Consider the following 72,089-nt stretch of genomic DNA (forward strand, 5'->3'; position numbering starts at 1 on the left):
TGTAGATTTTGTACCTTCTGTAAGAATTTGACACTATGGCGAGGGAAAGCAAAATGAAGAAAAGGAAAAATATATGTATACAAGATAGTAAAGATAATTATGTTAATTCTCTTGGTTCACTGAAAAGAAATTTTGTGCTAATATTTTTTGGACAAGTTGGCATGAGTCTACCTTGTAGTCTGAGTAACTTCTATGAAGATAAGACATAATATTTTAATTAGTGTTTCTCTCTGATTAGCCTGTTCAGAAACTTTGCTTTTTTATTTCTATTTTTCCCTTTAAAATACAAAGCAGTGTGAGGATTATAGCTCAACAGAAAAGCACCCACCTAGCAAGCATAAGGTGCAGAGTTTAATCCCTGGTACCAAATAAAATAAATAAATAAATAAAATTTAAAAAGCAGTTTGACACAGTTTAGGATAATTTTTATATTTTTACTGTAATATACCATACAGAGGAACATGATGTATTTCTAATATATAGATACAATTAAGTGAATATGAGTAAAAAGGTAATTTGTAACAAGCAAACTATCAAAAATGAAAAGATTTGATAATTCAAGATTTCACAATGAAATCATAGATTTTATGCAATGATCTCTAGGCATGCAGAAGTACAAGGTCAGGAACACAGGTATCAGTATTCATATAATATATAAAAATTATCAACATTCTTCCCATGGAAACAGATTTCTAGGATATCCTGCCATCTTCTTCTGATATATTTTATCAAATTCTTCAGCTTGGGCTACAGTGAAGTGATTTTTCCAGTCCCCCACAATTCCTGGAAAACAGCATAAAGTCTTAGATCAGATCTAGTAATAAGGCCTAAGACTTTAGTACATCTCATTGATCAGCCCCTAGGACCCATTTGACACAGAGAAAGTAGCTAGAATAGCTTAAGAACGGTTCAAAGCCAATAAATAGCCTTTCTATGGCTGTATGCCTACCATTTCCATTTCTGCCTGCACAGAAACAATTTTCTTCCTCTCACTCTCTTCCAGCCAGTCCTGTTTATAGTCCTTTCACTGCAAGCCAAACTCAATATTTTGAAGCATTTAGAATCTATTCCTTCTCACCGTGTTTGTTTTAACTGGCCATAACCAAGTCAATCACCTTTGCAATCTGGGTTAACATAATAGATTAAACTGGAATGTCCAGTTTTTTTGTGTTGGCATTTCAGTTTCTGAATGTGAATAATTGACAATCCAACATACCTTCTAGTTGAGAATTTCTTTTTGCATTTTTGCAATTGAGAATTTCTCAATTGCATTATTTGGTTCTATTTCTACTTGACTTAAAAATATTTCAAAAGCTTTTGTATTTTTTGCTAGAGTGTCATTACAAAGTGATCACAGGATGAGTTGGTGACTTAAGAAATAAGCATTAAATTTTTCACAGTTCTGAAGGCTGGAATGTTAGTTTATGGTGTTGGGCAGTCCTGGGCTCTTACAAGGGTGGTGGGGCAAGCATACGTTGTAGGTCTCTCTCCTTGATTGTAGATGACCACTTGGCTTCATGTCTCCACATTGTCCTACTGTTATGTCTGTGTTCTAATTTCTTCTTTTAAAAACACCAAGCATGCTAAGCTATAACCTGATTCATATCATTTTGGCTTAATTATATCCTTAGAACCCTCTGTCCAAATGCTATTGCATTCAGGGACTTTCCTCTCCGTGTGTCAATTGTCGAGTATAGATGATCCAACCCATTTCTCTTGATTATGAAGATATCTTTTTAAAGTTGTGTCAAACTCTATTACTAACAATGGCTGAGACTGCATGAACCCTTCCATATTCTAAGTTTTTAATTTTCTCTGAATATTGAACTCCTAATGAGTCAATAGCATCAAATTTTTCACCAAGCTCATTTGCTCTTGTGATACTAAAGTTTTAGCTCTGCACTATTAACAACTTCAACATTTTAATCATTTATATGGTAAATCAATCCCACACATTTACTGTACTTAAAATTAAATTAATAGTGGATATACTATGTTTTATTCATTGTTCTCTGTTCAGTCCACAACTACTATAAAAAAATCATAAAAGCCCTATTCTGGGGAGGGAGATTTTCCTCTGTGTCATAAGTACTCACCTAGCAAGTACAATGTAGCAAGTTCAATCCCCAGTGCTAAAAAAGAATTACTTTTCTGTGCCAGGTACTGCATTTTAGAATAAAAAATACACATATTATAATAATTGAGTAAACAAAATTAACTAGGGCAATGTTTAGAAATTACTCCCTAAACCTACTTTATACACTTGGTTATGAGACTTGGTGTTACTAAGAAGTTGTAAAAAATTTAGATACAAGAGCTTTCCAAAAAATTTTTGTGTCACTGACAATGTGGCTTTGAAGGGAATTGTGGGAGAATGGAAAATTAAGGCTTCATTGGTGTACACTCTAAACATGAAGATAAAAATCTCAGTCATCTTAACTATTCACATTCTGCTTGGGCCAAGAGGAATGTCTTCCATGTCTCAGGAATGTCTCCTGAGAGATTTTGAAAGTGGAGCATTGTTTCTTACCTTTTCTCATAAGTGAGAAATCCTCATTAATAACATCATTAGGCAGCAGGCTGAAGTTGGACATTTTGTTTTCTTTCATGAAGTGAAAGGAGCTGTATTTGAGAACTAAGTCTATTTCTTCGGGTTTTAACTTTTTTCCTAAGAATTCACAAATCTTCTCTATAGTGCTTCTCGTGTCCTAGAAAAAATAGAAGCCAAAATTTAGAGGAAAGATGGAGTAGGAAGAACAGGGAGGTGACAAAAAAGGAGCTATCCTGATGACTTTTGTCAGATTGAGTTTTAATCTTTCAAATGAACTTCTCTTCAATTAATTGATTCATTCTATTGTTTTCTTAGTCTCAATTGCATTATTTGGTTCTGTTTTCCTTATAATTTCCTCTCTTACTTGAGTTTTGAGATTTATTTGTTCTTTTTCCTAAGCATTTGTGGATCAACGTTAGGTTGTTTGTTTGAGTTTGTTCTATTTTCCTGATGTGACAGTTCACTGCTATAAATTTCCCTTTTAAGACTGCGTTTTGTTTTGTTTTTTTTTTTTTTTTGAATCACATAGTTTCTTGTAGGTTGTATAAACATATTATTTAATTGCAGAAAGTCTCTCACAGCACCTGCCTGGAAAGTATGATGTCCTGAGTTCAATTACCAGTTCCTAAGAAGTATTGTGGGTTCTCTTAAAGTTCTTCTATAATTTCATATGCCCCATTGGTTGTTTAGGTGAATTTAATCTAATTTTCAGATGCTTATTTCTTTTTTTGTGGTTTCCTTTTAGTTTATTTCCATCTTCATTGAACTGTGATAAGATCATAGATGTAGGATAAATTCAATTCTTTTGCATTTATTTAAGCAAGTTCTATGGGCTAGTTTGTGTTCTACTTTGGAGAACTTGACATGCACCACTGAGAAGAATGTGTATTGGGCTGTTGTGTGGTGGAACACTCGGTAGACATCTACTATGTCTGTTTGTTCACAGATTTGTTTTAGTTCTGATATATCTTTGTTGATTGATCTATTTGTGGTGAAGTATTAAGGTGCCCCATTATAACTGTGTTTATGCTTATTTGATTTTTCATGTCTACTAGTATTTGTTTTACGTAGCTTGCATACTGAAATTTAGTGCATATATATTTATGACTGTTCTCTCTTCTTCTTTGAGTTTTACCTAAACACATATGCAGTGATCCTTTTTGTATCCTTTGATCAGTCTTGCTTGAGGTTTCTTTTGTCTGAAAATAAAATAGCTTCTCTTGCTTTTGCTTCCTATAGATTTGTATGCTTGACTTTCAGGCTGTGAATTTCTTTTTGAGTTACATGTTTCCTGTTGCAGTATATTGTTGGATCTTTCTTCTTGATTCATTCTGCTAGTCTGTTTCTATTCATTCTTGAATTGAGAATATATACATGGATGGCTATCACTGATGCATGTTGACATATCCTTCTGTTTATATTCCTGTTATTGGTACCTTACTTTACCTTCTTTTTAACTATTTTCCCTGACTGCTGCTTTTTATTGATGTTATTGTAACATTGGCCTCCCTCATATCTTTTCTTAGAATATCTTTCAGAGCATTTTGGAAAGGAGGGTAAGTGGATATAAATTTTATGTTGTTCTTCACCAAAGACATATGTTATTTATTCACTTATTTTGCAAGGTAGTTTTTCAGAGTACACCAATATTGTTTGGATGTTGCTTTCTTTTAGCACTTACAATATGTCCCTACAAGCTCTCCATGACTTGAGGATTTGTGTTAATAAGCCTGCTTTTATTCAGATGTGCTTTCCTTTATAGATGATCTGTTTATCTTCTCTAACAGATTTTAATATTGTACTCTTGTATTGAATTTATGGGATCTTGTTTATTATAGGCTTTGATATGGATGTTTGGGCATGACTATGTGGAGTCTGATAAGCCTTACCTATTTATATGTCAAATCCTTTATCTTTGGGAAGTTATCTGCTATTTTTTACATGAAGAGAATTTTAATACTATTGGAACTAGCTCTTTTTCTTGGTAATTCAGCTGAGTCTTATGTTGTTGTTCTTTGTTGTATCTTATACCTCTTGGATTGATTTTTTTAATCCTTGTTATTTCTAAGATATTTCTCTTTTTATAGTCAATAACTGCAATTCTGATTTCTAGATATGATAGTCTATCTTCCTTTCATTATTCTATTGCATATATTTTCAATGTAATTTTTAATTTCTTAGATATCTATTCAGATCTGTTTCATGGTTTCTATTGTGTTCATATATTGTGGGTTTTTTTTTTCATTTTTCTAGGTTCCTCTTTTTCTTTGTGTCTATTTAGATTCATTAAGTGTGTCTTTTATTTTGTTTCTTTTTTCAACTGAGAGATTAATTTTTCCATAGCCATATGTATTTTATTCATTTCTGCTGCTATCATTTCAGAAAGATCTAGTGTACGACTTCCAATTTTGTCTGTTCCATTGTGCTCTAGGTTTTATCTCGTTGGATTGGGTGGAGGTCTGGCCCTGCATTTTGCTTCTGTCTCTTGTCACTTTTTATGTTTTATCTTCTGTGTTGTGATCATAGAGTTCCTATGATGAATAGCTTTATCGCTAGTATTCGCATTCCCCTAGGAAGTGTCTATTTCCTTAGAGCTGTCTTCTAACTAATACTTCATTTATTTCTAACCTAAGATCCTAACTTCCCATTTTATTAAGGTTTAGAATTTAATATTTATTTGGCTCAGCACTCTGACCTTTGGTCATGAACAATGGTGATGGTTATTATCTCCAGTCACAATGTTGGCATACAAGGGAAAAAAGTGACTACAGCGAGTGTGACATCCTTGCTATGATAGTGCACTTAGCAGTAAACATGTCAGCAATCACTGCCTAGCAATTGATAAACTGTGATAACTATTAATTTGGAACCTTTAAACTTAGGAACAGGATCTAAAATGATATAAAAAATTCAACACATGCTAGGAGTTGGTATGCAATGAGTTTCCTCTTGCATACTGATTTTAAGCTGTTTCGGTGGTACTACGGAAGGGTAGGTAAAGAGGAGAGAGCTGAATTAGGAGAAATACAGTAGAAGCAATGCTGCAATGCTAAGGATGGGTCAATCAGTGTTTGGGAGGCTGGACAATAGTGCACAAGAAAGAATGAAACAAAAGGGAAAAGAATATTGAAGCAAAGTAATACTGAGAAAACGTTCATTTGCATGAAAATACCATAAAATTGAGAGTGACAGTTGAGGAAAGAGGGAAAGATGAATAGAATAAAAGAAACATATAGTTAAGAAATCTAATTATTCAAAAAATAAGCAATAAAATAAACCAAGAAAAACCAAACACCAAGAAACAAACCCACTAAAAAATAGCCAAATCACCCTGATAAAGGAAAACTAATCAACCAAAGAAAACCAAAAAGAGAATGAAATTCCTCTGATCCCCACAATTCTGTGGTAATGCCCAAGTCAGATCCTAGAGATGTGCTGTGTCGTCCCTCCACGTTTTTCATAGAATTTGTGCTGGCTTATGAGTCCATCTTGTCCTCTAGTTGTGGGAGCTAGTACTGGTCCTTAGATGACAGGGTTTTGGGTGTCTCCTTTTCCTTACTGTGTTTGCCTCTGTGATGCTATCCCAGTTGTTGTCACACTCTGAGTGAAAGCCAGGGGTTTCTCCCAGATCTGTGTGCAGTCATCACCTTCCAAATCTTGCACAGCTTCTTCTTTTTCACTCCAGTAGCTTGTGTTTTCCATCAGTTGTGAGGCAGGGGGGATAAACTTGTCTAGCTCTAGGACAAGTGGGTTCCCTTCTTTCTGTGACTGAGTTAGGGCTGCTCTGTTGCTTCAGGCCATAAAAGCTTTTCTGGTGTCCTTTCTATGCTACTTGTGCTATATGTGTCTGTGTGCTGAAGAACAGCATGAGTTCACCTCACTCACCAACAGCTGGTCTTATTGGGCCCCTTCTGATACAGTGTTCTGCTTCCCATGGAGGTGGCAATGGTGGTGCACTGCTTGCTGGGAGCCTAATTTAAATTTTTGAAAATTCTATGGTTTTATATAGAAACTTTTGAATATATACATATATTAATGTTTAGCAAGTTTTGCTAAACTATGGCAAATTAACATATATATATATATATATATGTCATGGTCAGGTTTGGGTACTTTGCAAAACTTTCCAGTCACACAACCTAAATTGTTTGAAAATGTTAAATGCATTTTTATTGTGTCCTTTAAAATATACAATTAATTTTCTGTCAAACACAGGTATTTTTTCTAAGCTACAGAGTACTAGAGTTTATCACTCAAGTTCAACAGCATCCATTTGCCACCTTCAATATTACAGAATTATCTGATGTGCTTCCCTCTCCTGTAGTACTTTACCATTCTGGGTGTTCACATAAACTGATTTCACATTTTCACCCATTTTTTAATCAGTGACTTGGGAATTACCGACCACTGGACACATCTCTGGAGCTACCAGGTTATCAGGAGCCTCATAAGCCCTTCTCCTACAAACTGTCCCACTCCCTATAAGCACCACACTCTGCCTCTGGATGTGGAAAAATCCACTTACAAATTGTGAATTGAAACAAAGTAGAAAACCTGAGGAAATCATGAACCAGAATAAAGGAGAGCCACAGTTAAGAGAATAAAGACAAGAGCAATAATCTCACACTTCATGAATCTTCACGAGAGTGAACTTTGACAGGATAGTTAGAAAACAATCTCCTGAGAAAAAGGTTTAGAGGGAGTGCAGGCAGTGAGGAGTAGATGTGCTAACTCACAACAGGGGTTACCTTGGTAAGTTCTTCATAACTCAGCAGCAGGAAATTTTCCATCTCTCTCATGGACAGCCAACCCTGAACATGCTCAAACCATGATCCAAAGGGCACTGCATGGGACATGCAAAAGTAAGATAGACTACAAACTCTAGAATTAGGAGTCCCATGTACAAATTTCACTCTTTCCCCTTCCTTGTCACTTAGTTAAGGTACAATTTGCAAATTGATCATTTATATATTTTCAGTGTACACCAGGATTTTGATACATACACAAAAATGTAGTTACACAAAACACCAAAGGAACGAGATGCTTGCTCTTCCACCCAGAAATGGAAAGAGGGGTCAGCAAATAAACTGCACGATGTGTGTCTCATTGTTTCACTTAACAGTGTGGTTTACAGCTGCCCCCATTAGCCTCCAAATGACTTTAATCTGCTACACTGCAGAGAGGCATTTCATCTGGTATAGACACCATATTTTCTTTATACATTGATCTATGGATGGTGATACATGGTACCTCTAAGGTTCAGCTATTGTAAATTGTGCTGCTATAAACAAGGACCTGTATGTATCACTGTAGTATGATGATGTTGTGTCTTTGTGGGAGTCACGTAGGAGAATGTCTTGGCCATATGGTGTTTCTATTTGCAGTTTATTTATTATTTTTATTAGTGTACTTTAAAAGAACATGCAGCTCAAAATTACCTTGTGGAGTGGGTACATGTATATAATGCAACTTTTTTTCTTTTTAATCCCATTCTTTCCCCATCTCACTCATACTCTAATTCACTTTCCCATTTTCATTCTTGTTGATATTGTTAATTTAACTCAGGTCATGTCATCTAAGATTTACATTCCTTGAAGCTAATTTGGTTCCTTTGCATGGCATATCTTTATTCGGCATTTTTCCCTTTCCTTCATCCCTTCTTTTTCATCCTTGATTTTGTGGACAACTTCCTTATTGTAAGAGATCCATCCTGCTGTCTCCTTGCATCCATTCTTTATTATTCTCTTTGTTCATAGTTTCCCTTACTCAAATAAGAGACAGAATATGGTATTCAAGTTTGTATGTTAGGTTTAGTGTCCTAAACATTAATTTTCCATGTGCAAAATAATTTCCCTATACATGTCTCAGATTTGTCCTTTTTGATGACCAAATAATATTCCATTCAGTATGGATACCAACAAATTTCTGTATTTTAAATATTGCCACTGTGAACATTGGCAGGCATTTATTGATGTAACATGATGTCTTGATCTCCTTGGAGAAATTACATTGAAGTGGATATATGGGTCATATGGAATATCCAATTTTAGTTCTGTGTTATTTTTATTAGTTCACATCTACACCAACAAGGTAGGGAGGTCCTCTTCACAACAGCCTTATCACAATTTGTTATTGTTATTTCTTTATTTCTTGACCATGACCATTCTGTCTGGAGTATGATATAATTTAAGTGTTATTTACATTTATATTTCCATTGAAGCCTAAAGTGTTAATCATTTTTTCTTATGTAAGTTGCCCATTTGTTCATTTCACTTTTCTGTTTCTTAACTGAGTCTTTGGTTTTAGTTGGTCTAATTTCTTTGAGTTATTTATGCTAGATATTAGTACTCTGTCTGAGTAATAGCTCCCAACAAAATTTTACCATTGAGTCATCTCTTCCCCTACAACTTGATTCGTTTGCAGTTTTTGAAACAAGTTCTCATTATGTAATTCAAGCAGAACTTAATCTCCAAATGTAGCCCAGGCTAGCCGTCAACTCATCACAAACCTCCTACTTCAGCCTTCTGAGTGCTGGGATCACTGGCATGCACCACCATGCCCAGTTGATATATATAAAATCCCATTTGTTGATTATTGCTGTTATTTGTTCTGAAACTGTGGTTCTGTTTAGAATACCCTATCCAACAGCTCTGATACTGTTTTATTTATTTTATATTCTGGTAGGTACAATGTTATGTTCTAAGCGTTCCTTCTAAAGTCAGGAATGAGATAATGATGCCCACTAATGACACTTCAGCATAGAACTTGAAACACTAGTTAGAGAAATCATTCAAGAGTTAGAGACAAACAAAAGGAATACATATAAGAAGGACAGTAGTCATACTGTCATTATTGGAAGATGACTTTATATTCTACGTAGAAATCCAAAGTAGTCTACCAGAAATACTTATTACTAATAAACAGTTTCAGCGGTTGCCTTCATTATCTTTCTGATTCCTGGTCATATTACTAGATTACTAGATACTCTATTAGCAGGTGAAATTTATTTATCTTTCACCTTGTAGATGATTTGGACCATAATTGGCTGGTTCCAACAAGGTGTGGTAGTATGCAAAAGAGGCTGGGCCAGGAGGATCACCTTAAGTTTGATGGCAGCTTGGGCTACAATTGAGTTCAATGTCAGCCTGAGCTGCATAGTGAAATCCTGTCTCAAAAATACAATGAAATAAAGAAAATTTTTTCTCTATAGTGTAAGAAAATTAAAGAATATACTGAATTTATTATCGGCAATAGATATTGTGAAACTGCTCAAAAAGAAAGAAGTGGGACCGGGGAACATAGAAAAGAAGGAAGGGAAACAAATGAAAAACAAAAAAATTCAAGGCTATACGTAATTGACTAGCTGCAAGGCAGAGTGGTTTGGTAGTGAATGGTTCATTGTTTCCAAAAACAGCCAAAACTAGGAAGATAGAGGGCACAACTTCTTTGTGTACCTTATAATTTATTCAGGTCACCCACCCTATAGTGATTGTAGCACTCACACCTTTAACTCCAGTGTTGGGCCAAAAATCCATCACAAAGTCTATTCAGCCAACTCTGAAAAGCCCAAACTCTACAACTACATGAGGCTTTACAGGGACATCTAGAAATAATCCATGAGGACAATGTAGCAGGATGTAAGATCAACACACAAAAATCATTAGCATGGTAGTAAACAGGAAAAACACAGTGGCTTCTAGATGAATGAAATTCCTAGGAAATAATGAAAGCAAGGAAATGTAGGAACCCAACAAAGAAGCAGCAGTGCTCTAAAAGGAAGAGTCTGAAGAAGACGTCAGAAAATGAAAAGATGTCCTTGTTCCTGAAAATGCCAAAACACTGTGGCCAAATAGCTATACTCCTGAAACTGCTCTATAGATTAGATACAGTCACAATCAAATAACAACAGTATACTTTACAGATGTAAAGAGAACAATCCTATTATTCATGTGAAAACAATGTTGGGCAACAAGGGTAAAGCAACAGGCATCAAAATACCTGATTTCAAACTACACTACAAAGTTAATCATAGAAACAGCATGGTAATAGAAAAGCAGATATGTGGAACAGAATGAAGAGCAAAGAAATATCACTAGACATATTCAGCTATTTGATCTTTGAAAAAGAAGGAAAACCATAGGCTGAAGGAAAAATATTTTATTCAACCAGTGGTGCTGGACTAGTGGGAAAAAGATAGCATGGTAAGTAGTAGAGAATACAGACTCTCTGAGACTAACCACCAAGAGGCTGGAATATAGCATCCTGAAGAAAACTAGAAGGAAGAAAGTGGATCCCCCGACCCAGGAAGAACTGAAAACATGAATTGAAGCCCACAGAGAGAAAAAGAAAAACTTCAATAAACAATGCAGTAGCTGTTGGCATCCTCTCCCTGGTAAAGGACTCACTGTGTGAGAGGAGCTGTTTGAGCCTGGGAATGTGGGGACACGGTAACAATGATAGCTGGTGACAGAGAAGGCCTATGCAAATAGACACTGCGGTACAGGGGAGAAGCAGATGTGTAGGACTGCACTGGATCATGGTGAGTGCTGAGAACTTAGTCCTCCCACAGGGAGACAGCAGTCATCTAAGAGCCAATTTAGAGATGAACTGGATAAACTCAGATCTGAGAACTATTGCTGGCTACCTGTAGCAGCTTGTAGCTGTGCACAGACCCATAGAAACTGATTGAACTGTGGCAAGCCCAGTGAATCTGGACTTAGGGCAGGCCTATTGAGATTATCGACTACTTCATCATAAATCAACTTCTGGACTACTGGGTTGCTGGGATAGATTGTATTATTTAGAACTCTGCCTCCACAGCTTGTCTACTAGTGAAACCAGAAGGAATTTTGTAAGTGGACTATTTCTTTTTCTTTTTCATTTATTTTTTTTCTTTTCCTTCATTTTTTATATATGAGTGTGGAAGTGGCTCCTAACCTCTTAGTGGATGTGAGTCTGTTCTTTTCTCCCCTTTATCTCTTCAATTTTTCTTTTTCTTCAATCTTCTATACCAGTTCCCTCAAGCTGACGTCACTCCCTTTTGTCCTCCAGCTTTACTTCTGATATCTTTCTCTTCTTCCACTTCTGAATTTTCTCCTTAATACATTTCAAATTTTAAACCTCAAGGAAAAGATTGTCACTTTGCAGACTTACATACTGCATATAATTAATGGATTTGTTTCACATTTTGTTATACAATCATAAATCTAGTTCATATGGTTCAAGGTTGCAAGCCTTTTTCAACTGTCTGTTTTCTTATTTTCTAATCTGTGCTTGATACTATTGGTACCACAATAGCTAAAATTGACATAGCTCCTTACACAGCTGTCAATTCTCATAATTCATGACTAAAATTAACTAGTGATGACAGAAAATATGGTGGCACAGTGCCAAAGAATCAGGAACAAGGCCAAACAAGCAACTTCTCATCTCCAATAATCTGACGAGGTTAGATCTTCCAACGGACCCAAAACTGAAAACCAGCAACACTTGGAATATAATCTCAGAGAGATAATCATCACCTAAGGATTCTAAATACTATGAACAAAGCACCAGGGATTTAGCTCAGCAGTATAAATTCATACCTGGGAAGCACAATGTTATGAATTCAATCCCAACTACCAAAAATAAAGCTTTCAAAAAAGCATCCCATCATACTCAACTTAAAAACATCACCCCTGAAATTGAACTTAAAAAAAGAAAGAAAATAAGAAAAGACATATAAGCAAAATGCAACCTCAGATATGTAGTTCACCAAAGGTAAATCTAAGAAGCAATAAATTGGGAAAATCCAAAAGCCCACACAATGTCTCTCTGAAGTGGAAACAAAAAAAGAATTTAGATGAATGTCTGGAACAAATTAAATGAGAAGTAATTTTTCAGATAATTACAGATATTACCAAAATACACATGAGGCTTCATGATATTAGAGCCAACAAGCAGGAAAAAAATATAGACAAGTTTAAGGAAATTATGTATGCTCATCATAGGAAAGAAATGAAATCCATAAGGTAGATTGAAGCAAATATTCATGAGAAAATAAACTTCACTGAAAATATTTGAAGCAGATTATGCCAATGTGAGGACAAGATCTCAGATACTGAAGACAGGCATGTAGTTAGTGATTAGGAAAAGAAAGATTGTTCAAAATACCAAGGGACCATGAGAAATTAATCCAGTGACTATTAGATAAGACTAAGAATAATAATTTAAGATTAACTGGAGTCAATAAGCAAGGAGGAGATGCCGCAAAGAACACTAAAAATGTTCACAGATATCATGACAGAAAAGTTTCCTGGTAGAGAAAAGGAATTTGATATGCAAATAAATGAGGAATATAGCAATTATCCAAAAACTCTATAGCCCAGCGTATCATCGTCAAGATTCCAGAAATTCAGCATAAGAATAGAATACAAAAAGCTGTCAAAGAAAAGAAACAAATCACCTATGCAGGAAAGCCCATCAGAATTACAGGTGACTTCTTAGCAAAAACTCAAAAGTCAAGGAGCACTTGAAGTACTCTAAGTTCTAAAGAAAACAAATTTCAACCCAGATTGATATACCCAGCAGGATAATTTAAAATGCTGTGAGTTTGTCAAGAAGGAAAATTTCAGTAAAACTGTGGATTGTAAAGATAGAGCTGAGATTTCAATTGCTATGAAGAAACAGAGAAATAAGAAAGATGGCCAGGGGGAATCCAGGAAACAGTGGTTCTCCATCCTTTGCAACCTCAAAACTACAGAAGTGAAAAAAATGTGCTCAGAGGAAAAAGCTTCAGAGCACCACACTCCAAAATTGTGAGAAGCCACATGGGGTTCCAAAATGGCAGCAGCCACATGAGGTTTCAGAATAGCAACAACATAGAGAACCTTTTCCTCACAATCAGGTAAACAGAACCCAGCAATCCAGGCACTGGACTCCTACAGCCATGAGAGAGAAAATCCTGTCTACTGCTCCTGCTGGCTGCAAATCTTGGTAGCATCCACATGGTACTGATTTTAGGTACAAGGAAAATGCACAAATTCTGAGGGTAAGACAGCTTCCACCTAGATTACAAAGGGCCTGGGAGGCTAAGCAGTTTGTCCCTGAGCAGAAAATTTGTAAAGATGTAAGAGTGAAGTCAAAGGTGCAGTGGAGACCCCAGAAGTTTGGAAAAGCCAGGAATGTGGATCATCCAAGGAAAGCTGCAAAAAGTGAACAGAGAGGGTTTAACAGAGAAGCTGTGGGAGCTAAAAGCTCTACAAGTGCTGGGGGCGTGAAATCACCGAATCTTTTGGAGCTTGCAACCAGATTGCTACAAATGCTGAGCATAGAACTCTAGAATTTGTTTGCCCTTCTGGATTTTTCACTTGTTTTGTTTCCAATGCTTTATATTCCCCTGCTTTTAACTTTTGGAATGATAATGTTTATCTTGTGCCTTTGAATTTCAGAAATGTTTAATATTGTTTCATTTGTACAGGGGTTGAAAGTTCAGAGATTGCCATAGGTATCAGAAGAGACTTGGGACTTAGACTTCTCAGCAATGCTAAAAATGTTAGGACTTTTTCAACTCTTAGAATTGGCTAAATGTCATTTAGCGATTAGACAAAAAAAAAAAAAAGATAGGAAAGGAAGAAGTTGAAATACCATTATTTGCAGATGACTCGATACTCTACTTAGAAGCCAAAAAAACTCCACTCAAAGACTTCTACACTTAAAAAAAAACAAATATGTTAGGAGAAAGCAGGAAAAATGAAAAAGGAAGGGAAAAGAAAAAAATATCTAAATTTGTATAAACACACTTATGATGGCTAAGGTGATTGTGCTATAAATTCTATACATTTGTAGAACAAAGTAGTTAATACTCATGGGATTGGAAAATTTTTGCAGGTTTGTTTTGGATGACCTGAGGAATTCTTGAAGACCACTATGTAAAACAACAGCCTTAATTTTGTTCTTACCACCATGTTTTGAAGGCCTGTATCATTATTGTTTGGGCTCTTTGCTATTGTTATTTATTTGTCTTTTTTGTTTCTTATTTTTCTTGTAATGTGTTTTGTTTCATTTTCTTTTTTGCTCTAATGCAGATAGGATAGGTATACTTATAGAGGCTTATACATGCCTAGAAGTTCTCCTAAAGAGTTTATGAGAGTTGATTATATTATGAGTGATGAAATGAACAGCTATTTTAAAGAAAAACAGACATTATGGTACCATTGCTGATTTCATATCATCATGCTGTGAAATCCAATAATGCTTCTATTCTTTGTTTAGAATGGTTTTAGTCTGTTTTGTATTGTTTAATTTCAATTGCTATGGGGAGCTTTTTTGAAGAGAAGGAGAGACATTATGGCAGCCATTTTTAATTTACATATTGTCTGGTTTTGAAGACCTGAAATGCCTGTTCTGAACAGTTTTATACTACTTTGTTTTGTATGATTCATTGTGTGTGGTGATATAGATAACCATTTAGAAAAAAACAAGAAACCCTGCGGTAGCCACTGTAGATCTCCTATTTGTTGCTTTGAAATCTGTGTCACTTACGCTGTTTTCTTCTAATCTGCTTTGTTCTGTCTTGTTATTTTAGTTTTACCCTTTTTTAAAATAAAATAAAATTTAAAAAGAGATGTAAACCAACACTTACATTTCACTTCACCCCAAAAAGATTGCTACTATCAAGAAATCAAGCTATAAAAAAGATTATTTTGAGGCATTTATATGTAAATGGAGGCAACTTGAGACTATACTCATAAGTAAATTAAATCATATTTACATTTGTAAGAATTATATTGTGTATTGTAAAAAAATAAATAGTTATAATGGTAATAGTACACTGAAAAAGTAATAAGATGCAAAATGTACAATAGATATTGTAATAATGAAAGGGAAAGAAAGTGACCAAGGGGAAAGAACAACTTGTAGATATACACATATAACTCTAAGTATGCTTAAGTGTGCAAGATAGATAACCATATTACTACGTTTTTGTTAGTTCATCAGAAAGACTAGTTTGCACTGTCATTGTTTGATTTTCTGTTCATTATTTATGCTTTGATTTTGTAACTTGAACATCTGCTTCTAAGATAACAATATGTAATATATTAACTAGAGTTGATTTCTTACTTTTTAAAAAGTCTGTATTATTTTTACCCTTTCCTGTTTTGGCTTTTAAAAATGAAGTAAAAACTAAAAATGCAAACCAAAAAATAGAAATCAAGCTATAACAAATCCTGGAAAAGAGGAGGGGAAAAAGGAACCCTTTGTCCACTATGGGTAGGAATGCAGAGCAGTGCAACCACTTTGGAAATTCATCAAAAATCTAAGGTTTCTAGATATCCTATTCAACTCAGCTCTTTCACTACTGAGTTTCTTTCCAAAAGCATGAACACATCATAACACAGTGATATATGTGCAACAGTGTGTTTTTCAGCATTGTTTGTAATAGCCAGATCTTGAAAACTACCTACATGCCAATCAATGGAGAAATGGATAAAAAAAGCTGTGATATTTTTATACAATGGAGTACTACTCAGCTATAAAGAATGATCACATTGAGATGTTTATAAATAAATGGACGCAACTTGAGACCATACTCATAAGCAAAATAAATCAAACTCACATGTGTAAATAACATACAGTCTCTCTAGTGAAAGAAATGGTAAGAGTACATAAGAGTTTAAAGTAATCATGATTCACCATTACATTGCTCTGAAGCCTTATAATGGCTGCATTCATTAGCTGGAATGGTTTTATCTGAGTTTGTTTGATTTTATTATCAAAATAAAGTTTGGTTTTATCCGAGTTTCTTTGATTTTATTAGTATAAAAAGGTATTTTAAAGAAAGCAAGACATTAGAATAGCCAGTGCTGATTTAGTATCATCTTACTCTGAAATCCTACTATGCTTTTGTTTTTCTGTTTCCTTTGGTTCTATCCTGTCATACCTTATTGGATATTATTATGTGTGATAGTATAAACAAATTTTCTATGGAAAACAAGATAATAAAGTACCCATTGTTTGTTCTCTGCTATTTGGTTCTGAAGACCCTGTAATGCTTTCATTCTCTTGAATGACTTTATACTGTTCTGTTATGTTTGATACTATGGTATATGAAGCTATGCTCAACTATTTCTGGTTTTTTTTTTTTTTTTGGTCTTTTTCGTTTTTACCGGTACCAGGGGTCAAACTCACGACTGCCTGCTTGCAAGGCAGGTGTTTATGCCGCTGAGCTAAATCCCCAGCCCCTATGCTCAACTATTTCAAAGAAAGAGACATTATGGTAGTTACCGTTAATTATGGGTTGTCTCATGGTAAAATGCTGTGTTACTTGCATTGTTCTGATCTGATCTGCTTTGCTATGTCCTCTTTTGTCTTAATCTCTTTTTAAAATTTTTTTAAAGTTGTAGTAAAATGGAGTAATACTCAGCCATAAAAAAGAAAAAATGGAGGCTTTAATAAGTATATAGATGCAATTTGAGAACAGACTCTTTAGTGAAATAAGACGTATAGATATATTGCTTCATTAATGTGAGAAGCAGAAAGGAAAAGTGTATGTGTATGTGTACATATATGTATAAATCTATAAAAACATTTAAGATAGCTATTCTACTGATTGTTCTGCATTCCTGGAATAGAAAACTTTGTTTTGGTATGTTTCTGACAATTTAATGCAGATTTTTTGTGCTCTGGGTTAATTATTGAGGGATGACAGTGTACAATGTATTTACCAATGTTTCTCTCTTACTGACAAGATTTGAAACATTGTAGAAACTTTATTTCTTCACTTTTTCTTTCTTTTTATCCTTGAAATCAAATGGATTTGTAAAAACAAACCAAAAGTAGCAAAAAACTTTAAAAAGAAAAGAAAAACGTGGTGCTGGGAAAATTGGGTAGCTGTTACAGAAGATTGAAACTAGACTCCTGTCTCTCTGTGTGTATTAAATTATGTTCAGTTTTCTGGAGAAATCTCTGTACTGACTATACTCATTTACATTCTACCAGCAATGAAGAGGGATTTCATTTTTCCAGCTTCCTCACCAGCATTTCTTATTATTCGATTTCTTGATGTTATCATTCTTCTAGGTGTAATAGGAAACATCATTTTTGTCTTAACTTGCATGTTCAATATATTTTATATACTTTTGCCAATTTGTACTGTTTTTTGAAGGGTCAATTCATTTCCATCATTCATTTTTGATATGATCTTTTTGAGGAGTTATAATGCTTTTTAGTTCTTTATATAGCATAGGCATAAGTACTCTGCCGGAGTATTTATTAACAAATAGGTTTAAATATTGCATGATTTATCTCATATGAGAAACTCAAAGAATGATTACTCTAATGAACAAAATAAATGATAGATAATAACAAAAAAATAGAGACAGATCTTTGCAAGGGCAAAGAGGACCAAGAGATGAAGTGAGGGGAGTGAGGGAAGAGGATGAAATCAAAGGAGTTGAGTGCACTGTGTCTATGTAGCAACTCCTCACGATGAATGTAATCATTATGTACTCCAAATATACACTGACAAAATTAAAAATTAACAACCACATTTAGTAAAAACTCTAAGTGATACTTCTGAATACTCTCTTGTGACCAAACCAGATTAACTAACTCTGCTTCTTGATGCAGAAAAAAGTATAATAACTGGATTTATTAATACTTTTATTCATTTTATTTTATATTTTTCTCATAAAATTTTGCAACTTTCCAGCACTCAGGCGACTGAGGCACAAAAATCAGTGAGTTCAAGGTCAAAAAAGGCTACAAAAGTGAGTTCAAAGTCCCCATGAAATTCAAAGCAAAATCCTGCCTCAAAAAGACAAAAAAAGAAGCTTTGTAACTATTGCATACTAGCATTCTACAGAAATATGGCTGTCAACAAATTATTCACTCAATGCTTTAAAATAATAGCCATCATCTATAAGATGAAAAAGATGCAATACCAACACCCAATGTTAATACTGTCTTATAAAATAACCACCTCTGGTGGTCCATGCTAATAATCCCATTACTCTCAAGGTTGAGTTAGAGGACTGCCACTTGTTTGATATCAGGCTGAACTACATAAGTTTAAAGTCAATCTGATCTATTTAGTAAGACCTTGTCTCAAAAAACAAATTAATACTACTACTACTAATAATAATATATTGTATACAAAGTAACATATACATCTTTCTTCAGTCTTGTTTTACATTTCAAAATGTGTCAATGTGCAGAAAAAAATGGTAATGATTAGAATAAACGCCTGGTGCTGCCACTTTAAGACTGCTATCATTAACTTTTTGGATATTCAGTATTCAAGGTGTGGGAAACAAGTATAAGAAAGAAGGAAGGCTAAGAGGACAGTCGGTATGTCAGCCTTTGCCTCCAAAGTCAGCCAGTACATAGGAAATGCTGGCATTCCTGTAAGAGATTCTTCGGCTATGGCGAATCATATGATGGCTCAAGCAGGAAAATTGTTAGAATCAAGGAGACAGGAGACAGGCAATACATACTCAGCAAAAAGGCATGCCACTAAAGCAGAAAATGTCTTAATGTTTTCAGTGGAAGTTATATAGTGAAACTATACATTGATGACTCCTGGCACAGATAACAATAGATAAAGGCAAGAACTAGAAGAAGGAAGCAGCCCCTAAAAGTCCTCAGAAATAACTGACTTGAAACACTTTGCTGACCTTTATAAACAAAGATCAATTTGACTAGCATGAGTATTATTTTGACATGGTCTTAAATACCCAGTTAAATATATAACACAAAACATAGTATCTCACTGATATACAAAAACAAAGAGCTAAGCCAGGAATGGTGATACACTTGTGCAGTTGCAGCACTCTGTAAGCTGAAGCAGGATGATCTTTCAAAGTTACAGACCAGCCTAGAAGACAAATTGAGCCTAAAACTATCCCAAACTGCATGGAAAGACAATGTCTCAAAATACTTCCAAAACAATAAGAAAAACAACACAAACAACAACAAACAAAGAGGTAGGCTACATCACAAAAGGGGCTCCAAACATGACACCAGCTACTACTACCAGTCGCCAATAACATATTTAACATCTTAACTTACAGCTCCTAGAGGTCCAGATTACCAATTCTAGTAGCTCTTCCAAAAATGTGTCCTTAACCCTGTGTTGAAAGAGTACTCTTAGGATATTTTGATGTACATTGAAATAAGCCTCTGACAAATATTTGGTTTCCTGCATAGACTCACCAAAAGATAAAGAAATGCAAGTAGTCTAGCTAATGAACATTATTATTTTTGTGACATTAACTAACTCTGTTTTGTCTGCTTCATGTTTTATATATATTACCTAATGTCAGTTACAACAAAGGTGTTCAGGCATAAAAGGTACAAGTCAGAGTCCAAGTCATGAAGCTAGTTTGAGAAATCTGGTACCTAGTGGACAACAAATCATTGAATACATTTAGTCAGTCTTTCCTGGAAACTATTATATTTCAAAATGAAAAGATACTACATTTATTATTTACAGAACTAAAGAAATTTCTGTATATTCTTAAAATGTACCTATTTGTTAACTAAATGCCAGAGGATAACTAAAGATTAATATTAATTATAAAAGAATTATTTTAATGCTGACCAATAGCATCTAGCTTCTATATTGTGGAGGCAACAATTCACCATAATTATATTTCAATTTTTTAGCCCTGGTTATTTAAAATTCTTATAAAGTTTATGGTTCCATAATTCTCTAGCTCAATCTGATCCTCATGTGTGCTATTTTCAAAGCAACATGTTATGTATTTCTTCCTGACCACTCTAACTTATAACTTACACACTACACAACCTACATTCAAAAATGATGTTAATGTCCCTCTCTAAGCTTGAATTACTTGCCGATGGCCTACTTTCCCCAAGAATGAAGCAAGTATCAAAGAATGATATCTCTTTAAACAATAAACTGATTTTGCATAAGTCAGGAGAAGACTTCCAATTCCTGGTCAGAAAGGCCCAACAAAGCTAAAACCAAAAGTAGCCAGGAGAAGAGGGACTCTCATCCTTAATATCCCTTAAAAATAAAAGATCAAAGACTAAGTGAGAAAATAAAGTGGGATAAAAAAGCAGATAAATAGATAAAAAATAATCATAGCTTTAAAATATTAAAGAAAACCCACAGGCTAAGGACACAGAAATAACTGAAAGTTCCAATATCTGTTCCATTCTGCAAACTCCTTAAAAGTATAACACATTAATCCTGAAAATGGGTGACATGCTTTTCACCAATAAATTGTTCTGCAACACACACCTCCATCCTCGATGAAGTGATACAATTCAGAGAGTGATATATCTCTAAACTTCATATACAGCAAATGGTTTTCTTCCTAATGTATTCACAAAATGGCCTGATGACAGTAGGAGTAAACATCTGAGATCACCCATCTACGGGATTCTCCAAGACCATATATGAATTGCATCCCCATAGTATATTGTCCTCTCTCTTGATCACCCACCCTCTATTCTTCTAGAGTGTGTAGTGTAAAAATTCTGCCTAATAAATTCTTTTTTGATTTTTACCTACATCTTTTGAAAATTGTCTTTTTGTTGTAGAAGTCAGACACCTATAATTCTATCGAAGTCCTGAATCAAGGTCCAAAACTCCTCCTTGTGTGGTTTTCTTGGTCTCTGGTAACAGTACTGATGGACATAAACCTGTGTCTCAATCCTAGGAATATAGCCTTATGAATCTCAAGAAACATACTCCGGCAGGGATGTGGAACTATGCATATAGTGTTTTTAATAATTATTCTCACCTTTTTTGAGACAGTCTCTCTCTGTATAGTTCAGGCTGACCTTGAACTCCCTATGTAGTTCTCTATAAAATTCAGGCTGATCTTGAACTCCTTATGTAGTCCCAGTGGCCTTGAACTCAAAGCAATCCTCCTGCTTCAACTTCCTGAGTACAAAATTGCAAGCATATTCTACTACTTCTGGCTCTGTCTTTATATAACTTTATTTTCTTTTGTTTTGTTTTTGTTTTGAGTGTTGTATGTGCATGAGAGTGAGGGCATATAAAACATCTGTGATGCAGTGAGAATGGAGCCTTGGACTTGCAGACTGCTGAACTGGAAAGCGAGAAGGATGCAGTAAAGTGAGAGAAAGACCTTGAGTTCTGCAGCTCCTACATTGTATAGCAACTCACCCTTTCCTTGGAGGAACCAATTCATATATTGTTGCAGAGTCTCCGGTTTCTCAGTAATCTTCATTTTTCTCAAAAAAAAGTAACCAGACACAATAACATCTCTGGGATTCCTAATACAATAAATCACCTTAAATTTAAAAAGGTGAAAGTAAAAAATCAGGAGAGTTATTTCTTACATGATTTTATCTTTGTCCAGGAAATTTATACCAAATACCTACTAAATATCATGTATTATATTAATGAATTTGTGACAGCACTCAATAATAATATATAGACTTTAAAATTTTATGAGCTGGCAACTCTGATGGAAGTATAATAAATGAGGAAGATTGCATACGTGTTTTTTCAGAGATGTCTGTCTACTCATTCAAGGAATATACAGGGAGGTTTTAACCAGAAAATGTGAGAAAACCATACTTTATAAAAATATGCCTAAAAAGAAAATCAATAAAGAATTCTGCTGTATGCATAGGCAATAGGAATGTACAGTTTGTTCACATGACAAAGCCAGAATTCAATTTCAAAGACTTCATATTGTGTAAAGAAGCCACACATCTCAATTCTTAGAGGAGTTCAAGTATGTGAATTTGAAGAGCAAACAAAATGACCCAGAGTTTTAAGCCAGGAGAGTAATTACCTCTCTGTTCACTCACTGACTTGGAGGTGGTTTAGGAGAGCCTCTGGGTTCCAGAAATATTCTTAATATTGTCTGGATGACATTTTGTACATTGCATAGTTTCACAAATATTCATGACACTGGTTATTAAGATTAGGATGTGTTTACATTCCCACAAGCCCACAAACATCAAAAGAGAGAGAGAGAGAGAGAGAGAGAGAGAGAGAGAGAGAGAGAGAGAGAGAGAGAGAGATAGCTTGACATTTAACATAGGTTCATTTCTCTTTGTGCCATTATTCCATGATTTTGGTTCAATCCCTCTTTAGTCTTTAATTTCTCAGCCTCAGCTTCACCAATTCCTAAAAATCGCATATCAATAATGTGTTAGAATAACATGACTGTGCCTCATAAATGCGACATTTACTAAAGAGGGTGTTAGATCATAGGTTATTCAAGTGTAATTTAATTAAAAATTTTAAAACTTCAGACTATATTAAAAAGCCTTGCAAAGGAAAATATTTCTAAAAATGAGACATGGGATGCTAGATCCTGCATCTACCTGTTCCCTTCAGGTGATGACCTACTAGCTACTTGGCTAGTTCGAGGTAGATTATCTCAGCAGAAAGTTATGTGCAGTAAGAAACAGTGGTTGGAAAACATAATGTGACTCCATCTCAGTCCCTCTCATGGCACAAAACTTAAGAGGGCAACTGGACAGAAGCAAAGCACAGGCAGTTTGTCAAGCCGTGAGTTTTGCAATGTTCTTTGGTGACCTTGCTTGGGCAAAACAGAAAGTTATGGGAACAGGATACTTTGAAACTTTGCCATCATTTATCCTTATTACATCATTTATCCTTATTGCATCATTTATCCTTATTAAAAGACAGAATATTGTAGGGAGGGAGAAGTTTCAGAAAATTTAATTCTTCTATTTGGGTCCTGCTTTAGAAGAGCTATTGATTAATATTGGCCAATTACCTTACAATGTAGCAACAGAATGGGAGAAATCTATCCCATAGACATAAACCCTGTGTGTCCTTAAAATATGGGTTTCTAAGATACTAGATTTATATATACAGGATGGTCCACATACTGTTATTCATGTATGACCTAAGGCTTAGACACTGCACCATCAAATAATCTGGGAGATTACTATATCCCATCAAAATCCACCTATGACAATCCATTTCAGCTAAATCACCAGGGGATATTTAGGCACAGAGCAGTTTAAGAGGATTGTTTTCACAACTCGACTGTGCAGTGTTAAGCTGCTAAACACAGGGAACTCTGAACATGCTGGAAAAGAGCATGGTGCTCTGAGGTCAGAATGACCACAACTGAGGTATCCAAGGACACAGGGTGCTTACCCCTATTACTGATCAATAGTACCATGAACATCAGAGATCAAAAATTCCACTTAATTGGCACAGTTTACTGCTTGGAGAAGTCTTTGAACTGACTCCCAAGATCCTGCTTGGTTTCTGATCTTGCCTCAGTATCCTCTTCTCATAATTTGAAATTTAAATAAATATAGGCCACCCAGAGAACTTCTCTGTCTCTATCTCGAGAGAATATAGAATTCCATTACAGGGATTTGATCCTCCTGGAATTGAAAAATCAAATCACTTGTCTCTTTCATTTAAGCCATTTACCCCGGAATAGCCCAAACCTAGATTGACTGAATAAGAATTTCTAAATCAGTAAGCACTGACCTTGGCCTTGGAACTGAAGAGGGACTTGGGAAAGAGATGGAAGGGTAAGTGGGATGTGTAGATGTGTGGGTGTTTATCACCCTTCCATAATTCATATCCCATTTTACTCTCTATCCAGGGTGAACGGTCCCAGTTGGGCACTGATTGGATCCACTTGGAATCCCCCTTGGAAAGAATCAGGCAGACGATCTCAATTAACCAGTTGGTTCCTGAATAAAGAAGGAATAATTATTGTCAATGATGTCAACACAAGTTGTGTCAAGTTGGGCTGAGATCTGCACAACATAGAAGTGAACTTGCAACAATTTTTAAGCATAAATTACAGTTCTGGTGAGTAATGCTTAGCATATTCCATTTACTGCTCAATGTCCCAAATATTCTGCCTAAGAAAAATAAATATCCCTACTCATAAAGTACTAAACCCTAGTGACTCTAGCGCCTTGCACTCTACGACAAACAGCATTCTCCTTTTCTTACTATGAATTTGAATAGTGCAAGTATTTCACATACGTGAAAATGTATATCTTTTTATGATATATTTATTTCATTTAGCTCAATGAGCTTGATTCATCTATGTTGTGTCATGTATTACAATTTCATTTCTCACCACATGTATTCTGATTGGCATTCAATTTATGCATCCGTCTGACAGTGGATATTTGAATGTCTATATTCAGTTTTCTGAAATTAGGTATTTAAGTGTCTTCCTTAGCTTTTGCTAAAACCCATTCTCATTGTCCTTAATTTCTTATCTTTATGAAACTCCCGATATCATCCTTTACCACAGTGACCCCAATACAATTATTCAGATTCCAGAATCTGCATTAGTATTTCCACGTTGCATTTCTGTGGTACCTTAGATGGTCCTTCTTTGCTGTCATCTACCTGTGCAACAGTTGAGCTGCATCTTTACCTCTGAATGCAAATGCAATTAAAACCTATTCCTTGTTTCTCAAGTATGGCATTGCTTCTGGAATAGTGGGAGTTTTCCATTCATCTGCAGAATGACTGAAGCCCACAGCCATAGTTTTCCTCATGACTCTTTCATGATCCCATTTACTTACCTGATTTGGGAAAAGTCACTGTTATTGTATCTCCATCCTTCACCACAAACTTGTCCCGTACCTCTCTTAAAATTTCAGGCTCGTAGACTGCTGCAGGGAAATATATCCCTTCAAACCACAGCGCATAATTTGACATAATGATAAATTCTTTGTGCCTTGTGTTAGTGTTCCAACTAACACAAGTGGCAAGTGACAGAAGATAAATATTTATAGTTCATAGCTAACCATCCTTAACTTATTAAAATTTTTTTCTGGTAAATATTCACAAAGAAATCTCCATGCCCTGATCACAAGGTTTTATGTATTGAGCAATTTTTTGCTTATCCTGAGCTAAATCTAAAGTTTCAATTGTAGTTCAGGTCATCAACTAGACTTTAAATAACAAATAAATTATATAGAAATTTGGATATATCTTGTAAATACTCCAAGCAAACTTCACTTCATTCAATGTGTTTAAATGTATAAAAAGTTAGAACTCAACTGTAGGATGCAGGTCTATAATTTCTAGCACTTTGGAGACTGAGGCAGGAGGATCCCTAAGAGTTCAAGGCCAGTATTAACTACACAGTGAGGCACTGTCTCATAAAAAATTAAATACATTGCACCCATGATTTCAGCTTAGCAACATGGTGCCTGTGAATCAGGAGCCCTAGAGTTCAGTCCCTGGTGCAGTGAGTGGGGGAGACTGGGCACAAATGTGATCCCAACACGTGGAAAAATGCAGCAGAAAGATTCCTGTGACAATGCAGCATAAAATGTATAATGAGACCCTGTCTCAAAAAGAAAAAAAACGAATTAACTAACAAAAAAGTAAAAAAAAAGACATAAAAACATGGAAGAGCCAAGTGCAGTGGCAAATACCCACTAGCACTCAGGAGGCTGAGGCAGACATTACTGACATTGTCAATAACTGGATAATTCAATATGCCTCTTCCATTCTTTTTAGAGCTACACGTGACTACAATGGAGCATTGTCAATGCAATCCTTTCTCGCAGTACCTGTTACCACGTCTTCTTCTCTGAAGCAAAGTGAATGCCATGTTCCATGCTCTTCACAGCACAGTGCCTTGTCTGGTCTGCAGAGCACACTGCAGACCTGTGCTGCACAAATGACGGTAACAGACATTGCCTCTCTTACAGGCAGTTTATGATCCTGTTTTCTTTCCCACTTTGGGAAAAGCTACTATGACTCTTTCTTCATTATTGATTAATGACTCATTATGCACTTCTCTCAGAATTAAAGCCTTAAGACTTTAATTAATGTATTAAAGCCTTAAGACTAAAAGACATTTTCAAATCACACAGCATCACCTGATAGGAGAATGAGTTCTGTGTTTCTGGTGTTACTCCCAACTGTGTCTACCACGGGTTGCTCTGACTGACACTGGCGAATCAGCTCTTTGCATTAAAGACCAAACAATCACAAACTTCCCCTTCAGGTCAGATAACTTGTCACAAAAACAAAAAGGTATTACAATCAGTGGTCCAAATGGTATTTGTACTGAGCCATTGTGAAGTCACTGGAAAGGATCAGGTTTTGTGTTTAGGGGTGAGAAGTGAATACTCATTTACAAGTACAAGCACACAGAAATGTCAGCATACTTTAACATTTTAAAAATACTTTACAATTTCATGTTCAGAAAAACTCAGAAGAGAGCACAGGGAGGTTCCATTCACTATTCATGTTCATCTTTCCTTAGTTTACCTTAATGCACTTTTGGATCCATGAACCCATCCAGGAAACACATCGTTCAGTCAATACTCACCATGACTTCTTAGGCTTCCCTTAGCTTTGATGGTTACTGGGACTGTTTCTGTTTTGTTTTGTTTTTGGATGGCCCTGACATTTTTCTGAAATGTAACTCAGGGATATTTTGAATATTTTATACTGAATTTATGGATGTGATTTTTATCATTACCTGGGTTTATGGAGTTGTTGGAGAGGAGTTTATGGGTTGTTGGAGAGGAAGGCCACAAACAGTGGAAGTAGAGTGCAGTTCAAAGTACAAATAGGGATACTGTAAAAGGGGTGACATCTGCTGATCACACTTACATGCCTACGCATAGGTCAGTAATGGTCCTCAGCTACCAGGAAGACTTGCAGCAAGCTAACCTGTATGTGCTTACAGAGTGTCAGTGTTTTTGTTCAGTGTTGCAGTTTTTAAAATGTAGGGAAAAAGATTCTTTGAGCCTTGGATTGAGATATAGCTCAGTGGTAAGGTATGTTCATATTTGGTTGAGACTTTCTATTCCATTTCCATGGCAGATTCAGAGAAAATTGTTGCTGATTCCCACTGGTAATCAAGGAAATATGAACTAAGATAAAATGAGATATTTATGCCTGAAAAGTGGGGAAGCATAAGTGAAGATTTGAAAATGCTAAAGTACAAAAGGTGTTCAAAGCAAGTGTAAATTTTTATATTTTTTATTTTTCAATCCTTTTACCATATTTGCACTAGAAGGTGTTCTCCCATTATACCTTATAGGCAGTGATTTTTACTTTTACTTTTATAGTAGGATCTTGCTTAGTTTCCTACACTGACCTTGAACTTGTGCTTCATCCACTTTAACCTCCAAAGGAGCTCAAAATTCAGACATGTGTTGTAGTTTATATGTAGGCATCTCCTTCAAGCCTAGTGAGATCACAGATGGGAAGGTCAGAAGGTGACTTTATAAGGGAGCTAATAGTTAACTTTCTCCTAGGAAGTGAGTTCTTCTTAGAAGGTGCAGGTTCCAAAGGACATGATGTGGAATGTTAATTTCTCTTTCCAGTCATCTCTGGAAAGTGGGCACAGTTGCATGAGCTGTTGTTCCTCTACCAAACTCTTCTGCTACTCCACCATTCTTCTTTGGAGCCAGGGCACTATGTACTGCAACCTGTACAAAGATTGAGCCAAAATACAAATCTTCTCCCAAGAGTTGTGTGTGAACAGTATTTTGTATCAGTAAGGAGATGGTGACTAACACAGAATGTCTCACCTTACTGGGCTTATGCCTTGTCAATAAGTTTCTATATTGTTAAGAAATTTTTGGAGACTGAAACCAGTGGGATAAGAAGATGGACTCAGTAAATGGCCCTTTTCTCTAGAATGTTTTGTCTCTCCTGTTTGTCTTTATTTTTTCATTTTTATTCTTACTCCGTTTTACTTTCTTTGTCTTTTTGTTTTCATCTCTCTTTTCTAAATGACTGCAAAGAAGTCAGTCACAGTAAACTAATCCCATTCATGACATTCAGAACCTAAGATCAAATAATCACTTGAATACACCATTCCTTCTTTTCTACACCCTTTTCCACTTTCCCAACCTTTTCATGTCCATCATTTGTCCTACATCTTTCTTTCTACATGTTTCTCAGTTTTCTTTGTGGACACACAAGAGAAAAAAATTATTCCACCAAGAGCAAACATTTTGCAAACAAATTCCTCATTTATGATTGGCTCTTTTCTATATCTGCAGACTTTGCTTCTATGCCCTGAAGTTTGTTAGTTCACAGATTGTGCTTGTTGCTATTATTATTGCCAATTTTACTATTTTAGTTAGAATGTCATGTCTGTTGTAAGCAGGTGTTCTCAATTCTGTAACAATACCATGCAAGCTCCGGAGTAATAACTTCACCATGGCCATACATTAAATACTGAAGACTTAGCCAAAAAAAAAAAAAAAAAAAAGAAAAGAAACAAAAGAAGAAAGAAAGAATTATGAAACCATCCCACTCTCAATAAATTGGGAATGTAGAATCTTGTGAAAGACACCAACCAAGAGTTTCCCACCCAGAGAAGGCATCCCTGAAGAACAGATTTTTCCTACAGAAGCCTTTTTACTAACAATACAGTTACCTGATACACAAACTCACTAGGAGCAACACAGAAAACAAATTAAGACATTCTTGGGGGTGTGTCTACACTAGCTGCACACAGGATCCAAGTTCTGCCCAGCCCAGCATGAAAATGCAATGCTTTAGAGGAATTCTTGTCCAGACTCTCAGGTCACAGAGGTACAGAACCCTCCTTAATCCAAATCACCAGAGCCATTTATTAGGGATTGATCAGGCTAGCCCATTGCTCCTAGAGAATTAAAGCTCCACTCATCAAAGAACAAAGCCCCAGTGCCATAATTCAGAGGTGCACATTTGCTAGCCATGGGGATATTGGAGGATTGCAGCTCTGTCAAATGTAGCATTCCAGTGCATACTATCAAGAGGGTGCCTAGAAACCCACATGAATCCAAGAGCAAGATGCAGTTTAAATCCTCCAGCAAACCCAGAACAAATCAAGGCACATTAAAATGGAAGACACAGCAAACAGCACAACTGAATTTTCTGAAATGAAAGCAACCAAAAGAATGAAACAACTCCATGAATCTCTTGAGCCAATCAGATAAGAAATAATTTCTTCAGTTAAAAACGACATGACAAACATATGAAATAAATTTTCAGTGTATTTAAAGAATATCTAGATTAAAAATAAAGGAATATAAGAAAATGATAGAAATTTTGAATGAACATTATAAGATGGAAGTAGAATGTGTAAAACAGATTTAAAGTGTTATTTAGGAAATTAAAAATTCATTTGAAATCTGGAAAACAACTTGAAAAAGTGTAATATAGACATATAGGCTGTGGAGTTAGGGTGGAAGCTTATGATCATGAAAGAAAATATCTTTTAAAAATATCAAACATCCAGGAAATAACAGTTTAACAGCTGCAAGATGATGCAAAGAGAAACAATACAAGATGGATAGGTGTCAATAAAAAATCTGGCATTTAATACAAATGAAACATGAAGACTATTTATAGAAATAATAGCTGGAAATTTTCCAAACATAGGAAAAGGATCTGATATCCATATAAATGAGGTGTATAGGAAAACAAATAGCCATAGACAAACTGAATCTTCATCCAGACATATAATAACTAAGGTTTTAGTATTTCACATCAAGAACACAATAATAAAATGTGTCAGAGAAAATGAACAGATCACCTACAAAGAATGTTTCTTAGAATCACAGCAGTCTTCTCAACACAAAACTTCAAGAAGTCAAGAAGAGCTTGGAATGAGGGACTTGAAGTCCTGAACAAAGAAAATTTCAAACCATAATCATGTATCTTGCAAAACTATCTTTGAAAATTGTTGGAGAAATAAGGTATTTCCAGGACAAAGAGCATGAAATTCATGACTACCACCCCAACACTACAAAGGATACTCTAGAAAGAGATTAGGATAAGAAGATACTCTAGAAACAAATATGGGTACTCTAGAAAGAGATAATGATATTCTAGAAAGAAATGAGGATACTCTAGAAAATTATAAGGATAACAAGAATTTCAAGAAAAACCAGCAGAAGAAAATCCCCAAGCAGGCAAAATATTAAACAGAAATAACAGAAAACCAAAAACAGAAAAATAATATGACACTCATAAGTCAGTACATATTAATGATATCTATAAATGTAAATGATCTCAGCTGATCAATGGAAAAAAACAGACTGGCAGATGGATTAGAAAACGGAATACAAACATATAAGTTGCATGTCATTCTCAGGAAGTACTATTTGAAATTCTAAAATTACTTATCCTTGAAATAAAATCAATTTCAGTTGTGAGTTTTTAGTAAATTGAAATGAATGTAAAAACCTCTGCATCCTTTCCCCGCAGGAACAAAGAGTTCTTATTAAAATACAGAAGATAAAGTCTATTTTTTTACTCTAACCACCATTTCTTTCTAACATTTCTGGTAAGGCAATAAATGTTCCAGAACAGTCTTGAATATATGCTTCCAAAGATTAAACTGTTTAATATCAACAACAACAATGAAAAGAAAAAATCAAAGGAGACAAAGAAAAGACACTTCAAAATTTTGGGCTAAATTATGCATAAAAGACAGCAATGGTGGTATTTTTTGGAAATGATGTAAGTGTCATATACTTAATCAGACAATATGCTTATTTAAACTACAGTTAAGAACTTAAGATATGCACAGTAAATATACTGCTGAGGTCCATTTATATAAATATTAATACTACAATGTAATTATTACCCAGAAAATGATGATGCTACTTGAGAACATAAATACTATACAATTGTTACTGTACTTTTATTCACCATGTGATGAAATGGATAATCAAAATATTTTTGGCTTACAACCAAAGATGATTTTTCCTGTGACTTCAATTTATCTTTCAATTAATGAAAGATTATTCAGCCAGTCACACCACAGTGGAAAAAACAGGTAATCAGCCACTTACTTAAGCCAACCAAATGATGAAGTGCTATTTTGGTTGCTAGTGTTAGAGAAAACGCTAATAATTTCATACAAAGTCACATATTTTACCACACAATGAATTTCTTACCTGAGAGCTGTAGTATTTTCTAAATAAATTCATTGCAGTAGTTGTCCAAAAGTGAAGGAATTGTTTCTCCACGGATAAGTTCTATGTGGCACACAATGTAAAAATGTTCTGGAAAAATGATTTAAAGAGTTTTTAAAATGGTTTTCAAGCTGTTGTAAAGACTAAAGTACAGACCCTTTGGAAAAAAAATTATATAACTTGGAAAAACAAACATTAAGATCTGTCCTTACACTTCAAGTCAAATTCTAAAAATTTATCACATACACATAATGGCATATTAAAAGCAAAAAGAGAAAACATAGAGGACAGAGCACTAGAGAAGGCACTTGCCTTCTAAAAATAACAGTAAAGATGGTTAAATAAAGCAAGTGTTTATTCCCTTGATTGAAGTAAATGTGTGAATATACACTTGACAAACATGTTCTTAAGAGGCTAGCCATTTAAATATTTAATCACTAAACACTGTAATTTTTTACCTATTGCATTTAAAAATGCTATTCTATCAGCAGCAGAATATTTCAATGTACATACAAACTAACATGATTTTCTTTATTTCTAACTATGCTTTATTGTGTTAGGTCAACTAATAATTCAATATCAGAATCCAGACTATCCTCATAAGGGAAATAAATTATAATCACATTTGTAAATATCACATTGTCTTGCTAGTTTAAAAAGTAATAAAAACTGTAGGAGTAATAAGATTCAAAATCTGTAATAGCTATTGTAAAAAAAGAAAGGGAAGGAAAGTGCTGTAAAGGATATAAACACATGCATATTTAAGTGTGTAAGACAGATAACCATATTAATAAGTTTTAGTTGCATCATTGAACAGAGCAGATTGCATTCTTTGTTTGATTGTCCATTTTTTATGCTTTAACTTTGCAACTTGAACAACTATTTCTAAGATGACAATATGTAATTTATCAATTAGTGAATTCTTAGCCTTAATTTTTGTTATTGTTGTAATTCTGCATTATTTCTACCTGTTTTTATATTTTGCTTTTTTTTCCTTTTAAGATAAAAACTGAAATCAGAATCCATATCCTTGGTATTGAGGTGCAATGGAAGTATTAGGCAGACCACAGCTACAGCTTTTTGGTTTTTCCATAAAGAAATACATAAATGTCCTTCAGCAATAAGTAGAAGAAAATACCACTAGCAAGAAATCCCAGTATGAAAATCTTTTCTAAATAGCTGGCTTAAGAAACAATTCTGATGATGAATAAAACAACGCTGAGCCCTACTGGGGAAAAAAATAGAGGGCACAAAAACCTATTTAATAAATAAAAATGAAGGAAAACATTAAAAATATTAAATAATTTTCTAAGATAGTGATCACAAAATTAAAAATCAATACCATTAAGTGTATCTTATTGGATTTTATTATGTACGATAGTATAAGCAAAAACCTTTTAAAGACAAGGAGATTATACAGAAACCATTGTTCATTTTCTGTTAGTCGATTCTAAATACTCTGTAATGCTGTCATTCTCTTGAATGGTTTTACATTGTTTTGATATACTTAATGCTACAGTATACGAAGTTGTACTCAAGGATTTCAAAGAAAGAAACAATATGGTGACTACTTTTAGGTTAGGATTATCTGGTGGTGAAACACTATTCTGCTTAAATGGTTATGTTTTGATCTGCGCTGTTTCATTGTTATGCCCTCTTTTATCTCAATCTCCACTCCATTATTTACTTTTTTATCTTTATCCTTTTAATTAAAGGAAAAAAATAGCAGGATATATTATAGTAACCCATTTTGACTTTTCATTACCTTGATTTAAAGCCCTGTATTACTCTCACCATCTGGTTTTTAACTGATGTTCCCCTATTCTGTTTTGCTGGATAGTATCAGGTTCGAAAGTTTAGGCATCAGCTTGAAGATAATGAGATTCATTATGACGCCCATTCTTGTTGACTTTTAGCTACTTTTGAAGACCTACAATGTCTCCAATGTTTTGGTTTTGTCTGTTTTATTCTTTACTGTTTTGTTCAACTGTATTATAACTAATGATATAGGCAATTCTATTAGAGATAGCGGGAGACATATGGTAACCATTGTTGATCACCTGTATTATGTTTTTACATTATCTATTATGTCCACCCTTTTGACTTGACCGATTCTGTTCTGTTATGTCACATTTGGTTTTACTCTCTTCCAAAAAAGTAATAAGAACCGTGGGAGCAATGAAACCCAAAATGTGTAATAGTCATGGTACAAAAGAGAGGAAAAGAAAGTACTCTAAACTATATAACTGCATGCATATTTAAGTGTATAAGATAGAAAATGATATCACAGAGTTTTATTGGATCAATGAACAGAACTGTTTGCAGTATCATTGATGGAATGTCCACTTTACAAGCTTTAATTTTGTGACTTGAACAATTATTTCTAAGATGACAATATGTAATCCATTAACTAGTGATTTCCTACTGTTCATTTTTTTTCTGTAAATATGTATAACTTGTACCCTTTCCCTGCTTTTTTTTTCTTTTCTCCTTAAATAAAATTAAAAAAAAATCAAAAAAAAAATCAATACCATTTTATGCAAATACTGTTTTTGTTTTTTTTTTTTTTTTTTTTTTTTACTTACATAGCACATGAGACCTCCGTCCACACTTCAGACCAATATGTAAAGCATTCCACACAACAGTGCACTTGAGAGCAATGGGTTTCAGATGTGGTGTCTTAAGTTCTTAGCAAAGAATAACCCCTTAAATTTGCTTTAATCTGGTTTAATTTGCTGTTGACAAATCTTAGTTTAAACTCAAAAGGTTTGGATAAATTTGCCAGAAGCTATTTGCATGACATAGAAAGACAGGAAGTGTATTGTCATGAGAATTTTGACTTAAACACTGGAGCTCACAGCACATAATCCTCATCTGCCCAAGCCCATGCTAGCTAGAGAGAACAACTCTGACAGGAAACCAAATAAAATGCTTCAGCACATTTCTTGGAAGAGACTTTTAGCATGTGACTTCAAAGCTAAGATAAACAGAAGATTGTCTCCATTTTTAGCCTTCATTATTTGAGTGGAACAAAAAAATTCAAAAATTATCATGTGTTGTCACCTGCAGTATATTTGCACTGTAAAATAAAATTTGCTTATGTTTCCTTTGAGTATGATTCACTATTACAGACGGAAGCACTCTAAACAGTACAACCTTGTTCAGTTCAGAAATTTAGCTAGCTTCACATCACTGTCTCCTTTACTTTTTAACAGTATACACAGGGTTAATAGAGTTTCAATTGCTTCCCAGAAACTGCAAACCATAGTTACATAATACTGACATGTCAAACTTAGTTGTCTAGAGAAGACTCATAAAACAAACAAGATGTTTTTAGGCAGTTCAATGAAGGATTTAAAGAGTTGGGCAGTAGAATGTAGAAAAAGACAATGAAAACTTCAATTCCAAGAATCTCAGTAAAATGAATCAACCAGAAAAAGTGATCAATTAAATGGAATTAAAAGAAATTGAATCAACAAGAACAAAAATAATCCAGCAAGAATAACTTAATACATATCACATATAACCATCAATGTGAATGATATCAATTCAAAAATCAAAAAAGATTGGATATTGTGGGACATAGTACTCAGAGGCAAGCTGGACCCGGGGTCCTGCTCCTACAGCAGGCTCATCATGAAATTTTCATGATACCCTAAGCCATACTCTGCTCTCCTCAGCAAAGGCCACAATCTCAACTTGGACTCAGACTCCATTTCACATGGGACAGCAGCATTCCAGGATCTCTACTTGAACTTCTAAGCTTTGCCCCTGTCCATGAAACACTTCCCAGTTTTTGGATCACTGAATGTTTGTGAATATACCTCATACATGTTTTTAGGAAACATTTCCCATTGGGTTGACAAAAAAAAGTCTCCTTTCAGATATTCTCAGAATACCATCCATTCAATTGATAAAAATCTGGTTTGAGCAGAGCCTTCAAGAACTGATTTTAAAGGCAAAGGAACTGAAAATTCCAAAGCTATTTATGAAGCACATCTTCTATAGAAAAGAACATTCGTCTTCCCTTGTGCAGTATATCCCTGGAATGTCACCATCATGTTTTATAAATACTGTGATATGGATCCAAAACTAATACAATGACATAACTCTCACAGTGGCCCAAGATGTGACTAGAATACAAAGAAAGTGTTGGGGTGTGTCTTGGTTATTTTTTACTCTTTACTGAGACAAAATATCTGATGCCCAAAGTTAAGAAAGGAAAGGTTTATCTTTTACAGTCTTTGGAGGTTTTACTCTATTCTTGGTTGGCTCCAAGACAGGGTGGCATGGCATGGCCACAGTTTATGGCAGCTGCAAACAGCAAGGCAGAAACCAGCAATAGAGGGAGAGACTCACCTTCTTCCTGCCATTACATTGTATGCTGACTCCACCCCTAGGTGTAGCCCTGAAACCATCAATCCAAGTGCTAGACAATGAACCAATCACAAATGCATAATGCAAATGCATAAGGACTGGGGGCCACCAACATAAACGGTGACATTCCACCCCTGGCCCCCAGGACTCATGTATATCTTTTATATAAAAGACATTTAGTGTATCTCTAAGAGTTGCCCAAGTCTTAACAGTTTTAGAATTGCTGAAAAGTTAAGTCTCAAATCTCTTCTAAGATGTATGGCAAACACTTAACTGTAACCCCTTGTACAACTGAAACAAGGTTAAACATTTTTGAAATGTAAAGGCACAAAATAAACATTGCCATTTTAAAAGTTATAAACAGGGGAATATAAAGCATTGGAAAAAATCAAGTCCAGTATCCAGCATGGTGAACATTAAGTCTTAGAGCTTTATGCTTAGCATTTGAAGCAATCTGGTTGTAAGCTCTAAAAGGCATGGGTGATTTTACCTCTATGACATTTTTAGGGATTTTAGTTCTCTCAACTTTTCTTTTAGACCCTCTCTGCTTGTTTTTTGTAGCTTTATTTCAATGTTTTTTGTAGCTTTTATTTTAGTTTTTTTAAACTTTTGGGGTCTCCATTGCACCTTTGGCTTTATCCTTATTATTTTTATAAATTTTCCTCTCAGTTGTACACTGCTTGGCCTCCCAGGCCCTTTGCAATCGAGGTGGAAGTTATTTCACCCTCAGAATTTGTGTGTTTCTTTTTGTATCTGAAATCAGCTCCATGTGGATACCACTGGGGTTTGCTGTCAGCTGAAGCAGTAGCCAGGATTATTTTTTTCTTGGCTGTAGGGGTCAAGTGCCTGGATTGCTGGGCTCTGTGAACCTGATTGTGACAAAAAGGTTTTTTATATTACCATGATTTTGGAACCTCATGTGATTGATGCCATTTTGGGACCTCATGTGGCCTCCTCTGCCATTTTGGGGCATGGTGCTCTGAAGCTTTTTTTTTTTTTTTTTTCTGAGCAATTTTTTTCACTTGTGCAATTTTGAGGCTGTGAAGGGTGGAGGCTCACCTCTTCCTGGGATGCCCCAGGGCCATCTTTTTTATCTTTGTTTCTTTTCAGGAATCAAATTCCCAATTCTGTCTTTACAATCCACAGTTTTACTGGAGATTGTTTTCTGGCCAAACTCACAGCATTGTAAATTATCCTGCTGGCTCTTTGCTCTTGATTTGCAACATAAAGCTGGCTAAAAGCCCCCAACAATAGCCATCCCATGGCCTCAACATTTGACTGCCTTGAAATTTCCTCTGTCAGATTAATCTGTCTGTTGCCCTTACTCTCACTCTCAAGCAAAGTCTCTGGGCATGAGCAGAGACTTTCTGCCAAGAAAAACTTTCTGCCAAGCCATAACATATATCGTGTGGAGTCTAAAAACCAATGCAGTCCTCCTTCCCAGAAGAAACCACTCAAGCCTGGTCTTTTCCTTTAGGCCTTCTATCAGCCTTTTTGTCTCCTGAGCTCTGACTAGAATCTCCTCTATAGAACAGCCTAAGATGCTCCAGCTCTATTCATCTAGGAGACATGTCTAAACCTTTCTAAACTCTGCCACACCATTTTTAAAGCCTCTCAAAAAGCATGGTCAGGTATAGTCACAGCAAATGACCCCATTTCTTGATACCAAATTCTGTCTTGGTTATTTTTTACTCATTGCTGAGACAAAATATCTGATGCCAAAAGTTGGAAAAGGAAGGGTTTATTTCTTAAAATTTTTGAAGGTTTTAGTTTAGTTTAGTTTAGTTGGCTCTAAGGCAGGGTGGCACAGTGGGGCCACAGTTTATGGCAACTGCAAACAGCATGGTGGAAACTGGCAAGAGAGAAAGACATACATCTTCTTCCTGCCATTACATTGTATGCTGTCTCCACTTCTAGGTGGGTATAGCACTGATACCATTAATCTAAGCACTAGATAATTAACCAATCAAAAATTCATAATGCAAATGCATGAAGCCTGGGGGCTAGCAACATAAAACATGACAGGGTACATCCTGTCACCACCCAGAATGTACAGTAAATTTTGATTTGATTCTACATGAGTAGTACTTCAATTAGATTATTCAATCAGTACTATTATTTGGGAGCAAAGAAGTCCTCTCATCAAAAACATATTGGCATCATACATCCAAACTGTGATGTGGTTGAGGTTCTTAAAGATGGCTATGGAAATGCTAGGCATTTTTATGATTTGTATTATGATAAATTTCCTGAATTAGAACTCCAAGAAATAAAAGCAAAATCACCAGATCTACCAGTGCAAGTGGTTTATGGACCATCCTACCTCTTTAGATGATACTTGAAGTTCTCATGAATGCTACTCTAGAACATTATGTCAATAAATGTGTTTATCCTCCTATTAAATATCATGCCACACAATGTAATGAGGATTTGACTGTGCAGATGAATGAATGAGGAGGTGATGTCCCTTTTGGGAAGAATCCTTTTGGGATGGACTCAACTATAAGTATTCAACTGTATCCCATCCACTCATGCAGACTTCCCAACCAGCACTCTGCCTAGTTTTGTTTATCAATTGCCCATATCATGTTTGATGCACATGTCTGCACGCAGCTTCCAAGGGGATCTGAAGCTATATTCCTTGGAGGACTATGGCAGAGATGTCATTATTCATATTAAGACTCTGTCAACTGAAGCAATTGAGAGACTCACAGTACATAACAAAGCTACCTGGAAGCATTAAAACATCAACCATGAGGCTGATGACTGGTATATCACATGCAGAGAGCCAAAGACAAGAAGGTGGCTCAAGGTGCCTAATGTACTTGTGAACCTGGAAAGTCCAGGTGTGTTTTTCATGTTAAATTTGGAAGAGATGTCATTCAGAACTATAGCAAAGTGATATCAAACCCTTCATGTGTCGTTTTCAAAGTAAAAGTAATTCTTTGGGTGGAATGAATGTAAACTGAATTCTATTATGCTTGTTAAGCTTTCTAAAGCATAGAATTATACTTTATTTACATTTTCAGTTAATTTAACACATTTTTAAACAACTGTAGTTTTGGTCAACTTTATTCTTTATGATATAATTCAGAAATATGGAAATATTTGAGTTTAAATAAATAATGATCAGCTCTATTTTTTAAAGGTATGTTTCATTCAAGTCTGCTAGAAACATTTGCTAAATAATACTGAATAGATTTCTGCTATTTGAAGTTCTACCATACTTTATTTGGTACTGATGAGATGTTCTTCATGGTTTTTTTTTTTTTTTTTGTCTTTTTCGTTTTTATCGGTAGCAGGGAACGAAGTCATCTGCCTGCTTGCAAGGCAGGCACTTATGCCGCTGAGCTAAATCCCCAGGCCCTCTTCATGTTTATCAGTGACCAACTACAAGTAAAGCAGAACAAACTTGTAGGTATATAATGAATTCCCTTCTACTTCTATATACACTGTCTTACCTTTGAATTCAATTAATCATTATATAATTTTATTGAGATAGATGTTAACAACTAGTTCCCTTTAGTTCTAAGCTAATATCACGTCATTATCTTCCAAGCGTGCTTGTAATCAATGCAAAGAAAATAAACTACCAGCTGCTAAATTATATAGAATAATTTTAGGGCAAATCAAAAAGTCCTCAAAACAGAACTAATCAATTGCCAGGATTATGTGGGGGGGAGAAAAAGTGATATAGATTTTTGAGTTCTATTCCAGATATATTCATTTAGAATCACTAGAACTGGAGTCCAGGGATTTCAGTTTTTAAAATCTTTTCAGTGTGAGTCTGATTTTTTAGCCTGATTAGAACTTCTCTTTTTAAAAACTGAATATTAGTGATACTCCATTTGCTGAAGTAACAAAGAGATATTAAATTTTGGTTTCATCTATTTAAATATAAGATATCTAGTTTCATAAGAGATAAAATGACCTAAATCTTGGTGCAGTTAGACAAATAATTAGAAGCAAGAACAAAATACTTAAGGAGAATTGTTTAGTAACAAAGGGTCATTTTGTTTTTAGATTGAGAGTCAATGAAGTATATAGACTTTCTGAAAATATTCCAACTCTCTTATCAGGGAAAAGCCAAGTTATGGTTAGTACAACAATTCTAGACATATGCACAGTAATTTGTATGTGTATGTACTTTGAGATACGAGTATAACTTTATTGGTCTACAAAACAATGCACTTAAAGAAAAGGAGGTATTATTCTGGCTTTGGGCAGAGTGACAGAGAAATGAGCAGAGGTGGAACCAGAGTCCAAGTTGTCCTCTACAATCACATCATCCACAGGCAATTTTAGGATGCTACAAACTTCACATCTCATCCTCTGAGATGACAAGGAAATTCACTGAAACTGTATATGTATGTACTAAATTATTGCACCAAGCCCCTTAAATATGTACAATTTATTTTAAAGGCAACTCATGCTCATAGCATAAAACAGGATTCTGGAAACTTTTAGGAAAAAAACCCTACTGGGATGTTAAATGGGTGTTAGTCCTGGTGCTCATTTAACAGATGAGGATCATGAGACTCATAGACTGATCATTGGCAGAGCTAATATGACTCAGTGCTGAAAAACATACCTTACATCACTTCCTGTTCCTTAGCATGAATTTTGTGGAAAATAACAGAACATGTTCATGCTTCACTTACATTAGCTCAGGGCATTAGATTTCTAACTTTAAGTGAAATTTTCTTGTAATGATGAAATGTTTTACAATCCTTTGAATTAAAATACTCTTTTCTAAATGAGACATTTGTGCAACTAAGCTTAATGGTTTTACTTATGAGTCTTTCTTACCCATGAAAATTAGTATTTCTATATATATTTAAGATCTAACAAATGATGTTTTCAAAGGAAAATTGAAAATGCTTTCCTTTGAAGTTTTAAGATTGACATCACTTTAGTTTTTTAATATAGCAATGAACAAAAAATCTGGGAAAGCTTTGTCCTGGCTGGTTTTTAAATCAATGAGCTTCCAGAAATGACTTCAGATTTGTGTATGTTCTTGTTGGCTATTATCAGCATTAATGTTAATCAGGTTAGATTTTTTTTAAATGTATGTTGAAGATTAAGAAGTGGACACTGAGGCTGGGGATTTAGCTCGGTGGCATAAGCAGGCCTTGTAAGCAGGCAGTCGTGAGTTCGATTCCTGGTACCGATAAAAATGAAAAAGACCAAAAGAAAAAAAAAAAAAAAGAAGTGGACACTGACTTTTATAACCTGGGGAATTAATGAATATGCCTGAAATAATTGCACAAATGGAAACAACTACAGAGTTAAGCTGTGGGAAGGTCAGATTTTATTCTTCTATATACAGGCAGGTTGACAATGTAGTGAATATCAGCAAATATCTAAAGGAGGGACTAAGTATATATAGGATTTAGGTTGGAGTACACCATTAAAGAATCTCAAAAAATATGGATAAAATATTTGAGTTTAAGGCTGTAAAGTCAATCATTACAGGTTAGTACACCTGTACTGACCGTCAGCTGTCATCAGGTGACTGCAGGGTGACCATATCCTTACATTAAACTTTTCAATGCCATTGCTTTTTGTTTAGCAGGGGCAAGTTGCTCCCAGTAATCCATTGTTTATATTGGACAGTTCAACAACTAACTCGGGTCACTTTCAAGCCAGTTCTAAAAGTGTCAACACGTTTTTCATAAAGAGACAGCAAAAAACTTCTGCATCCTACTTAAAATATTTGCTAATCTTGAAGTCTTCATGTGTAACATTGATCCCTTTTTTGTTACTGTGAAGTTTTTACATGAAGATAACAAAATGGATGTCTACCATATTATTTGGTAATTTTTTTTTCTCATGGCACTACACAGAAAGCCTGGCACAGCTCTAATTTTGGAAATAAACTGTGCTAATTCAGTTTATTAAAACAATGAAACAATTGTGTTGGAGATGTAGTTCAGTGGAACAGCATTTGCCTGGCAATCACAAGACCCTGAGTTCAGTTCCTCCAACTGCAAAAAAATAAAACAAACAAACAAACAAACAAAAAAACTGGAGACAACATGGCTGAATAGAGAAGGAATCTCATTCAGAATTACTAAGAGAAAATCAATGAAAAACACAGATAATTGGAGGAAAGGAGAAGGACATACATCTTCAAACCAAATCAATCTGAAATAAAAGACTCATACATAGTCAAAGCAAAACATAGATAAGGAATGAATGAAATGGTGAACCAGCCCACACTACTGTTGGTTGTTTGCTGGATCACAGGCAAATTTCTGCTATACTTGGAAGTCTGAAAAATTCATACACTAAAATATTGTGGCTAAATCAAGCCACACAGAATATAATTGGAATATAAGGCCCTTGCACTTTTGCCTTCCCCCAAACAAAGGATGCTTCAGACCAGCAATAAATTCTGCTGGCACATACAAGAGTGACTGAACTGCTCCTTCCCTGACTATAGACCAGGATTTCTTTTTGTACTTTTACTTTCATTTCTTCCCTTTTCTTTTATGCACAAGAGCACTCACTGGAACCTCTAGGATCAAAATTAATGACAACAGGAGGGCACTATACATGGAACAGGAAATCCCTGTCTTGTGCACTGTGAATAGAGATGCACAGGCAATTAAACAGTCTCAGGACTGTGCAGCCCCCTTATGTCTGCATGCTGGAAGTGGGAGTATAAAGGCACTCCACAGTACCTGATCCCATTGCCTGATGAAATTACTGACTACAGTGGAGAAAGGTTTCAGTGGCATCAGAAATCACAAAGCAACAAGTGGGAAGTTAGCATTCCTCCCTTGACAGAGAAGTAAGAATTGGAACTCAGAGCCCTGGATGGTCTTGCAGAATCACAGGGTAAGACCACATCAAGCAATCCACCTGCCCTACAACAGTTGACCTGAAGGGACAGAGATTTGCCAGTGAAAGCAGAACACAGAGGACTGAGCAAAGACAAGGAAGGTGCAAGTCTGTGAGCAGCCCCCATCTGTGTCTGAAAGCAGCACAGCAGCAGAGAGACAGAGAGAGAGAGTAATGCCCAGTGAAACAGAGTAAAGAGTTGGCAGGCCATTATGTTTCACACAGAAAGTATTGGATAAAGACTCTGGTCCCAAGCTCCAAAATCTGGGAACAAGGTCAGCCTTACATCCAGCAGTAACTCTATTACACACTTGGCAGTGTAGTAAAGACACTAGAGATTTTTTTATTTTAAGGAGAATAACACCAAGCAACATAAAACAGAATAAAGAAAATCAAAACAAAACAGTGAAAGTGATACAGAACTTCAAAACAAGATAATAGGAAACCAATGATTATTCCCACAGAATATCCTCCTGTATTCAAAATAGCTGTCCATACTATCTGACATAATAAAATCAAACAAAATAAGACAGAATAAAACCAAACCAAACTAAACAATGAAAATGATACTGGACTTCAAAACAAGTTAATAGGTAAATAACAATGGCTTCTGCATTTCCATTTTAAAAGTGTCCTTCCCTTTCTTTTTCATAATATCTATTATATGTTTTGGGTATCATTAACTCCTTCAGTTTTTTCCCAATTTTATTTAGAGAAAAAACAAAACAGAAAAAAGGTAGAAATAATACAGAATTTCAAAAACATAACAATAAGAAATTACTGATCAAAAATAACAGTAAGAAATCACTAGTTGATGAATTACATATTGTTTATATTAAAAATAGTTATTCAAATTACAAAATCAAAGCATGAAAATGGACAGACAATCAATGACAGTACAAACGCTTCTGCATGATGTATGAACAAAGACTTAGTACTATGGTTATCTTTTTTGAACACTTAAACATGCATACGGTTATATCCTTTAGAGCACTTTCTTTCCCTTTAATAATTACAATACCTATTATACATTTTGGATCTTATTAATCTTTCTGTTTTATATTATTTTTATATTAGACAGATAACATGCTATTTACAAATGTGAGTCTGACTTATTGCACTTATGGGGATAGTTTCAAGTTGCCTCCATTTCCCCATAAAAGCCTCAAGATCATTCTTTTTATAGTTCAGTAATATTCCATTGTATAAAGATACCACATTTTTTTCATCCATTCTGCATTGATGTACCTTCAGCTTTTTATACTAGGGAGACAGCACAGTGTTGGCTCATGTGAATCTCAACTATTTCACCCATGAGTATGATCTCAAGTTGCATTTATTTAACTACTAGAGCATTGAGATTGTCATTTTTATAGCAGAGTAGCTTTCCTTTGTATCAAAACATCATCTATTTCTTACCCCTCTTGCAGTTGGTGAGCAAAGCTAACCCTGCCTTTTTCTGATTTCCTGTTCCATGGAAGATCATTTTCATTACTCTATGAATTTCCATTCAAGTTAAAAGTATTTCTTGTATAAAGCATATTAATAGATTTTTTCTTGATCCAATCTACTGCTATTCCATACACCATGGTTAGTTTTATGTCTCTGTAGAATGTTCTTCAGGACTCTTTGTAGGGTTGGTTTTATGGTCATGAATGCCTTCAAATACCCAGTTTCTCCAAGAGTTTTGAAAGACAGCTTTGAAGAGTCCATCAGTCTGGGTTGTAATTTATTTTCCTTCAGTATTAAATGAAACATTTCATTCCAAGCACTTCTTGACTTGATGATTTGTGTTGAGAAGTATTCTGTGATTCTGATAGGTTTTGCTTTATAGGATATTGATTTCTTTCCTCTAACAACTTTTAATATTGTATTCTTGTGCTGAATTTCTTGGATCTTGATTATTGTATGTCTAGGTGTAGATATATTCTGATTATATCTACTTGGATTTCTACATGAGTCATTTATCTGCATATTAGGTCTTTTTCCCATGCTTGGAAAGTTTTCTGCTATTACTCCTACAAATAGTCTTTTTATGTCACTTGTGTTGATTCCTGTTTTTCCACTGACACCTATCATTCTTAAATTATTTTTCCTTGTTCCATTCTGTAATCATTGAAATGTTATTTCCTTTCCCTTGTTATTTTCAAGAGACCTTACCTTTCATCACTGATAGTTGCAATTCTGTGTTCAAGTTCTAGGAGTTTATCTTTGGTTTTTTCCAAGCAGTTTCTCCAGGTTTCAAAGAGGTTTTTAATTTCATGGATATCTTTTTGAGTCTGTTTCATATATTTTATTTCCCTGCATTATTGTTCATTCAAGGTTTCCATCATTTCTCTATGCTTCTCTTTTTTTAGATGTGTTATCTTTAGATATGCTCAGCAAATTTTTAATTATGCTTGTGGTTTTTTCTGTGACTTGAGATATTATTTCTGATCTGATTACTTTTATAACCCCTTGTAGCAGTTTTTATTTCAGTTTCTATTCCCTCAGAAAGACTGTTTCCCTAGTTCAGTTGCTATCCCCTCAGAAATTTCTGGTGTTGATTACCAAGTTCTTCCATGTCTATGTCTCCTGGATTTGTTCTTTTTTGGCTAACGGTCTCTGATTGCTCTTTCATCTTGATATTTTCCTTCAGATCAGCCAGTTGTGGGGCTCCAGGCATACACCTTAATGGCTGCCTGTCTTTGGTATATGGAAATGTGCCAGGCACCTATGAAGCTAGGTTCCAGGTAGGTAATGGGGTATGGTACAGACTTTTCCAGTTGGGAACTGCTCATAGAAGCTTCTATGATACCCATGGGTGCACAGGGGCAGGGCTGCTTTTTCTCTTAGCTTATATGGCTATATCAGGCCTCTTTCCATGGCACATCTGGTGGTTTCTCCCGTCCCATATTGGCTGCCCTTAGGAAAAAAAAAACATTCTTGATGGTGATAGGCAGGCACATGGAGTATGTCTGTTGACTTTTTGAACATATGTCTCACAGATGGTTTCTTGGAGAGGAGAATGTTCAGTTGCTTCTCCTGGCCCTTGCTCACTACCCATAAGATGCAAGTGTCCCTGATAGTGGTAGGCAGGCATCTAGGGTGTGTCCGCCTGTTTCTCCTGGTGCATGTTGAATACCTGCAGAAAGTCAGTGCCCCTGATGGCAATTGGAGTCACACAATGCATATCTGTATTACATACTGGCTAAATCAATTCAGCTAGCAAACAGTAATATAGCATCTAGGACAGCTAAGCTACTGACAAAATGTGTTAACTATTAATCTGATACTTTTGACTATAGGATCAAGTTCTACAGTTATATAACAAAATCTAACATATACCAGGAACTAGTAAATACTTATTTCCCTTTTAGCAGAATGACTTTCCCCTATTGTGGGGGAGAGTTGTGTCAAGAGTGAACGGAGACAAGATAGAGAGTGCTAATGACAAATATAGTAGAAACAAAGCAGGATGACAAAGGACAATCACACAAGGTTTGGGAAGTTGGAGGATACAGGAGAGGAAAGGTGAAAGAGAAAATGTATGAATTTTGAAGTGAATCAGGAAGAAAAGAGACAATCTTTACTCACTTGAAGATATCACAATTTCAAAAATATGAGTAGAAAAACAAAAATAAAAGTAAAAAGCCTGACTAATGAAAAAAAAGAGAGAAGGAAAAAACAATAACCAAAACCAAAACCCAACCAAAACAAACATAGCCAAAAAAACAAACAAACAGACAAAAAATCTACCCCAAGACAAAAAAGGGATAACCAGTTACACATAATGAAATAAAAGCAACACAGTTCTTCTGGTGTTCACAGATCAATAGTAGAATCCAAGTCAGTTCCCAAAAATGTGTTGTGTAATCCGTCCAGGTTGCTCTTGGCCTCTGGGTATGGGGTCTGGAACTGTTCTGTTGCTGGAGTTCTCCAGAGCTCTTTCCTATAGAGTGGTGTCCCCATTCATTTCTATTCCGAGTGTCTATGTGCTCTTCAGGCTGGTTCCTGTAGCTTACCAACTGCTCACCCTTTACTTTTGCTTCTGACTCTTGCATGCTGCTGGTTTCACCAGTAGTTTTGTGTGCTTCTCAACCAGGGCCTTGTCTGGATCTTACTGGTCCCACCCAATATTTACATGCATCCCCACACCTGGGTCTGACCTTATATTTTTGGTGCCTTGTTTCACTCACTGACTTCGTTCTGCACTGTTGATTTGTACTTTTCTGTGTTGTTTAATATGTCCTGAAGCACGTGCCACTTACTGGGTTGGACTGCTGAGTCTCATTTCCTACATGTGGCATGTGATTATGCTGGGATTCCACTCTCATTTCTACTCTATTGATGTTTATTTTCCTCTTCTTTTGTAAGATGGGTATAAGACGGCTTATTTATTCTACAAAAAAACCCAATTATTTCATTCATTGATACTTTTATTGATTTTTAGTTTGAATTTCATTAAATTTTTATTCAGATCTTTATAATTCCTATCATTCAATAACTTTTGAATTTGATTACCCATTTTTCTTGCAGTTTGAGACGCATTATTAGCTTATTCATTTGAGATCACTCTATTTTTCTTATGTATGAATTCACAGTTATAAACTCTCGGTTAGATCTTCTTCCATTGTTTCCCTGAGTGACTTCCATATTTTAAGCTGTTCATCTTGAGTCACAATCCCCACTGTGAGAGCTACTTCTATTTCCCTGAAACTTCCAGGTGATTCTGAGGCACAATAAAGATGAGGAACTACTGACCTCAGCAAGGTATGTGATAATATGTTTGGCCATCATGTGTGTGATACTATAGTCCATATCATCAACACAGATAAAACTGGAACACTGAGCACAGGCTTAACACATTGGCTTGCGGAGGAGTCATCAAGGCCATGAAACAAGCAAAACACTACTGACACCTGAAGAAAGACTGCATAATTCTGAGTCTCAGAGGAGTTTGTTACAATAAAATGAAGAAAGCCTCACTGTGAAAACATGCAGATAATTCACGCCCTGGTCATTCTTAGCAACTATGCTTCTCTGTGACAGAATTTTTGTTAAATATAAGATAAGCGTTCTAAACTGAGTCACCACAAACTGTCAAAAGCAGTAAGTGGAACATTGTAGTAGCCAATTTTAATATCCAGAAAATATTACAAACACACCATGATTAATTTCTCCAGAATACAAAAGAAGTACCTGACTAAGGGTGATATAAACTTCAGAAAGATGCTTACGGTTCTGTTTAATGGAAATTTACAGGCAACTGTAATCAGTGCGTGTAACCAGTGATCTCACTCATAATGAAACTATTAGGATCCACTGAAAGAGCAATTGATCTCCAAAAGGCCTAACAGTTTGTCACAAAACTGTACAGAGGGCTGGGGATTTAGCTCAGTGGCATAAGTGCCAGCCTTGCAAGCAGGCAGTCGTGAGTTCGATCCCTGTTACTGGTAAAAACGAAAAAGACAAAAAAAAAAAAAAACTGTACAGATATGTGGAAAAAGTATGCTTATAACCATCATGAAATTCTAGACTGGTATGAAACTATTATTTTTTATTGTGCAACTGGATATTAAATTAGCTCAATACAAATATAACAAGAATATTGCTTTCTCTAATTGATACTTAGATGGATTTTCCACTTGCTTGTATTTCTTGGGAGACAGTTTGCATTGCTTTTTTTTTTTTCTTCTGGCCACCATCAGATACAAGGGAATGATGTGTTTCCCTTAAAGAATCTTTCTTTAAAACCCTGGTTTCCATCTCCTCTGCTGAGAATCCCTACATGGCTGTGACTCTTTCCTTTTTTGAATGAAAGTGATGACAGGATCCTGAAGCAAAAGGCAGAGGCCACCAAATCTTGAAGTGGGGCTGACATCTACAGGGTTTAGTCATGAGTCTCAAGTTATACTTCAACACAAACTTTTGAGCAAAGTGGAAATGTTTATACATTGTTACTACTGAGGAAGTGTAAATTTCTTTTACATCATGAGGTGGACACTAACACTTGAGGTCCAGTGCAGTAAGGTATGGTTTGGATGTGGTATAAGTTTATTCTAGTGACTTGTGTAATGAATCTGTATTTCTCATGTTGAGAAAGTTAGGAAGTGGTGGAATCTTCGAGACACAAGATGAGAAGTCTTCTTTCTCTCTGAAGGGATTAAGACAGAATGGCAGTAAAATATTGGACTTGGTCCTGTTATATGTAACAGGTCATTTATATGTAAACATTTGTCCCACAAAGCCATTTCATTATCTGCCATGTGGCTGCTCACCATTAATAATAAATTTGTTCAAAGAGATGATTAAAATCATTTGCTTTATTTTTACCATTTCACCATATGCATAACCCTCATCGTATAAACTGGAAATTTTTTCAAATCTTGTTTTACAAATGCGTGGCATAAGCTTATTATACCTGAGATTGGGATGGAAAGGAATAAAGACTATAAACTTAAACCAGACTTTCATGAACATTTCAATCCAATGTACATTGTGCCTTTCTCCATGCAGTGCCCTTTAGATGATGTCTTCAGTTATTCATGCTGGATACCTTATGAGAGAGTGAAAATATCCTTGGGTAGAGTTTGAAGAGATGCAAAGGAAAACTATCATATTACTTTTGGCACACTCTTTCTTAGCACCTCCTTCATTTCCTCTAATGACCTCATCAGCACTATCTCTGTTTCATAGTATTTGTCATATTTTAGTCTCAGGAAGGGTCATTAACAGTGAAATGAATTCTGTGTTATATACCGCACTACATCTGGTTGGCCACCCCAAGCACTATTTCATGTTATTGTTTTCTTTTCATCCTATGGTAGTATTGCAAGCAGCATGTTCTGTGTAGTGAGAAGTGTGATGGTTTTGAACCAAGCTGGTGTTTTTAATACTCTCTCTGATGCTATTGGTAGACATGAGAGGTAACTTGCTGGCCATGGTTTCTCCAAGGCATCCCTTTGTTTATTTAAATTTTGTATTTTAAAGAGACTAAAAGAATACACAATATAACATGAAATTTATACATATGTGTTAGCACATGTTAGATTCTTTTTCATCCACTTTGCCTTCAACTGCTCCACCTCTTCTTCTTCCTATTAGATAGACACCTATATACTTCCTCTTATCTCTCTTTCATTTTGCTCTTTGTGTATAATTTGGGTTTTTAATTTTTTATTTTAAAGAAATAAAATAAAAGAGAATATAGCAAGGCAAATAAGAACATAATAATGCAAGCAACACAGCACTTTAGAACAAGGCAACTTGTCATCAACAATAGCCACTATAATATCTCCATTCTTTGACATAGTTGAGCATACCTTCACACACAATAATCTCAAACATAATGAAATACTATAAAACCATTCAAAAGAATGAAAGCATTACAGGACTTCACAACCAAATAATAGGAAACAAACAACAGCTACAATAATATCTCATTTTTCTCAAAAATTTGTACTCTCTCACATAATAAAAATCAAATAAAATACAAGATAAAACCAATCAAAACATAAGAACAGAAACATGGTAGGACTTCAAAACAAGATGATAGTGAATCAGCAATGGCCTCCGTAATATCTTGTTTTCTTCAAAATAACTGTCCATACCACCACACATAATTAAATCACAAAACACAATAAAACCAATTGAACCAATGAATGAAAGCATTATAAGATTTCAAAGCATTATAATAGGAAACAATGATTACTGGAAAATATTCCATTATATTCAAAACAGTTGCCCACACCATCTGACAACATAAAATCTAACAAAATGGGCGGAGCTTGAGACCATACTCATAAGTGAAGTAAATCAAAATCACATGTATAAATACTGAATTGTTTCGGGACTTCCGGGAGAACATGGCGGACAGATAACAGCAACTACCGGAGGCTCTCTGAAAGACTCGGCTCAGAAGCCAGGAATGGTGTGGACTAAGGAGACATAAGCAGGTGAAGATATGCTCTGCTGACTCAGGAACGAACTGGACTGAGAGAAACCAACTTGGAATGCAGTCCTGGTGCTAAAACAGGAACAGAAAAGCCTCGGTAAAGAGGCTGGAACCGCGCCATTGTAAGCCGCGATTTGGGTTTCCCGCCGCGCGGCGGCTGGCTGCCTCTACAGTGGCTCGGCAAGGAGAGAGACGCACGGAAGCTCTGAGAACGGCAATCTGCGAACGGCAGGGAGGCGTGCACTGACTTGTGGGGAGGTGAGTGAGAGAAACTGACACTCTACCACAGTTTGACTCCAGCAGAGGACTTTCTGGGCCCGAGCAGTCCTGCGGGAACAGGGTGCGGTGGTGACTCCAGCCACACATCCCCCTCTCGGGCGGGATTGGTGAAAAGTGCCTGGCCTGCGTGACGCTGCCGGCGGACCTGGTAGGCTGTCCCAACCCAGATCCCAGAGCCTGACGGTGGCCAGGAGGGGAGACGCGTAGGCTGCCTGGTCCGTAACTCCCTGGTGCGCTGCGGTGGGCGGGAACACCTAACTGGCACAATTCGATCAGGCTGTGGCTGACTGGGAGAGAAGCTGAGCCTCTTATATAAACTTGCATATATAAGGAACAGAGAAAAAGAGGCAGCATGGGAAGAGGCAGCAACAAGAAAGGCTCCTCGGCCCCCAATTCTGAGAAGCAGGCAATAGCAGACACCGCACCAATACACATAAGGCGCCATATAGAGAGCCTCATAGACCAATTCAGGAATGAAGTTATCAACGACCTGAAGCTAGAAGTATGCAGAATAGTTAGAGAAATGCTAAGTACCACCCAAGAAAAAACAGATGGTGGAATGGAAGAACAGAAAAAAAGGGGAGAATTGTTTGATGGAGAAAACAGAGAAAGCATAGAATATGTGAAGCAGGTTCAAAGGGACTACCAAGGTACTAAGAAGTCTATCGAAGACTGGCATAACAGCTTGAAAGAAACTAAGGACAGACTATCTGAACTTGAGGGCAGACTTGTAATATGGGAGAATGAAATGAAAAACTTCTTAAAAATAACAAAGAAACAAACAGCAATAATACAAAAAGACAAGAAGATGATAAGAGGATCCATAACTTAAGGATTAAGAACATAAAAGAAGAAGTAGGGACACAAACAAGTGAACTACAAAAGCTACTCACAGAAATAATCCAGGAGAATTTTCCTAATTTAGCAAAAGGTAAAGATACTCAGATGTATGAGGCATACAGGACCCCAGCTACCTACAACCCTAACAGAGAAACACCCAGGCATATAATAATAAAAATTCCAGAAATTCAATACAAGAACAGAATATGAAAAGCTGTCAGAGACAAGAAACAGACCACTTACAAGGGAACACCCATCAGAATTACAGCAGATTTCTCTGCACAAACCATCAAATCACGAAGAGCGTGGGGGGAAATAATTCAAGCTTTGAAAGATAATAATCTCCAGCCAAGATTGAGATATCCTGCACAACTGTCCCTGGAAATTGATGGAAAAACAAGGTGCTTCCAGGATAAAGAGGAACTGGGGGAATTTGCAACCACCAATTCAACTCTACAGAGAGTATTGCAGGATATTCTAAAAAAAGAAAAATACAAAGAATCCAGAAATAATGGCAGAGAGGCCACAACGAATGGAGCAGAGAACAAAATGAAGAAGACAAACTGACAGCTACTGACAGAAAAAGAGCTCAACAGAAATGAGGCAGAGAAGATTGGATGATAGGAACAGCTATTTTGGAGAAAATGACATCTTAATAGGTAATACTGATTTAGTATCATCTTGTTTTGAAGTCTCATCTAGCTTTTGTCCTTCTGTCTCCAATGGTCTAAATAGGCTGTATCTTATTGGATTTTATTATGTACGATAGTATAAGCAAAAACCTTTTAAAGACAAGGAGATTATACAGAAGCCATTGTTCATTTTCTGTTAGTCAATTCTAAATACTCTGTAATGCTGTCATTCTCTTGAATGGTTTTACATGTTTTTGATATACTTAATGCTACAGTATACGAAGTTGTACTCAAGGATTTCAAAGAAAGAGACAATATGGTAACTACTTTTAGGTTAGGATTATCTGGTGGTGAAACACTATTCTGCTTAAATGGTTATGTTTTGATCTGCGCTGTTTCATTGTTATGCCCTCTTTTATCTCAATCTCCACTCCATTATTTACTTTTTTATCTTTATCCTTTTAATTAAAGGGAAAAAAATAGCAGGATATATTATAGTAACCCACTTTGACTTTTCATTACCTTATTTAAAGCCCTGTATTACTCTCACCATCTGGTTTTTGACTGATGTTCCCCTATTCTGTTTTGCTGGATAGTATCAGGTTCGAAAGTTTAGGCATCAGCTGTGAAGATAATGAGATTCATTATGACGCCCATTCTTGTTGACTTTTATCTACTTTTGAAGACCTACAATGTCTCCAATGTTTTGGTTTTGTCGGTTTTATTCTTTACTGTTTTGTTCAATTGTATTATAACTAATGATATAGGCAATTCTATTAGAGATAGCGGGAGGCATTATGGTAACCATTGTTGATCACCTTGTATTATGTTTTTACATTATCTATTATGTCCACCCTTTTGACTTGACCGATTCTGTTCTGTTATGTCACATTTGGTTTTACTCTCTTCCAAAAAAGTAATAAGAACCATGGGAGCAATGAAACCCAAAATGTGTAATAGTCATGGTACAAAAAAGAGGAAAAGAAAGTGCTCTAAACTATATAACTGCATGTATATTTAAGTGTATAAGATAGAAAATGATATCACAGAGTTTTATTGGATCAATGAACAGAACTGTTTGCAGTATCATTGATGGAATGTCCACTTTACAAGCTTTAATTTTGTGACTTGAACAATTATTTCTAAGATGACAATATGTAATCCATTAACTAGTGATTTCCTACTGTTCATTTTTTTTCTGTAAATCTGTATAACTTGTACCCTTTCCCTGCTTTTTTTTCTTTTCTCCTTAAATAAAATTTAAAAAAAAATACTGAATTGTTTCCCTAGTGTAAGAAATGATAAGAATACACAAAAGTATGTGGTAATCATGATTCCCCATTATGTGGCTTTGAAACCTTATAATGTTTTCACTCATAAATTGGAATTGTTTTATTCTGGGTTGTTTAATTTTACAGGCAAAGAGATAATATAGAAACCATTGTTCATTTTCTGTTAGTGAGTTCTAAATACCCTGTAATACTTTCATTGCCTTGAATGGTTTCACACTGTCTTGATATGTTTGAAGCTATAGTATACGAAGTTATACTCAAATATTTCAAGGAAAGAGACACTATGGTAACTACTATTATGTCAGGTTATCTGGTGGTGAAACACTATGTTGCTTAAATTGTTCTGTTCTGACCTGTGTTGTTATGTTGTTATGTCCCCTTTTATCTTGATCTCTTTTCTTAAAAAAATTATTTTTTATGATTTTTTAATTAAGGGAAAAATAAATTTAAAAATATCAGGATATATTATAGTAACATTTTTGTTTTCCTATTAACTTGATTTGAACCCTTGTGTTACTCCACCATCTTGTTTTGGCTGATTTTACTCTATTCTGCTTTGTTTGATAGTATCAAGTTTGAGGGTATAGGCAACTACTTTGAAGGCAATAAGATTCACTATGATGCCAATTCTGGTTTGACTATTATCTTCTGTTGAAGTCCTGTAAAGTCTCCAATGTTTAGGTTTTATTGGTTTTATTCTGTACTCCTTTGTTCAATTTTATCATACTTGATGATATAGGCAACTCTTTTTAAGATAGCAAGAGGCATTATGGTAACCATTGTTGATCACCTGGTATTCTGTTTTTACATCATGCACTATGTCCATCCTTTTGTTTTGACTGACTCAGTTTTTTTTTTTGTTGCTGTTGTAACATTTGGTTTTGTTCTCTTCAAAAAAAGTACTAAGAACTGTGGGAGTAATAAAACCCAAAATGCGCAAATGTTATTGTAAAAAAGAGATGGATGAAAGTGCTCTAAAGTATATAACTGCGTTATATTTAAGTGTGTAAGATAGAAAACCGTATTACTAAGTTCTTGTTGGATCATTGAACAGAACTGTTTTCAATCTCACTGTTTGAATGTCAACTTTGTATGCTTTAATTTTATAATTTGAAAAACTATTTCTAAGATGACAATATGTAATATATTAACTAGTGATTTCTTACTGTTTATTTTTTTGAAATTCTGTATTACTTGTACCCTTTTACTGTTTTGTTTTTTTCTTTAAATAAAAATAAATAAGTAAATGAATAAACAAAAAAGGACAGAACAAAGCCAAACCTTAACAAAATTATGTAAACAATATGAGAGTTCAAGATAAGATAGTAAGCAATTGACATTAGTTTTCACCTTTCCCTAGATGTTTCTTCCCCTTTGCTCTTGCATTAACTATTTTGACTTTCCATACTATTAACTCCTTTTATTTCTTATGCTATGCTTCACGCATATGAGTTCAAACTGTTTTGGCCATGAATATGATCTCCAATTGCTTTTATTTACCTACAAGAGTCATGAGATTATTCCATTTTATAGCTGGGGAGTTTTCCACTGCATGAAAATACCGTAAGTATATGGCAATAATGATTCTCAGTCACATTGGTTTGAAGCCATAAAATGTTTTCACTCATTAATTGCAGTGGTTTTAACCTGGGTTGTTCAATTTTAGTATCTATGATAGTACAAATAGCTATTTTGAAGAGAACAACACAACATAAAAGCTAGTGCTGATTTAATATCATCTTGTTTTGAAGTCCCATCAAGCTGTGGTATATGTGTTTCCACTGGTTTTAACATGTTGTATCTTACTATATTTCACTATATGCTATAGTATAAACAAAATTCTTTATGGGCAAAGAGATAAAAAAGAAACCATTGTTCATTTTCTATTACCTGGTTCTAAATACCCTGTAATTCTTGCATTCTCTTGAATGGCTTCACACTGTCTTGATATGCTTGATGTTATAGTATACAAAGTTACACTCAAATAATTCAAGGAAAGAGGCACTATGGCGACTACTATTATGTTAGATTATCTGGTGTTGAAACACAATGATGCTTGAAAGGTTCGGTTCTGCCCTGCATTGTTCTGTTACAATGTCCTCTCTTATCTCAATCTCCCCATTTTTCAAATTAATCTATTTTCTCTCATTTTTTTAATTAAGGGAAAACTAAATATAAAATAGTGGGACATATTATAGTAACTTTCTTGGTTTTCCTATTAAACTGATTTGAACCCCAGTATTGCTCTCCCCGTTTTGTTCTGTCTGATTATTGTATATTCTATTTTGTTTGATAGTATCATGTTTGAGGGTATAGGCAACCACTTTGAAGGCAATAAGATATACTATGATGCCCATTATGGTTTGACTATTATCCTTCTTTTTGAAGTCCTGCAAGGTCTTCAGTGTAGGTTTTCTTGGTATTGTTCTGTACTGTTTTGATCAATTCTATTATACCTGATGATATAGACAACTCAGTTTAAAAATAGCAAGAGGCACAATGGTAACCACTTTTGATCACCTGGTATTCTATTTTTGCATCATGTGCTATGCCCACCCTTCTGTTCTAACTGACTCTGTTTTGCTTAGTCACATTTGGTTTTATTCTCTTCAAAAAAAAGTAATAAGAACCGTGGGAGTAATAAAACCCAAAAAGTCTAATTGTTATTGTAAAAAAGAGAGGAAAGGAAGGTGGACTAAGGGATATAACCGCAAGTATGTTTGTGTGTGAAGGATGGAAAACCATATTACTGAGCTTTTGTTGGATCATTGAAAGGAACTGTCTCAAATTTCACTGTATGAATGTCCACTTTATATGCTTTAATTTTGTAATTTGGACAACTGTTCCTGGGAAGATAATATGTAACCTATTAACTGGTGATTTCTTACTGTATATTTTTTTCTTGAATTGTATTATTTGTACCCTTTTACTTTTTTTGTGTGTCCTTTCTTTTTTTCTCTTTAAAAAAAAGATAAAGTGGTTGAGTGTGCTTGTAGTTGTGGTTGTATCTACTAGTTTATTGCACTGACCTTCAGCTCTGTTTTGATTTCAATATCATGTTGATTTTACTACAGTTGCTTTGTAGTATAACTTCAAGTCAGGGACTGTGATCCCTCCTGCCTTGCCTTTGCTGCTTAGAACTCTTTGCTATTCTAGATCTCTTTGGTTTCCAAATGAATTTTAGGAATCATTTCTCTACATCTACAAGGTATGTTGATGGTATTTTTATTGGGATTGCATTGAATCTGTATAACAGTTTTGGGAGAATGGCCATTTTCACAATATTTATTCTTCCTATCCATGAGTAAGAGATGTCTTTCTATATTCTGAGATCCTCTACAATTTCTTTTTCATTGAATTATAATTTCCTTATATAGAGAGTTCACTTCTTTCCTAAATATTTCACTTATTCGGATGCTAGTGTGAAGTCTGTGGCTTCTCTTACTTCTCTCTCTGTGTGTTTTTGTTGTTAGTGTATAAGAATGATATTGACTTTTTAGTATTGCTTTTATATCCAGCTACATTGCTGCATTTTTTATTATATCTAGGAGTCTTTCAATGGAGTTTGGGGGACTTTTATGTAGAATATCATGTCATCTGCAAAAAAATGATAATTTAACCTCCTCTTTTCCTATCTTTGACACTTTAGTTTCTCTCTCTTGGCTGACTGCTCTGGCTAGTCTTTCTAGTACTATATTAAATAGGAGCTATGATAAAGGACATACTTGTCTTGTGCCTGATTTTAAGGTCACATTTAGTATGATGCTGCCTGTTAGCTTGTCATAGATGGCATTTATCATACTGAGGAAAGGACCATCTATTCCAATTTTCTGTAAGGTTCTTATCATTAATGAATGTTGGACCTTATCAAAAGCTCTTTCTGCATCTATAGAAATGATCATTTGATTCTTACTTTTGGCTTTATTGATACAGTAGATTACATTTGTTGACTTATGTATGTTGAGACATCCCTGCATAGTGCATAATCTTCTTGTCATGGTGTAATATAATCAATTTGTCATGGTGTATAATCTTCTTGATGACTTGCTGCATCCTATTTGCCAATATTTTATTGAGGATTTTTGCATCTGTGTTCATTAGAGATATACGCCTGTAGTTCTCGTTTTCACGTTGGTCTTTCTCAGGTTTGATACTAGAGTAATATTTGCTTCCAGGAATGACTTAGGAAGGATTGCTACCCTTTTGAATTCATTGAAGAGTTTGAGAAATGTCAGCCTTAAGTCTTCTTTATATTTCTTTTAGAATTCCTCAGTGAATCTGTCTGGGCCTGGCCATTTCCTGTAGGTAAGAACTAATTACATTTGCAATTAATACAAACTGGGTTTTTATTTTCTTTTAGGTCACTGAACCACAGATAGAAAAGCCTTTGTGTCTTTAATGTGGGTCTTGTCTTTTGTGGTGCCTTGTTTAATGTTTTAGCCCTCAACTGATTATGTACAACCTCGGCATGCCTTTAAAAAGTATTTTTCTTTCTTGTTAAAATGTAAATATATATATCAATATATGTATGCATATATATTTACACATATATACATGTTTATGGTTTTTAAAATTAAATTAACTTAACAAGTGAATCCAGATCATACTGTTATTGAGCCAGTTAAAAAGTTACAGTTTTTAAAGTGTAACATTTTAAGGTTGTAAAAAGACATAAAATGAGACTACTAAAAGAAAGTTACTTTAAGGATTTTGTTAAAAGTTCTAATATCGTCTAAAAAGCTAGAGAAAAGGTAATTGACTGGTAATAAATAAAAAACAGAGAAAATCAAATATGTTCAGAATTTGACAGTATTGGATCAGTAAACCTTTACTGCAAAATGTTTCCATTAAAATAAGATTATACTCCAAAAAGGGGGAAGGACAAACTGGTGCTCTTTGTCATCCCAAGTTTATATAATGATGATGTCAGTGTTGACCATTATATAAAATATATTTGCCAGTGAAACTAAGAACTAAAAAGGACTGTAATTCTCAGTCCCATCTGGACTAGGAGCCATCAGCATTCAGAATCACCAGACTCCTCTTCCTCAACCCCCTTTTTCTAAGGACCCTCAGGACCCTATTTCTCTTCTGGAATCTTTCTTCTCCATTTATCATCCCACTTAGTGTGACTGCCCAATTTTGCAGGTTCTGTTTACAGCAGAAGAGAAATAGAATATTTGTATCATAGGATAAAAAGCAGTGTGCATTCCAGAAAACCCATCCTCTGATCCTGAATGCCAAAACCATGTTTTCCCACAGGGTGTTTGTCCCACCCCAATTGGACAACCAGAAGTAAGGAGGCTCTCAATCGGTAACACCAGTTGTTCTCAGAAGCCCTTAAGGATGCTGCCAGAAAACCCACCAATTTTGTCCAAGGTAGCAGAGGTGAGAAAATTGGCTGATGAGTCTCCCTCAGGTTTTCTGGAAAGATTGCTAAAGGCCTATTACACTTGTATACCTATAGATCCGGTAGCACCTGAAAATCAAGGGCCATTAATATTGCCTTTGTAACTGTTGGCCCAGGATATTAAATGAAAAATTGCAAAGGCTTGAGGGATTTGAGAGAATGCCACTCAGTTAGGTATTAGAGATTGTCAAATATCAAAAGATATTTGACAACAGGGAGGACCCTAAAGACCAGAAGTGGATGAAGGCACTGGGAATGCTAGCTGACAAAGTCACCAAGCCTGATACGAAGTCTCCTCCACCCCTAGATAAAAATCAATGCACTTATTGCAAAGAGAAGGGGCATTTTGCAAAAGGACTGTCCCAAGCTCTTCCATGGGCTTTAGATCTTTCCAAGGGGCTTGATTACATGGCAGCTGAATAGCCACCTTGTCTGTGGGTGATTTCCCCAATGTCCCTCCTAGTAAAAGAGGCTCAAATAATTTACTTTTGAATGGAAACTTTTAATTGTCTCCCCCCATTCACTGGAGACTCTCAAGGCTCTGCCAGACTGATAGATGCCTAACTCCTGAGTCATGCACAATCAGGCATTACTTCTGGATCCAATTATCATCAGTTTCAAGGGGACAGCAGCTTTAAACCCAGCTACTCTGCTCCCTGGAGGTTATTGATCATCTCACAGGGTTTTGACCAGACTTGACAGATGAGCCACTGTCCAAACTTCCATCATATTTCTCTGATGAAACAGGTACATCTATCAAGGTAAGTGGGTCACAGGAGCCACCATCACTATGGTCTCTCAGATTCTATGGTAACAAACCTTGGAGCCAAGAACATCAGTGTAGGGAGCTGGGGGACAGCCCCATTGCTGCCTCCCTGCCTCTCCCTGTCCTATGGGCACAGTGCATCTGCGTACATTAACCATAATCCTTTCCTGCTTACGCCACATACCCGGATGTGACGATGACCCTGTTGTATCATCCCCATAGCCTCTTCCTGTCCCACCAACCTACCCTTGGCCTACAAAAGATGTAATCACTTCTGAAATAAACAGGGTTGGATTGGACTCTCTCAACTTGCCTCAGTCTCTCTCTCTGTCTCCCCCATGTCTTTATTTAATCCCTGTTCCCCCTCCAGGTACACCCCACGGATTGATCCATGAGCCAGATCAAGTGGCGCCCAGCGTGGGGGCTCCTGGCATGGGGAAGTCAACGAGGGAGCCATTTGAAAAAGCCGGCTAAAAGTGAAAGCAAATTGAACCAAAGATCACGGTGAAAGGAAAAACAAACTAAATCGAAGACTAAGGCTAAAAGCAAAAGGACATTAAATCAAGAACCGAGGCCTGCGTGGATGACTACCCGACATCCTGCCCGAGTCATGGTGAGTGAACAGCGACCCCATTCCCTTTCCCGGACATGGGTCAAGCATTGAGTGAACATGAAGTGTTTGTGGGAGGCCTTATAAAGGCATGAAAGACAAGAGGGATAAGGGTTAGAACAAAAGAATTATTGCAGTATATTCAATTTATTCATAAGGTTTGCCCTTGGTTCCCCCTAGAGGGTTCTATAGATACCAAGAGGTGGAAAAGAGTAAGAGATGCTTTAAAAGATTATTATAGGGTTTTCGGCCTGGAAAAGGTTCCAGTGACCACCTTTGCATACTGGAATTTAATCTCTGAGCTGCTTGCCCAGCAGCACGCAGATCCTCAGATTGAGGAGACTGTCACACAAGGCCCTCTGAGCTACACAGCCTTATAGTGCTCCTAAGATGGCGCCTGCCTCTGACAAGCCTCATGGTGCTCTTAAAATGGCGCTTGCCTCACTTCTGCCACATCAGCGTGGGTCCCTCTCCAAAATGGCATTTCCAGGGATGGAAACAAACGTACCTTCCCAAGATGGCACCGCACAGCTGCAAGACGGCATGGGCACCACGCCGCTAGCTCCACAAGTCATTAGGACTCATACACCATTCACAGTGGCAGCTTTAAAAGAATTAATGACAGCAGTTTCCCAATATGGCCCTACAGCTGCTTTAACGCTTGCTGTTTTAAATTCTCTGGCTGATGGCTGGCTCACACCTACAGACTGGTAAAGATTGGCCCAATTGACTTTATCGGGTGGGGATAATCTTTTGTAAAAATCAGAATATACAAAAAAATTGCAAGGAAACTGCCAGCCACAATACACAGGCTGGCAATAGGTGGGACCTTAATATGTTAATAGTGGAAGATGCCTATGCATGTAGAAAGGCTCAAAAATAGTTTAATCCAACACTTTTCACTCAAATTCAAACAGCAGCTACTCGAGCATGGAGAAAGCTGCCTACAAAAGATAATATAAGCTCCTCTCTCACTAGCATTAAGCAAGGCCCAGATAAACCCTTTTCAGAGGTTGTTGATTGCTTGATTGCTGCTGCTAGTGGAGTCTTTGGCCATGCTGATGCAGGCACTGATTTTGTTGAACAGCTGGCTTTTAAAGGCACCGGCACCATCTGCCAGGCCACTATCAGACCTCGTAAAAATAGAACAGGCCTAACAGGATATATACACCTTTGCTGTCACTGCTACCTTGCAGGGGTTTGCAGTTGGACAGTTCTTATCTCAAAAGCATGAACAGGACTGTTTTGCTGTGGAGTGACTGGTCATTTTACAAAAAAGACTCCAGAGATAGAGATTCCAATGTCAATTACTTTTACTCATTTAACTGATTGGAGTGATATTGGTCTAGTCTCTTAAGTTTAATTTCAGCATATGTAAAGATGGGGACAGCTGGTAAAAGGAGAATGAGAGACATTATGGTAGTTATTATTGTCTTCCCCAATGTCAGATCTTAAAGACCTGAGAAACCTTCATCATCCTGTGATGATTTGATTAGTTCTATAATATGCAGTGTGTATTTAATGTGCATGAAGATGGAGACAACTGTTTGGAGGAAACTAGAGACAATTAGATGAACAGTGAAGATCTCCAATAGACTTGCTTTAAAATATGTATTTCTTTAAATCTTTTTTAAAAACTGTTTTGTTCTGTTTTGATATGTTTGGTCTTGCCCTCTTTGAGATGGAAGGCAAGTGTGTGGGACTGATAAACATGTTACTGGGTTTTTGTTGGATCATTGGGCAGAGCTGTTGGCAGTGTCACTGTTTGGATATCACTTTACGTGCTTTGATTTTGTGGCCTGGGTGACCATTTCTGAGATGACTGTATGTAACTTGTTAACTGTTGATTTCTTACCATTTGTTTTTCTGTAATTCTGTATTAAGATCCCTAGAAAGCAAGCCAGACAGATAGTAAAAAATTACCTTTCTTGTGCCATACACCTCCCAATTCCACACTTTGGGGTTAATCCTAGGGGACTTATCCTCAATGCATTATGGCAAATGGATGTCACCCACATTCCTGAGTTTGGTAATCTTAAATATGTTCATGTAACTATAAATACCTTTAATGGTTTCATTTATACCTCTCCCCAGGCTATGCTAGTTCTGCCTTTGCTCGTTTCTGTCAATATCTTAATATTGATCATATAAAAGGCATACCTTATAACCCTCAAGGTTAAGGCATAGTTAAAAGGGCACATCTCTCCCTAAAACTCACTGCTGATAAAATAAAAAAAGGGGGGGGGGATGGTACTCCACAAGGAGGACACCTAAAAATATTCTATCTTGTGCCTTATTCATCCTTAATTTTTTAAATTTGGATGCTTCTGAACAGTCAGCAGCCATGTTTTTGGCATTCTGAAACATAAAAGCAATTTGCTTCTGTACTATAGAGAGACCCCCTGAGTAATTCATGGCATGGCCCCGACCCAGTCCTTATCTGGGGATGAGGTTCAGTGTGTGTTTACTCTCAACAAGATAGAGAGGCTAGATGGCTACCTGAGCACCTTGTAAAACAAATAGACAGTTCTTCAAAGACCCCATGCAATGCCCAGGAATAATGTCATTTCCTGAGGCACAATCCCCTATGTTCTCTTACAGGTGACACAACTCCCCAGAGCCCTATGCTGCCTACCCAGCCTTCTCCTTGAGCCGTATCACACCCATAGTGGATTTAGACCCCTGCCAAACAGACTACAACTGCTGACAGCCATGCACACAACCCCCTGTGACTGCGGAGAAGGCTCTTCTCAGTCTGGAGGAACATAAACCAGCCAAATAAACTGCGTCTGGTGTTATGTGAGGCAAGCTCCAAGAAATAGAAGAACGGCTTAAACAGCGACAACAACAAATGACTGCCAACCCCTTCTCCTCGATGTGTGTGCGTGTGTGTGAGAGCTTTTCCCTTACCTAGTGCCCCTTTTGGGTTCCCTAGCTGCCCTATTGCTTTTTCTTTCTGTGAGTCCTTGTATTTTTCAGAGGATTATGATGCTCATTAATAACCAGATAGATGGGTTTATAGCAAAACCCATTCAGGTACATTATCATCAGCTGGAGATGGCAGATCAACAAACCTACTGGGAAGGAATTTCCATGAATGGCCCATATGACGATGCAGCCTAATTGCCCTGGGACAATGGACAGACAGTAAGAGATGGGCAACTAGGGCATGCATGTTAACTCCAATGGCCACCTAAGACAGGCACAAGACCAACTGCTGTCCCACAAGCCCATGACGGGTAAGGACTGGTTGGGTTCATGTAATGAGGTCCTTGACCTAAGACAGATGCTGTCCTCACAGGGCCTGCCATACTCCTGATTAAATAATATAAAAAGGGAGGAGATGTAGGGAGCCGCGCGACAGCCCCATTGCTGCCTCCCTGCCTCTCTCTCTCTCTCTTATGGGCCCAATGCATCTGCCTACATTAACCATAATCGTCTCCTGCTTACTTCACATACCCGGATGTGACGATGACCCTGTTGTATTCATCCTCATAGCCTCTTCCTATCCCACCAGCCCACCCTTGGCCTGTAAAAGATGTAATCACTTCCAGAATAAACGGGGCCTGACTGGACTCTCTCAACTTGCCTCAGTCTATCTCTCTGTCTCCCCCATGTTTTTATTTAACCCCATTACCCCTCCAGGTACACCCCACAGATTGATCCGCAGGCCAGATCACATCAGTCAAATGGGCTGAACTCATTGCCCTCACTGAAGGTCTCAAGTTGTCAGACTGATAGCAAATACACATTTGCTACTGCCCATGTTCATGGGGCCATTTATCAAGAATGAGGTTTATTGACTTCAGGGGGCCAAAGGAATAAAAATACTCCCCAAATTTTGGATTTGTTAGCTTTCATTTGGATGCCAAGGAAGATGGCTATTAAACAATCTGGCAGGTGCTGTTGCCCAAAAAGTGGCCATAAAATCAGTGGGGATTGAGACAGCTTCAGCATTGCTGCTGATTCCACCTACTCTGTCAGAGCCCTTTTCTCAAAAAGACTTGCATTTGGCAGCTCAACTCCAAGCGAATCCTGATATCCCTGAAGGCTGATACCAATTGCCTGATAAGCGAGTCCTCCTCCCTGAGGCCTTGGGATGAGATCTTGTCCAACAAGCTCATTGGTCCACTCAGATGGGAGGATCAGAACTCAGAACTCACTGCCCTTTTTTGAGATCATTTCTTTATCCCTCAGTTACCAAAGCTTACTCAGTCTGTGAGCCTTAGATGCCCTCAGTGCCAGTTGGTGAACCCAAAGTGACCAACAAATGGAATCAATCATTATCATGGGACTATGCATAGAAAATATTGGGAAACAGATTTCACAAAAATGGAAAAGCCTGGACTTCAAGGGAATAAGTATGTATTAGTAATGATAGATACTCTCACTGGATGGGTCGGGGCTTTTCCTACTAAGTCTGAGTCAGCCCTGATAGCAGTTTCCCCAATTTGGCCTCCCTTTATTCATGGGGTCTGACAATGGCCCAGCTTTGATAACCCAGATAACTCAAAAACTAGCCCAAGCCTTGCAGATTGATTGGAAACTCCATTGTGCTTACTGGCCTCAAAGTTCAGGACAAGTAGAAAGGATGAACCAGACTTTAAAAATGGTAATAATTAAGATGGCATTGGAAATTGGTGATAACTGGATCAGTCTCCTTCCTTTTGCCCTCTTGAGTGCCATGTACCCCTTATGTTGCAGGTGTTTTCCCTTTTGAAGTTCCATATGGGAGACCTCCTCCTCTGTTTCCTAAGGTTTCTGAGGAAAAATTAGCTGATCTGGCTAATCAAGATCTTCTTAAGTCTTCAAGCCCTTCAGCTAGTTCTGACTTCAATCCATCAGTTATTCCAAAAACAACAACCTCTGACTGCAGCCCATCCCAAGGACGAATGTCCTGCAGCAGAAACTGGGACACTAGTCCTCATCAAGAGACATCATCATGAGACTCTCAAACCATGATGGGAAGGTCCTTACACCATGGTCCTCAGCACCCCAATCACCATCAAATTCACTAGAAAGCCTGCCTGGATTCATCATTCCCACCTCAAGCCGGTTCCGGCCTCCCACAATGGTCAACCTATAAATAAATGGACTGTTGTTCCCTCCAAAGATTATTTAAAGCTTAAAATTGCCAAATGTATCCAATAATCTTGTTCTTATATGGTCTTCCTTATTGAGACCCCAAAGAGATACCTTATAATCCACTGTTTGGAACTTGGAAAATTACTATTTCATTGGTGAATTATTGATAGCCAATGCTACTGCTCATGGGAAAATTAAGATAGATTTATGTGCCCTATTAAACAACACACTAGCAAAAATTAGACAAAAGAGAATGTTATTCGGTCTGCATGCCATGCTGCATGATTGGTTGCTAATGAAGCCTTGTAGGGACCTATGGAGTCAAAAGAAATTACAGTCCACTGGCTGGTATCTTTCCTCCCAAAAGCAACAGCCAGCCTCTGATCACACTAGTAGGTATTCACAGTCTGGACAGACAGAATATTTTTGTAGACATTGGGGTTGTGAATTTATATCTCCTTGGCAGGGAAACAAAAGGGATCATTATCTTTTCCTCACTCAGAAGACCCCATCTTCCTGCACCCTCAACCAGTGTAATCTTATGACTTTCAGGCCCAAAATCGCAACTGATCTTGTTTGGAAAGCAGGATTACATTATGGTATTAGGTTATGGCTCTCTGGATATGACCTAGGAAGGGTCTTTACCATTCAGTTCATTCCTGGGCCTGTTTGGACAGCCCCCACCAGGCCCATAGGCCCTCAGGCTGTTCAGCCAGCTCGATCTCTTTCTGTTACTCATCTTCTGCCTTCCTCCAATAGACTTCCTGCTCCTGGAACCTTTTTGCTCTCTGCCATTTCTGTGCCATCCCTAGACCCCTTCGTGCCTCTAGACATTGCTTACCAGTTTCTCAATCTTAGTGCCCCAGACCTCACTGCTGACTCCTGGCTATGCTTCCCATCTCAACTTCCCTTCTATATGGACACCCCTGTGACTATTATAGCAAATCAACTTTTAAATTCCTCTGCAAATGACACCACTTGTTGGTGGCATGCTAGACCCCTGCTCACACTGGACAATATACAGGGTACTCTAGGAACCTGTATTTACTCTGACTCCTACTCCTTGCACAATTCCCCTTATGCTGCACTCTGTAATCTTATCTCTTCAGCTTTGATTCATAATTATTCCTATCCTGCTAATCCGCACCTTGTTGCTCCCAATGGAACCTGGCTTGCCTGCACTTCTGGTATAATCCTTTGTTCCATGCATCACCTGTTCACCCAGTGCCCTGAGCTTTACATATTAGTCCATATCTTTCCCCAGGTGTACTAGTACTCTGGAGATAATGGTAAGAGTCATTTGTTCCCTAGCTTTGACATAAAGAGTCTGGTCTGATTGAAGAAAAAATCCATACTAATACCTGTATTACTGGAAATTAGAATGGCAGGGTCAATAGGTTTAGGAGTTTCCAGTCTAATAGTTGGAGACCAAAATCACAGACACTTAAGTGCACTCATCAACCAAGATCTAGCAGCCCTTAGTGACTCTGTCTCCAAATTAGATTATTCTTTAAGTTCACTGACTGAGATGGATTTTCAAAACCAGAGGGGTCTAGATCTCATGGTCCTAAAGAAAGGAGGCCTCTGTCTGGCATTAGGAGAAAATTGTTTCTTGTATGCCAATTATTCTGGGGTTATGTGACAAAGTATTACCAGCCTTAAAAGGCAGCTACAGGAATGAGAACAAGCCAGAATTGGTTTTAACGATAGTTTTCTCTGTCTCTCTGGTTGGCAACATTAATCACAGCAGCCTCTGGACCTCTGTTAGTCTTACTTGTTTAATTGGACCTTGCTTTATAAACAAATTGGTAAATTATGTCAAAGATCAGGTTCAAACCATAAAAGTCATGATTTTAAGGACACAAGGTTATAAACAGATACTTCTGCATGAAATTCTGTAAGCCAATGATTTGGTTCACTGACAAAAATCAGTGGGGAATGTTGTGCTAAAAAAAAGGCTAAAATGCAAAGTTAAAAAGATTGTTATTAGCACAAAGAGCTTTGGCATTCTGTGCTATGCTTATTGTCCTAGTAACCATGTACCTGGAACACCAAACACACAGTTATAGATTAATTAACTGACAAGTTGCCATACTTTTCTGTATGCATCATCATCTTAGTAACCTGTTTGCTGTGTCAATCTTTGTTTCTTTTGTGAGAGACAAATGATCCTGTGTCAACCTTTGTTCACTTTGTGAGAAACAAGTATTTCTGAAATTAGCAGACCAAGGAAAGAAAGAGATAACCACTAACTGTGAAATGTCTCTAATCCCAAGCAAAGGGGAACAAAAGCCTTCCCCATTCTTGCTCTTGTCACGTCAGTGGTTTAGTCACTATAAAAATCTGTCAAAATTCTAAGGCAATTGCACAGCTTTGCAAATGCCATTTGCACTGTGTCGCTGGGCCAGCTTAAATAAAATCACTTCTTTTTAAAAGATGTCTTGCTGTTTCATTTTTTAAATAACATCATTGGGCCTTGGTTTTTGGGATACAAGAGAAAGGACTTCATTACATTTTTAATCTCATTAAGAGAAATTGGGCTATTCAGCAGTTTTACATCTTCTTGACCTAGCTTTTGTACATCATATGTTTTTTAGAATCTATTTCCTCTGTGTTATCGAACCTATGAGAGTTTAGGTTTTCAAAACAGATGTTGATGATCTTCTGTATTTCTAGAGTCTGTAGTGATTTCACCCTTTTCATTTCTTATTGCATGAAATTGAGCTTTTTCTTACCTTTTTTAGTGAGGTTGGCTAGGGGCTTATCAATTTTATTTATTCTTTCAAAGATCTTACTCTTTGATTCATTAATTCTTTGGATTGTTTTCTTAGTCTCTATTGCATTAATTTCTGCTCTAAATTTTATAACTTCCTCCTTCTTTTGACTTTGGGCTTGACTTGCTCTTGTTTTTTCTAGATGTTTGAGGTGCAGCATTAGGTTATTTATTTGTATTCCTTCTGGTTTCCTGAAGTGGGAACTAAGTGCAATACATTTTCCACTGAGCACCCCTTTCATTGCATCTCACAGATACCAGTAAGTAGTATTTGTATTTTTGTTGGCATGTAGATATTTTTTAATTTCTTCTTTAATTTCCCTGTGATCCATTGATTGCTCTATAGTGTGTTATTCAATTTCAATGTGTTTGTGGGATTTTTGCAGTTTCTTTTACCATTAATTTCTAGTTTCATGGCGCTATGATCTGATAACATGCATGGGATAATATCAACTCTTTTACATTTATTTAAATATATTATGTGGACTAGTACAAGGTCTATTTTAGATAATGTCCCATGTACTGCTGAGAAGAATGTGTATTCTGATGTTGTTGGATGGAGCACTCTGTATATGTCTATCAAGTCCATTTGTTTTTACGGGTGTGATTCAGTTCTGTTATTCTTTGCTGATTTTCTGTCTAGTTGATTGGTCCCTTGGGGTCAATGGTGTGTTAAGGTCTCCTGTTATAATTGTGTTATTGATAATTTTGTTTTTGTTTCTGTTAATATTTGCTTTATGTAACTGTGTGCTCTGGAATTTGATGCATATGTGTTTAAGGTTGTTATCTCTTCCTCTTGGAGTTTTCCCCTAACCAGTATGTAATGACCTTCTTTATCTCTTCTGATCATTCTTGGTTTGAAGGTCACATTTTCTGTAAACAGAATAGCTACCCATGTTTTTTTTCTGTTCCTGTTGCATGAATTATTATTTTCTATCCTTTGATTTTCAGTCTATAAGTATCCTCTTGGTTAGATGGGTTTCTTGTAAACACCATATGGTTGCATGTTGTTTCTTGATCCATTCTGCCAGTCTATTTCTTTTAATTGGTGCATTGAGACCATTTAAATTAATGGTTGTAACTGTTCTGTATTGGTTTATTGTTGACATGTTATCTTGCTGCTGTTGTATCTTTATCTTCCCATTCTGTTTAATTGTCTCCTTTGCTTAGCTGCTTTCCTAAGTTTATCTAAATGGTCTTTCAGTATTCTTTGCACAGTTTGCTTGGTGGTCATAAAGTTTTTCACTGTTCTTTATCATGGAAGTATCTTATTTCTCCATCCATTTTGAAGGACACCTTTTCTGGGTACAGTCTTGGTTGGAAATCATTTTCTTTAGAATCTGAAATACTTCACTCCATTCTCTTTTTGACTTTATTGTTTGGGCTGAGAAGTCTGCTGTAATTCTGATAGGTTTTCTTTAAAGTGATCTGTCTTTTCTCTCTGACAGCTTTTAATTTTCTATTCTTATGTTTGATTCCTGGAATGGTGATTATTATATGTCTGGGTGTAGTTTTATTTTGGTTTTGGCTATTTCAAGTTCTCTATGCTTCGCTGATCCTGATGTTAATTTCCATTCTCATATTTGGGAAATTTCCAGCTATTTCTTCCCTGAATGTCCTCTTGATATCTTTTGTGTTGTCCCCTCCTTTTCATTAATCTCTACTAATCTTATATTTTTGTATAATCTTGCAGCTCTTGAATTGTTATTTCCTGATTCCTTGTTATTTTTAAAAGATCTTTACCTTCCTGTTCACTGGTTGTAAGTTGTCTTCGAGTTCTGAAATTTTATCTTCACTTTCATTGAGTTTTATCTACAACTTGCAGTAGAATTTTTGATTTCCTGTATATCTCTTTGAATGTGCTTCATGTATTTTCTTTGTTTCTTATACTGTTCACCCAGGGATTCTATCTTTTTGTTTTGCTCCTCGAATTTTTTAACTGTGTCTTCTTTAGATATGTTCATCATCTATTTCATTTCTTTTTTCATTTCTTCTTTTATCTGGGAGATTATTTCTATTTTGAATTCCTTCAAAGCTTCCCAGAGTTGCTTCTTTATTTCAGTTGTTATTGTGTCCAATATTTCAGGTCTATTGCATGTATTTTCTTCTTTGTACATAGCAACTAAGGTTTCTTGGGATGGGCTTGATGTTTGAGATTGCATTTTGGTCTTCTGTTTTGTCATTTTCCTATATTTCCATGTTTCAAGGCTTCCTGTCTGCCTGTTGGAGATCATCTTCTATTCCCTCAGCTCCTGGGACTCTGGCCACCCAGTTCCCTGGGTTGAGAGAGGATCACTGGGGTTGGGCCAGGCATGCCCAAGATCTGCAGAGCTGGTTCAGTGTGGCAGGAAGCCAGGAAGCTTTTAGGTCAGAGGGGACAATGATCCCAAACTCTCATTGCTCAGGATGGTGCCAAGACACTCACCTACATCTACCCAGTTTCCAGAATTGAGGGCACAGGCAGGCCCAAGACCACTGAAGCTGGCCAAATGTGGCAGGAAGGTGGGAAGTGGGCACAGGCAGTCCCAAGACTTGAGGAGTTGGTTGAGTGTGTCAGGAAGCTGGGAAGTTCCTTGACTGGTAGCAGGAGCAATAATCCCAAACCCCTGGGTCTCAGAATGGTGTGCAGACCCTCACCTCTGGCTTCCTAGTTCTCAGGATTGAGAGAGGGTCACTGGAGTTGGGGCAAGCAGGTCAAACAGCTGCAGAGCCAGTCTTCTGTGGCAAGGAACTGACCTTGACCAGCAGTGGGAGAGATCATCCCAAACTCCCTGGCCTTGGGATAATGCGTGGACACTCACCTCTTTCTGCTAATTTCCCAAGATTAAGAGAGGGTCACTGGGGGTGAGGCAAGCAGGCCCAAGACCTCTGGCTGCCCAGTTTCCAGAATTGAGGGTGCAGGCATGCCCAGGATCCTCAGAGCCAGCTGAGCATGGCATGAAGCTGGGAAGTTGACACAGGCTGGCCCAAGATCTGAGGAGCTGATCAAGTGTGGCAGGAAGCTGGGAAGTTCCTTGACCCATATTGGGAGTGATGATCCCAAAATCCCAGGGCTCAGGATGGTGCAAGAAAACTCATCTCCAGCTATCCAGTTTCCAGAATTGAGAGAGGTTTACTCTGTGTAGGATCTTTTTGAAAAAGTTGAAGTCACTAGGAATGTAACATTGAAGGGAATTGTGGGAGAATGGAGGCTGATCAGAGTCTCCACTCTGATCATGAGTGTTAAAACCTCAGGCATCTTAACTATGCACATTCTCTATTGGCCAAGAGGATTGTCTTGCATATCCCCTGACAGATTTTGAAAGCAGAACATTTTTTCTACTCTTTTCTCACCAGTGAGAAGTTCACAGTAATATAAATATCAGGAAGCAGGCTGAAGTTGGACATTTTGTTTTCTTTCATGAATTGAAAGGAGATATATTGGAGGACTAAATCTGTTCCTTTGGGTTTTAACTTCTTTCTTAAAAACTGACATAACTTCTCTACAGTGCTTCTTGTGTCAAAGAAGAGAAAAAACCCAACCACAGCAAGGATGGATGAGAAAGGCCAGGGAGAAGAGAACGTGCTATGTAGGTTGAGAATGGAAATAATAAAGAGGGTCAATATTCATCAAAGGCAGAAAAGTTTGAGTTGGATCAAATGAAGGAGACATGCTGAACTCTGTCAATCGTGCAAAGATGAGACCTTCCCAGTGTGATTGAGTATAGGACACCATAGAATCAAGACATAAGACTTTCATGGCTACTTTTAGAAACCCAGATAGACAATAATAAGCCTAAGCAACAAGAGACCC

The 72,089-nt window shown here is 36.5% G+C and overlaps 1 protein-coding gene and 1 pseudogene across 1 annotated transcript; one reads left to right on the top strand and one right to left on the bottom strand.

The window, feature by feature from the left end:
* Window positions 1-413: 413 nt before the first annotated feature.
* Window positions 414-25,291, bottom strand: LOC134476885 (3-beta-hydroxysteroid sulfotransferase-like). The gene is made up of 6 exons (XM_063253004.1): window positions 25,085-25,291; window positions 24,021-24,229; window positions 21,693-21,819; window positions 7,300-7,394; window positions 2,531-2,708; window positions 414-783 (listed from the first exon to the last, which is right to left on the bottom strand). The coding sequence occupies exons 1-6, from the start codon at window positions 25,218-25,220 to the stop codon at window positions 665-667; spliced, it is 864 nt and encodes a 287-aa protein (XP_063109074.1). The 5' UTR covers window positions 25,221-25,291; the 3' UTR covers window positions 414-664.
* A 1,867-nt stretch (window positions 25,292-27,158) lies between these two features.
* On the top strand, window positions 27,159-60,302 carry LOC134477078 (pyruvate dehydrogenase (acetyl-transferring) kinase isozyme 1, mitochondrial-like; annotated as a pseudogene).
* The last annotated feature ends 11,787 nt before the right edge of the window (window positions 60,303-72,089 follow it).

This window comes from Cavia porcellus, unplaced genomic scaffold (assembly GCF_034190915.1).
Source record: "Cavia porcellus strain 051 isolate PalLab524CR breed Dunkin Hartley unplaced genomic scaffold, mCavPor4.1 scaffold_7, whole genome shotgun sequence".
Lineage (NCBI taxonomy): Eukaryota > Metazoa > Chordata > Mammalia > Rodentia > Caviidae > Cavia > Cavia porcellus.

Coding starts and splice junctions, on each gene's coding strand:
- LOC134476885 (XM_063253004.1), bottom strand. CDS start 25,220: ATGTCAAATTATGCGCTGTGGTTTGAAGGGATATATTTCCCTGCAGCA. Junction 7,395..21,692: donor TTGGTTCCTCCAAGGAAAGG/GTGAGTTGCTAT, acceptor TGTCCCATGCAG/TGCCCTTTGGATCATGGTTT. Junction 2,709..7,299: donor GTTATGAAGAACTTACCAAG/GTAACCCCTGTT, acceptor TATTTTTTCTAG/GACACGAGAAGCACTATAGA.